Here is a 72,089-nt window from a genome sequence, read left to right as displayed (position 1 = left end):
GTTTCGTTATGGGGCATATGTGTAACCTAGCAGTGATAATGTACTGCAATATTGTGGAAGCGAGTTTCAAAACCATGTGCACATCACGCATAGCTGGTGTAATGTATTATGAAGCCTCTGGCTACTAGAACTCCTGCGTTCTTTTTGAAGGTACATCAAGAGCATATTAGTGTCACAAAATAATGCCTACGGAGTAAATATATGTTGGAAATAGCTGCTGAAGTATGTTTTTTTTATTATTTTTACAAATATTATAAACTACATTATTAAAACAAAAACACATTAACGGGCAGATGAGATGGGTTTGAAAAACTGAACTTGATAATGAAGGGCAACAAAATACAACGTGCCCAAACAAGAAAGCCACGTTTTCAGTCGTGAGAACATGGCAAATGAGACTATCGGAGGAGGGAATTTCAAGGTGGTGCAGTCCGAGGGAAGAAACTGAAATTGAAGCACCTCGACCAGCCGTGGTGTCTATGGACACCGAATATAAAATGACATATGCTTCAGAAGCATAGACGTTAACTAAAAAATACGTAGAACAAAATCTTCCAAGTGTGCAAAGCGTGGAGAGGTAGTTTAATTGAGTGTAAACTCTTAATGGTCGTGAGATGTTAACTACCTCGACTGGTATGAAGGAGATCATGGGTTCGAATGCCGACCCTGTCACCTGCTGCATATTGAGATTACATGTTCTCCGGTTTTTCCCTCCACATTTAGAAACGTGCTTTGAGATTGTTTGGCTTCTATACGTTTCCACATGATAAGCCACTTTCGTTGAGCTATCACTCGTGGCCAGGTCGCTTAGGAAAAAAAGAGATAGATAACTCAGTGGACCTTACCTTATGAAATAAAAAATAAGTAATATTTAAAAATACTGTTTTTAAAAAACACGCTTTCATGAAATGTACCGTACTCATAATGGCAAAAAACTCCAGGAAGTGGCTCCGAAGCTTGCCATAACGTAAGGGGACCGTGGTGATTTACAGCCAACGTGAGTTGAGCGTGGACAATTAGACCCAAGCGGAAACATTACATGTAAAAAAGATTGTTTAAAAATATTTGTTTTTAATTTTTAATGATAGAATATAGTATTGTCATCAATATGACATAAGCATACCAAGTTTGCAGTCGATACCACATTGGGAAGTGTAAAAATTGAGTTACAAGATTTGAGAATACGACAACAACAACAACAGACAGTGAGTTAAATAAAAGCGTGTAATAAAATAGTTTACAGTTTAGGTTATAGTTTAAATAGATGTCAGCTTTAACTTACATTGGGAGACAGATATAGAAACTCGTGGATAAGAGAGCAACACTGCACACCAGTTAGTGACATCATCATTCAAACCGTTCAGAAAATGAAGTCGGCTTGGGCAGGACACGTCGCTAGAAGGGACGATGGTTAAGAATATCGTACTGATGGAGTGGCAGCCAGGAGATGGGACGTATCTGAGAGAACGTCCACCGAGAAGATGAAGCAATGAAATTTGCTGGTGTGCAGGCGCGAGGTGGATTACCATTACATGGCAGGATCGTGAGAGATGGAGGCGACTTTGGGAAGCCTTCATCCAGCAGTGGATTGACCATGGCTGCTGGTGACGATGATGATGATGATCACAAACGCAATGGCTGGAAGTAGTGTTATTCCAGCTAAATCTGATTGTATTTGCTAATACCACGGTTAAAAGCAAAAGCAACTGTACACGCCTGTATTGGCAACTTCCTTTAAGTGTTAAAAACTTGGTAAAAAATTTGACTCCAACAGCTATTGACCCATTTCCCTCGTATGCGTCACTGAGAAAGTGATGGAGGTGGTGGTGAACCCAAGTGACACGTTTGCGGCTACAATTGCATCTCACCGGTATAGGTTTCAGAGGTGGGGCCACTGCAAGAAGCACACAGAACTCGACGAACGCTCTCAAGAATGGAACAAAACCACAGGCAATACCTTCGTAACAAACGTACCTTTAATACAACAACAGAACTTTTAAATTCCTGTTTTGGGCTCGCGGTAACACGTATTGCTCTGTACATTTTAAAATATATATAAAACTTTGTTGCCAGTGGGGCACAAGCACAAAAGGACAAACACTCAACAGTTTCATAAATAGGACTGCCCAAAAGAGCAAAACATATATAATAGGTGATGTTTGGCACAGGGATATCATCTCAAATGATGCCATCCACCCACCTGAGATCAGGGGTTAGCAACCAAAATAAAAAGGAGCCATTTTTTTCAAATTTCGGTTAAAAAAAACTCTATATTTCAAGAGCCACAATGCATGTGAATACGAGCCCGGGGGTCCTTGATAAATAAAGTCACGAAGCAGTCACTTAAAGGGCCGCATGCGGCTCCAGAGCCGCAGTTTGTTAGCCCCTGCCTTAGATGGATGGGATTCTGGAATTTTAAGAAAGCTGCTTGTAGTCTCAATCAATTAATCGGCATTGCAAAGCTAATATACACTTTGTCAGATGACACGTGAAATATGTGTGAAAATAATCTCTTCTGCACATAATTAAGACAGGGAAATAATGAGCAGCGCATCGCACGCTTTCAGATGTGCTTCTGCGGCCGTCTAGAATGCTCTTCCGATATTAGGAAGCCAATGGAACAATGCACTTTTAAATCTAGATTGTAAACGAATTTCTTTAGAACTGATGTGTGTGTGTTCAGTTTGTTGTCCTTCCCCCACACCTCCGATTAGCACGGTTGACTACATACTGTGCGAAAGAAGTTCAACATGCTCTTTGGTTCTATTCTTTGGTTCTATTCGGTAAAGTCACGTGATTTTTGTTGTTTTATTTTTTTACCTACGTGACTTTACCGAATAGAACCAAAGAATATGGATCCTTGCAGTCACGAAAGCTTTAAATCTAGAAGTTCAACATGCATACATCATCATCATCACGATCCATGGGCAGGTAGCCGTGGGTATCCTTTCACATTTCGTCACTTGTTTCCACTTTCCTCTCGGTCTTGTGCCAATATGCTCAAGTAGTGCCACATCTTTCTGGCACCAATCTCTACTGTCGCCAAACCATTCTCTGTGAGGTCTTCCTCTCTTTCTGGTTCCTTACATTTTTCCCGAACAACGCACTTGACATTTTCCTGTTGGTGTCCATCCGACACGTGTGTCCAAATAGTACCAGTTTCCTTCTCATTACTGCCTGCATCATCAGGCCTTCTATGTGCAACCATTTGTATTACTTCTACGTTAGTCCCTCTTAGAGTTCAGCTTAGACGCAGTATCCTTCTGTAGCAATGCATACCTACATACGTAAATCTAATCAGGAAAAAAACCAATGGAGCAATAATAGACAAAATATAGCGAACAAAAATTATGCACAGTACATACAAACAAAACGATTTAATGCTTATAGATTGGCATTTTAGCTGCATAGTCTTGATTGAGAACATGTGGCAGGTATTAGTTTCAGGATGTAGATACTATACTAAAAAAGTGCATCTGATCTATAATTACCGAGGTATGGCTGTTTGCTGTTAAGTTTACCCCATGGGCTAAACACCTGTTGCCAAAGAACCAAGATTTAGTAGTCCTTTGCAGTAACTGGTTTTTGCAATTCATGTAATCCATCATGACATCGTTTAAGTGAGTTATGAGGTTAACTTAAAACAAAGCACAAACCACTCACATTGGAATAGATTATGAATACTTTAAACCCCATAACTGTACATTGCTCAGGCAGCCGAGCTGAATGGGCAGCATCATCTTCAATTGGCTGAACTTGTGGCTGGCTGAAGGAACAGTGGCAAATTGGTTTATCCATCTCCCCTGTGTTTTTAACGTAAATAATGTAAGAGATCAAAACTATGAGCATTTCAACAAATACCGATGCACAATTAATTCATGGAAAACTATATTGCACACACAACTCTGCTCATATCTTTAAGAAGAAACCAACGGCTTGCTAGATTGTAATTTAGCCTAATACATAGAGTATTATGTTCCCAAATGTCCTTAATTGCTCCAAAACTTAACAACCTAACATTAAAAGAAATTGTTTTCTCTACATATTTCTAAACATTAAGGAACAAGTCATAATTTTATTTAAATATAGCGCAGGCAGTGGTGTAATTCAACTTTCATTAATACTGTGTTGCCGCATTTTATTTTACTAAGAAAGCTTTGAACTTGTTTAAAATATGACACAATTACTATAGCTTGCCTATTAAATGGGTAGATACACATTTACTAGGAATAATGTTGCGTGGACGATCGCACAAGAGGTTAGCACGCTGGACTACGAACATGGCCATCTGAGTTCGATTCCAGGCCACTGCTAACATCTGTGGTTACAGATATCTGAATTGGTCCCAGGACCTCAGTTGCCAACCTGCACCGATCAGCGTAATGAAATATGTTCAAACATATCTCATGACCAACAATGCGTGGGGAAGCCTTTATCCAGCAGCGCATTGACAAATCGCTGTAAATTTCCATTTCAATTCATGAACAATAGGAATTTAGTGCCCTTTGTCGATCCAGTGCTGGATGAAGGCCTTCCCATTTTTTTTTTACCATGCTGTGTCAGCGTGGGCTGGAGGTTGAAGAACGAGGCATATCTAGTTCAAAGATCACAGTGATACCCATGGGCATAACTGAATTTAGGTTACAGGACTCATTGTGTAGTGCGCTAACCAATGCCCCACTATTCCGCTCCTGGAATACACTGCTTTTTTAAAACATCAGATACCACATACCGTGTTAGAGTAGTCCTTAAATCGTTATCATTGTAACGATTTTAGGTTTTTGCATTACAAGTGGGGTATTCATTTTCATACATGAACACTGTCTAAGTCACGCAATTTGCACATACCAATAGAGCACAATTAGCTCTTTCAGATGTGGTTTTCATTGGAAGGTCGACCTTTTTAATGAGCTTGAGTGTCAATGTTTCTGGGCTGCGGCAAATACCCCACGAGTGTGTATAATGAGAAGGAAATGTTTAATTACAACGCCATCACAGTAGAGGCATAAAAGTTATTACAGATGTCTAACAGCGCCACGGTTAAGCACCGAGGTATTTCTTCGAATTATATTTAAATAAACAAATATATGTTCAAATATGCATTTTGAGAGTTTTGGTTCAAAACGAAATTCTTTGGATTCTTTACATTTCTTTAATAATGTCCAGATTGCATTTTACATTAAATTGTTTTGTTCATCCTATATATGTTTTAAAGCTTTCCAGCAGAAACACGAGCTGGTACATTGGACGGAAAACACGCTTACATTTTGCATATTGCTGCACATTAAACATCTGTCTGCATTCCCAGATTTCAGCTCTTAGGAGACATTTCAGAGGGTTTATAAATGGTGTTTAAATTTACCTCCACCCCCACGCTCCTACCTCCCATTTAGCGAACAGACAAAGCTACGCGACCAGTGCACTTTTTTTCATGTGGTCTGTGCTGGGCCGCGTTTGCGTGCGCCTGTGGCCTGTCTGGTATCAAGTAGATCAATGTGTTGCAGCCTCTTGGCTGTTAATGACCCCTGGCAGAATCACAAGTTAATCACCACGCCGGTCTACCAAGAACACCAGGGTCCGCTTTCCAGATGGTCCTTTCTTGCACTTGCAATTAATTGCCCCTTTTTCTAGTCAGTGGGGAGTTATGATTGAACCGTATGCCTACTTAACAAGGTGGGCCGATCATCATCCGCAGCTCATCACAGTTGCAGGCACGTGCAGCAACCCGGTTCACTTGTGCTTTAAAAAGATGTAATCGTTTCTATAAAGTGCTCAGGTCATTTGACTTATTGTAGTAAGTACATTAAAGGGGGCCTGTTCATACGGTGCCAAAAATGCTGATTAATTTGAGGTCACAGTGGAATGCACAAAATTATTTGCATATGCAGAAAGTAACATGTTCCCGATGATGCCAGTACCGACCAAACTGTTGGCCGAATGTGAAGCACCCTATAAAACCTCAAATATTCATTTTGTTGTTTCACAAAAAAGATAAATGGCCAGTTGTCAAACATGTGCACGAGCCTACAATACGCTATAGCTCACATACATACGTGCGTGTTATTTATTCTGCGTAGAGAATGTGTTTTTCTATATTATACACACACAAAAAAAACCTTCAACTGTTCTCAAAAAGAAGCCATACTACCCCCGGCATTACTGCGAACAGATAAGAATTACTTGTGACTAGAAGAGAAAGCCAACATTTAACAATCGCTGGTTCAGACGGGCTTCCACTAGAAGAGGCTCTAGGGAACCCTTATAGGGGATATTTGGACCAACTCTTCCACGCTAGCCAAATGTCTCAGAAGAGGTGGACGTACCCACACTTTACTCCGCCACTAACTGTGGCACGCTCGTTACTGCTGAGTAGAAAGGGTTTGGGGGATGGGTGGTTGGGGATTTGTATGATGTTGAACTTCTTTCACACCGTAGCCAACAGTGCTAATCGGAGGTGCGGAAGAAACTACGTCCATTGCGCCCAACAGTATTGAGCTTAAAAACACAACGCTTAGAGTTGTATTTTTACTGCACCTATATTTCACATACTTCACTTTGTTTCCGGTATTTTTTCCCACTTCCATAATTGCACTTATTACCAAGTGTTTATAATGTTGACTTAAAGCTTTCGTGACCGCAGGCAGTGGCGTCACTAGGGGGGTGCGGACCTCACCGGGTGACACCATCAGAGGGGGTGACACCAAAATTACTGTCTATAACATTTTTGCAGCAGTGTTTCAGCAGAAATGTATCATTATTTTTTTTTATAAAAAAATATCCTAGGAGTTATAACAACAACAAAACATTTTCCTAAGCCCAGCTTACATGTACTGTATCAATATACCTACAAGGCTAAAACTCTATGCTAATTAACTTTTTTAACCTTCTAATGCGCTCCGGTCAGAGCTGTCATTGTCCCCCACAACAGTGACGCTTCGAGTCACGTGGTTTCGTCTGCACGTGCTACAAGCACGCGCTGTGTCTATGAAGCCATCCATAGATATAGACGCAGACACAATTTCAACCGAGAAGATAGGTACAAACTGAGCGATCATTGGAAGGACGTTATAAACCAGTTTAAGTCATAATTGGCTATGATGTTCCAATCCTTCCACTTTCCGATGTTGCGCTTTACGCCCATTTCAAACTTGCGCTTTCACAGTCACTTCGCGCGCCAATCCCTTGGTTGCGGCTCTGCGATCTCCCATTAACATGCTAATCTCTCTTTAACATGCTAATTTTCACCTGGCAGCCCTTTTATTGGTGGAAAACCAACCACCTTCGGGTTCTCTGCCCGCCACTACGCCCATTTCAAACCCCTGATCAACAGTTTGCCTTGGAAGCTAACCCCCCATTACCTGAAGACGACCGCTTGTGTTGCGATCGAAACGTCGTATATTTTTGTTATTTTTTTGTTATTATCTTTGAATCTGACTATGTGACTTTACCGAAAAACCGAAGAATATGTTTGTAATGTTCTATGATTTTCCTGTGCCTTGATGGTAAACGTGCATTAATCATCGTGGCACTTTCTACTTTTGATGACTATAGTAGGGTACACACCTCTTATAATAGCCATCACAAAGTAGTATCATATATGACATTACAGCACTTAAACACAAATAGAAGCATACAGATGATCAAATACAACAGTTGTCACTAAAGTAAGCAAATGCACAGTATAACAGCTTAGTTAACATTAGAAGATGTGGAAAATCTAAATTATGCTACTAATCAAAATATGTTTTATGATTCATTCAACAAAGCAATTCAGTGGGGTGGAGAGCGCTTGCATATGGATAAGCACGCTTGGATGCAGTATAGTGAACCATTTATTTTTGGCACCTTTTTATATATAAGATAAAGTACATGCTTTAATAGAGGTTTACATTCAGAAATACTCTAAAGTATATATATGCATTTTCATAAATATTACATTATTATGTCTTTACAATTATATAAATTTGTTCAATAATGGCACTCCTAGTATAGTGGAAAATACAGTATACCAAGGAAATAAAGTATTTATTATCTGTAATCTTAGAAGGCACTTAATTGTAATTTATTTCATGAATAACAGTGCTATGTTTAATTAATTTGTTCACGCAAGAATGATGACAGATTCGTTAGTTTGAAATACTATAGCAGTAAATTGGCAATGTGGTTATTTTTCTTTGAAAGATGCTCGTGTTTTTATTTCAAATTGGCTTCAAATCTTCCTCATTACTGTCCTAAGTAAAGGATATGTCCATTGTATCTTCATACTGTACGTGTAATGTAGATTTATTTTTTCAATAGCTATTTAGTCTGGGATATGCAGGTAAGAAACATACAGGCAAGATAAACAATGATCGTCTCCATCAGATTGCAGCCCTAAACCCATTACCGGTAATTATGGTGCTGGAAATGAATCTTTCATCTCCGTAACAATGACTGTTTCCATTACAAGCTTTGTAATTGCTTAGGCCATTGCCGTCTCTGTTGTCCTTCAATGAAGCAGATTGCAATTGGCCCGTGGTGTGGTAAGTGAGAAATGTGTTGAATATGCAATAGGGGTTTTGATGATGGTCACACGTTTTTGATGCAGTTAGACGCTGGTAGTTAAGCCAGCACAATATTGGTAGACAGTCGTCCATGTGTACGAAGCTATATCTACAAAAAACGCATGTTTAACACGACAGTCAGAAGCTACTTAAGTTGGTTGTTAGAATCCAGTCTGAATTTTTTTTTATGCTTAACGTGGCTTGTGTTTTAAGGCGGCGAGACATGTACGCACCTTTGACTTTACATCTACGTACCTTTGACTTTATATGTACGCACCTTTGACTTTACATCTTAGTTCCATGGGATGCTGACATTATGCAACGATCAGCACACTGGACGTGCCATCCAGAGGTCACCCTTTCGATCAAATCTCCTGGCGTGACAGTTGAAGAAACTTTATTTAATCCCCCGAGTGGGGTTTGGGGGGGAGAGAATAAGGCGACAATGTGGAACCTCGGTCCACGGCTTTTGCTGTGCACTTATCTTCGATGTACTCCTTCAAACCGAAATATTTGGTGCCCTTCCTGCCCGCCTGCCCCTCCACCATCCCACCCCCACTCCCCCCTCTATGTTCGTGTAAGTTCACATAGGTGACAAAAGGACCTTTTTAGTTCTTTAAAGATTGAAACCAGTAGGAGGAAGAGTGTGTGTGGGGGGGTTCGGGGGGTTGTGCGTCCTTAATTGTGTTGCTTTGCCACGATTGTAAAACACAGGAGGTCTGTTCACTTTGGTTTTCCCCCCTGGCAGTGCCCGCCCGGCATGCGGGGGGTCTCCCGCCCCCTTGCGCGTGAGCTTGAGCACATGGCCGGGGGAAACGCGCACCCCTCTCTAACCTGTACTGCTTAGTCCTTAGCCCCAATTAGGCAAGGTCTCGGAGGGACACTTGGTCAGCAAGCATCGCGGCGCGCACGGCTGGAGTAATTTCTTCCACTCAACTCGCCCCCCCCCCCCCCACCCAAAAAATCAAATCGTTCTGCAGCTCCTTCGCAAACTCCATCACGCCGCCATCAATGCCTGCCGCGAGCCTCGCTAACCTTTGGTTATGCTCCGCTTATTGGAAAAACGGGTGGATTTGTGTTTGTTGTTGTTGTTGTTATTGTTGTTATCAGCCACGTAATACGCATCTAGTAATATAATGATACAGTCGTCACTTGGAAGAAATTAGATTGCAGCAATGGTAGTAGGCTGCGTGATATTCTTAAATATAGATAATGTAATTCAGGCAAATACTTTAGAGTGAGGTGTGTGACCTGCAGCTGTACAGCTCGTGGTTATCACTACAAACCAAAACGGGCTCTCCGATCATTTCAGTGATTTATGATTTACTTAAAATTGTATTTTCCAGGTATGGCCCACTGAGCTATTTACCTCTTTTCAGACGCGACCTGGCCATAAATGATAGCTAAACGTAGTGGCTTATCATGTGGAAATGTATAGCAGCCAAATACTCTAAAGGCGTGTTTCTTTTTTATTTTGGAGGGAAAAAAAACGGAGGACCCGGAGAAAAAATCCACACAACCATGGGGAGAGGGAAATGCAAACTCCAAATATGCAGACATCGGGGTCGGGATCGAACCCACGAACCTCCTGCACACCGGGCGAGGTCGTTAACATCTCGCCACTTACTGATTGGTCGGATAACGATTGAGATTCACAAAAACAAAATATCACCTTTCGTTCTTCCTCCCTGTGATTGACGGGGCTTAGTGACGTCACTATCATTCGCCACGTCGTTCTTGGCGTGGTAAGTGCGGGGCGCGGGGGGGGGGGGGGGTTTCCCATGTTCGGGATGCAGGGGCAGCTGCTATTTTTTTTTTTAAGGAACCCGAGTAATTGTTTAGAATGCTTACGATTTAGAACAATCTGCTCAGATCTCCACGCAATTACAAGCACTACCTGATTCAAACCACGTGTTAATAACAAAGCAGACACCTCTATACATGCTACATCCATGTCGTATGTATCATATAAGCTTAATCTATATGGTGTTTATGAGAGTAAAGTTTTGCTGTTGGGCTTAAGAGAAGGAAAATAATAATAAAGTGAATAGAAATTAAAAAAAACGAAAGAACCAAAAAATATAAATTCCTGCAGTCATGAAAGTTTTAAGTCAAAAGAGAAGGGTTAATGCTCGGGGGTCAGGGATTGGAAACGGTGAGAGTTGATCGAACGCGCCAACTGGAAGTATATTGAAAAAGCAATATCCTTCACGTGTCTCTCCACAATAAAATAATTTCTTACACAAGCCATCTTGCCCAACCCAACGGCCGTAAAGGAGCGAATAATTCCAGCAGCCTTGATTAAGCACAAGCAAACTCAGACACCGGGTTCGACATTCAGCATCTCATCAGCAGACAGGCAGAATCAACGCTGGTGAACTACTGAATGTTATTGGCAAGGACCCTCTTCTTTAATGTATGGGGGTCCGAGGTTCCGACGAAAAATTCTATTGTGAAGATTTTGCGAAAAATGTTTTCTCCCCGCACCTCCGACGACCACGGTTGGCTACGTGTAGTGCAAAATAAGTTCAACATGCATACGTCTAAAGTCGAGCTGTGATCATACCTAAAAAAATACCCATTGTTGCCAAAAGTGGATCGATTCAGAAACGTCAGTCAATTAACGCAATAGCGATGCCTTGCATCCATCCACATGTTCAGCCGCAGCTGTAGCACTGGGGCAAGCGAATACTCATGCGTCCTGGGCTTCATCATTCATGCAATATTTTTCGAGGTCCTCCCCCCCCCCCATTTCCCCAGCGGCACCCCCCCCAACCCCTCCCCCCCATCCTCCCTTCTCTAACACCCCCCCCCCCCCCCCCCACACACACACACGGCGGTGGGACAAATATATTCCAGAGCTAAGCCCCGGACAGCTCCGGCTAAGAATAAGCCTTGCAATTTTCCCGTGCGTGTATCAACATTAATCCGTGTATACGATGCATCATCGTGGGTCACGTATCCTAATCCACGTGGAACGCAGCGTTCAGTGACTTGCACCGTTCTGCAATATTTACATCCACATTATTGTTGTACGAATTCTACTCTCACCGGAGGTCAGCCGCCTCCTTATCACTCTGCTCTGGCTACCACAAAGGCGTTTACTGTTCCTGTGGTCTTCCAATCGTTGATTCATCCAAACCCGTGTGGTGGACTCGGTCTACCCGACTGGTTCGCCTCGTCCACACTGCGTTCAACCACGAAGGTGCATCATAACTCCACCCTCGCTCACCCATCCACTCACAACACCACCCTGCAGGTCACAGCACTACCTCGATGTTTGAGTCTTCCTCTCGCGCTACTCGACTTTGGCATTTCCTCCCATCGCCTGTTCCCAAGTTATTCTAACCTTTAACCTTGCTCAAGGCAAGAAACGTGTTGACTCATTTTATATATAACAACCTTAATTGTGATGAAAAAAGAATAAGCATTATCCCGCACGGCAATAAAACACGTATGAAAGATGTTCAAACGCCAAATAGACACTTACTGAAAACCATCAAGTCTGCATTAACCACACGATGAGGCAATGCCATGGAGGATATATCTGGTGTAAGCCAAACAAATAAAAAGACAAAGCATAAATTACATGTTTTAACATAATCACGTGCGATTAATGCAGCCTTGATGCCTTGCAATAGGTGTATATTTAGTGTTAGAATACCTTAACACTTACTGTTTTATTGACAGAAAGGATAAAGCCTATTTTTTTCAGCATTTTGATACCGACAATAAAAGTGTCCCAGAGATGTGTGCTGTTTGTTGATGGCCGCTTTGGAGAAGTGCCTGTACTCAGCAACTATTATTTTTAAATATATATACCACTTCACATGCTGGCCATATAGCTTATAAGGCTTACTTTACTATACAGTGGCAGCAGTGGTATACGTTGGCTTTCGTTTCCATCCATTTCATTTATTCCTCATTTCTTCAACAAGACGGATCCAATTATTGGGCCGAGAATTGGCATCGCCGTGAGGTGCGCTGTAAAGTTCGGCATGAAAATAAAAAAAAACACTGACAAAAGTGCGACGATCTGCCAGTTGGCGAGAAGAGTGGCACCCTGCGGGAGAGGGAAACACACGCAAACGCGAGCCAGCCAAACACGGTGGCACTTGACTGGCAGGGACAATCAAAGCACACGCGGGGTAGGGGGGGGGGTGGTGGGATTCGGTGATTCAGGAGGCACCACCGGGGCGCCCCTGCAGTGCGTGACCCCTCGTTTTAAGAGCCCCCGTGCGTTGCGTAAACGCCTCTCCACCCGCGGTTGCCACCGCCAGCGGCCCGCATTCATTTTTCGCGAGACAGCTTTGCTGCTGCGAACTTTGTTGCGCGCGTGCTCGCGTGCGTGCGTGTGTGTATATATATTGTGTGTGTTAGTATGTATTACGGTGTTATTACACGTGACGGCAGTCGTTTGTAAACTCGGGATCAATTAATTTACACCGGGGATGAGGATTGGTGGGGGGGGGGGGGCTGTAGGGGGCTGAGTTCCCCCCCCCCCTTTTTTTAATTGTTACGTTCAAAATAAATGTTGGGACAGCCTTTCCTCACGTATGTACCAAGAGACCATATTAACCCGGATTGTAAGACGCACCCCCGCACAGACGTGCGCCCCCGTGTCAGAGTTATACAGATGTGGTCACGCGCACGCACGCACATCTACCGGGTTACAAGACGCACCTTCGGATTTGCTTTAAAGTACAGGAGGACGCGATGCGTCTTGCGATCCGGAGAATGCACTCGCTACATAGGGGGAGGGTAAGTGGGAGCTCGGGCAGAAGGCATGATAGACGAAAGCAAATCATCCCGTTACTCATTCTGTTTAGTGTTTAACATTTGTTTAAAGTTTGTTTAACATTCACTATGTGCCCCCCCTCCCCTCCCCACCTTTAAACAGTCACGCCAGAGGTATGGTATGATGATTCAGATGATAATTCCAAAAATCTGAATCAAAACAGAACATATCTAAAGTTGCGGTCTGGTTCGAGCCACGTGGTGCGCTAAGCCTGCGTTTATTTTATTTTCTTCGCTGGTGTCTGATGGTGCTAGGCGGGGATGTGATCGAGGCTTTAATGGTAATCGCATGGAGCTTTGGATTTGGTCGGAGTTTCTTGGTCGTCGTCTTATAAGGAATCTTAGCAAATCGACGTTGATGCATTTTCCTCGACGAGTACAAAAAAAAAACAGACTCATTTCATCATCGCCATCAACAATCAGCCACGATCAATCCACTGCTGTATGAAAGCCTTCCCAAAGCCATCGCCATCATATATTACTAATTATAATTGCTAAATAATACAAAGAATAGTCCACCCAGCAGCTGCTGCACACAAGCCAATTTGACGGGCTCCATCCCTTTGGTGGAACGCACTCTCTGGGACGCGTTCCATGGCCCTCGACCGTTGACAATCATCTCTTCTCTCGACGCGTTTTGCCCCCCCCCCCACCCCCCAAAACCCACTTTATTTTACTTAATTGTTGTCGTTTGTTGTAGTCGAATTCACCCATCCCCCCCACACACACACACACACAATTCCCCTTAAAGATGTCACTTACACAAAACGAGAAAACAACGCAACACATGCTTGGCAAATCTCTGGCTGATTATAATCGCTACACGCCACTTGTGACACAAGTTGTGTGTAGCGGTTACGTACGTGCGTAGCTTTATACATTTCCGTCGAATAACCTTCGGTGAAAGGGAGCATTAAAAACCAATGACGACGCATATTATCAGCCCCCCGTCAACTTCCGACCTCCTTGAGCCGTTTGTTAAATTTGTGAATTTGTGTTCTTGTAGATTCACTACGTTTCCATCTGAGACACACTCTTAAAGTAGTTACCTCTCCTTCTGTCACTGTTCTTTTGTTTTATGACCCACCCTTACTGGACATCTGTGAGAAAGAGCTTCACAGCTCATCGGATTTCTCCACGAAAAATAAAGATTCTGATTCCGAAAGCATTCAACAGGATTTTAGCGACACATGGATTCGGGAATGTATGCAGGTGAATAACAATAAAATAGAAAGTGAGTGGACTTGGGCAGGACACATCGCTAGAAGGGACGATGGCCGACAGTCAAGAACAGCAACAGAGTGGCAGAACAAGGAATGGGAATGCGTCGGAGGGGTCGTCCGCCGAGGAAAATGGGAGCGACGGAATAAGCTCGCGTGCAGGTGCTGGTTTTTGTTGATCGTTACGTTCCGCGATCACCGCGTAAAATCTCGCCATCAATTGCGCAATAATTCAAAACAAAGGAGGCCACTGGAATTGTGTCACATCCTCCAGCATTCACATGTAATCGGGGTTCCTGTGTCAAATAAAGCACCGCGGGAAGAAAAAAAATGATAAACGTTTCCCATTCATTTTACACATATACGTATCATTCACTCGTGGAGTTACAACACCCCCTTGAACACGTCCATTTCCTTGAGTACTTAGACCGTCGCTTCATTGCCGGATGCCAGCGAGTTAGATCACTGCTTGCACCAAAGCACGGTGGAGGAGATATATTGAAAAAAAAATCGAGGAGAGAGGGTGGGGGGGCTGAAAGGGTGCATGTAATGAGGCACAGCCGGCCTGTGGAGGTACGGGAGGAGGAGGAGGAGAGACGGGGGGGGGGGTGCAAAGAGAGTGGTTTGTGGGGGGTGTAGTGGAGAGAGGAGGAGAACGGGGAGGTATGTTGCATTGCCATTGACGTCCGCATGCGTCACTCACCACCCGCAGCTTCAAGTGGCAAAAAGCTCTCGGCAGGTCCCTCCCCACGCGGACTGAGACCTACGAAACGTGCGCGGCGCACATGGTTACTGGGAAAGATTAGACGAACAAATGATGCTACTGATCGGGATTAAGCGCAGAGATTAGATAGTAAATCCACATCTGAAGCGGGAGGTTGTTTTTTTTTCCCTCTTGCGTGCTCTGTTCCCTCCGTCAACGGTAAGAATTTAAAAGTGTATTTTTCTCATGTCTTGTTTTTTGGTCATCGGAGATGTATTGCTGAGTCTTGTTGGAACAATACGCGCGATTTGTATTGTGCGTATGTGTGTGTGCGAGCGTTTTTTTAAATGCGCAATGTGTTATTTACTCAGGACTGGAATATATATAAATAGTAGATCGTGTTGCAGGGTAATTGGTTTGCATGCCAGATAAAATACCAGCGAAATGAGCAGCTGGAACATCACGCGCGAGTTGGGTCTTTCCATCAAAACCGTTACTTTAAATAAACCACGTGAGATCACTTTCAAGTGGCAGCGTGGTTTTTATTCTTCAAATCCACTCGTCGTCTCCCACGTCCTGTGTAGCAATTCCTATTGAACTTTATAATTTTGCTTCTTATTAAGGAGCATGAAAAGTGATGCTGTAATATGAATTAATTATGTGATGTATATATATTTAATGAGTCGTAAATACTTATGTGCACTTACTGCAACTGTGTTTCCAATTTTGTATTAACTTTTATTGACCGGTCTTGGGAAGAAAAACCGTGACATTTTTTTCACGAACACATTTAATTTTATTTTGTAAAATGCAGCTCTTGAATCGCCTGCGGCTCAAATTGCACCACAATAAATGGCGTTGTCTTAAATTGGCGCAACGCTCCTTGTCCGCTGTTTTTATCAGATACAAAAAAAAAGCCGACCGCCAACAAGTATACAAGAGGCAAGCGGAGGCGCCTGCTTTTTTTTTTCTGAAAGTCCAGACATCGTCTGCATGGTGCAGCCGGCCCCACGCCCAGCTACGCCTGCATCCCTCCAGATCTTGGCGCATCACTGAGCTGCTCTGGACGTCGAGACATCCCCTTGGAGAGATGCCATGAGGGGGGGATGGGGGGAAGCCAATTGAGTCAGCTGCGGCGTCGATTCTCCACCTCGCTTCCTCCTACATGGAAGAGCGATTGAAGCGCCTTTGCAACCAGCAGACATCTGCGACCTGATCACATCCCAAGCGACGGTCCTTTGGGCGAGCAAGACCTTACAACCACTATAATATGCATCTGTGGTTGTTGCCTCTAATACTCATCACTGCCCACCTTATGGAGTACAATTATGGCCAGAGCATTATAAGACCAAGGAGGAACGCCCGCAGTAAGTTCACCGTGCTGTGTGTGCATATAACATATGTGACTCGAGCTGTGTGTCCGCACACCTTACACACGTGTTTACACGTGCATTGCATGTCGCCATGAAACACGGCCGTCGCGCTGGATCGCAATAAGCGGCGCTTGAGTGTTTTTTTATTTCAATAACGATTCAATATATAGGCGTCTGAGCATGTCCCAGCTTATGCCGGGAAATACGCTAAATCGGTGCACAATGATTAAGCGTCAATCGATACTGCACATATCTACGCACATGCTAGCATATGCGATGCTAAAATACCACCTTATTTCAATGCAACGTCGATCTGTATTTCATAGCGCGTGTAAAAATAATAAACCCCAGCAAAGGTCAACGTGTCTATAACGAGTGCCGCGTATGATGCACGGTTAACTGCTTGAATACCGCGTGGTTCCATGCTCTCGGCTGTTAATCGGTCTCGGCGTTATGGAGTATTATTTAAGTGATACGCCATCCAAAACGACGGTGTCACGTCCCTAAAACGTGTTTACCAACAGTGCAAACAGTGACATTTAAATTATCGTTCACCGCGGTACGATATAATACATCGTATATCATGTTATTATTATTATTGCTAAACATCATCGTCACCATTACAATACGATATTAAATTGTACAATAGTTTATCACTGGGCAGAAGTACACCCACCAGAAATGTGACTTTCCTTTCATGATGATTTCCGAAACCAGAATTGACTTACGTTGAAAATCAGTCATACCAAAGCCTGATTAGTACTCCTCACGTTACACATCAATTAGTATAAGCGCATTATTTTTATTTCCATTATAATAACCACGATGTAAAGGACGTGATTTGTACGTTACAATTGTATATTCCCCCCCCCCCCCCCCCCCACTTTCTCGAGCGTCATAAGCGCTGCATGCAATTGGCCAAAAAATATAATGTTGCTTCAAAAATAACAATCATTCGTGTTGCACTTGTCGGGGTTCAATAGCGATTCGCATTTTCCTCAACGATATTTCGTATTGGACTTATTGGTGTGCCACGCGAGATGGGAGGGCGTGGCCCCCCCACTCATTAGCTGCCTAAGGGGGTCGGGCTCCATGGTTTGTTTATGCGCGGGGCTAGCCACACACATGCGGCCAGATGCCCTCTCTCACTCGGCGGCTCTTGAACATGTATTTCTCAAAGCCTCCCGTTTCAAGTTGCCGCAATATAAACGGCTTTGTCGAGCATTACGAGTCCACCCCAACCCCTACACATGCTCCGTTTTCGTGAGACGCCCCCTCTCCTCCTGCTCCCTAGACCCCTACCCACACCGTCCCTTCTCGCCCTCACTCTTCTCGCTCTCATCCATGGCTTTTAGAGAGCCGGTTAATGACATTAATGGTTTTAACCTCGTCCGCTCCTAGACTTCATGAGCGCAGCGATTTACGTCATTGGGATCGTCGAATCCTATGAACCTGTGCTCCAGAATTCAAGTGGCGAGCGATTCTTGTCTGCCCAGTCGCGCGAGACACTTCAAGTGCATCTCCCGTAATGAAATAAACCGTTTTTTCGTGATCGTCATGTGAGATTTCATGACCTATTGATACCCGTGGGTGTATGGATAGTGGATACCCAGGGCTTAACATGATTTACAACTTCACTGCAAACACTGTCTGCCTTCTTTGATTAGTAAATTAATGAGATAATTGTCTCGGCAATGCCTGCGATTTTTGTAATGAGAGAAACAGCTGCACTCAAACGTTTCTACTGAATGTTGGTGTCGGCAGTTTTTACGCAGATTTATGATTTAAATCGTGTGGTGCGTGCCTGCTTCAAAAAGTCAATTTAGGGCAATTGCAAATGTTACTTGATTTAGCCCATGGCTTTTTTACAACATAAAATAATTGCTTATTGTTATAGAGTAACCCAACACTTCAGTGGCTGGGGTTTGTGTTAGAATAAGGTATTGTTCTACTTCATGACATTGAAAAATGCAATTCATCCGTTTAGTGACATTTCAGAATACACTTGAACGGGAGTAGTTCTTACAAAAATAATTGCAGGCCACGGGGAGGCTAATGCTCTATTAATAGTGATGGGTAAAAGAGCAATGGGGAAAGGGATATGACTGTTTCAGATTTTCCGAATCATTCTTTTAAAATGCCAAATGCAGGACCGGGGGTGGGAAGTGGGTGGGCTTGGCTAAAATTAAACTTTAGAGGGCATTTCCACATACCCTACCAAATAGACGCTTTCTGCACAAGCTGCAGGTGGTGGTCACTTGGCAACCAAGAGCCCAAACAGTTTTGCATGTCTAGCCTTTTAAGGTGCATGGACTTTCTGTCAGAAACTATTTTATTGGACAAGTTATAAGGTCTATTTATGTACCAAGGTATTTCTAAACTTAAGTAGGGAGATTGTATTTCCGAATTCTCATAAATGTAATGCATTGTTTCCCAGAATTGCATTTTTATTGTAGTTCATGACTATTTCGTTGTTTGTAATGTTATATTACAAAGCAGCAGTGTTTCTTTATAAGTAATGTAAAGGGGCCTGAAAGCATATGGATTCGTTTTGCAGAAATACAAAAAGAGAGCTCAACATATTGCAGCAACTGGTAAAATTAATCAGTGGTTGACATAACAGGCCCAAAATCAAAGAATGAAGGGGTGTGGGGGGGGGGTTAATAAATAAAGCACACGACAGCCTGTGATGCAATTGTGTGATTCAGTGACCCTAAATACGTGACTATTAAATATAATGAAATAATTTCATCACGTAAAGATAACATACTAAAGGGTGCTAGAAAGCACATTTACAATTATGTTTGTGTAGTTGTGTTCCGTGCTTTTATGATCTCCCCCCCCCCCCCTCCTCCTTAAATGTTTTATAATTTGTAATTATAATGCTGGTGGAGCACACAAGGACAAATATCTCCCGTGTAGCCTGTAACAGACTGTTGTGGCAAGTGCTGCTAGCGAGCACCTATGAAGGCCGGCACGGCAGACAAGGGTGTGGTGTGGCCAACACAACGTCCGGCCGCCTTTGTCTCCTGAGTGGCGATGTTTACACATCGCACCAGGTACTCATGTGGCTGAGTCGACCTAGGGGAGGCCCAGGACTGGTTCAGATAATCATCACTGGTGTTGGCCGTGAGCGGGAATCAAACCCGGGTCGCCAGGTTCGTAGCGCAGCGCGCTACCCGCTACACTACCGCTCCCTACACACAATGCACTCACACAGAGACATTCTTACGACATTCTTATGCAAAAGGTCACACGCAGAGACTTGATAATGGGCACATCCGTTTTGTTTACAAAGAACCACTTTGCAAAATGAAGATGTTGCCTACTGGCTTGATTTTGTTTTTTACATCCTCGGATGAAAGGTTCTGGTTAGAAAAGTATAGCAAGTGTAGGAATCGATTGTGCTTTTATTGGGGTCATTTCAGCCCACGAGGGGATGGCTTTCACTGCAAAAGGCCCTTCCCCTGTCCCCTGCCCCGTCTCCCCCCCCTCCCAACTCCTGCCGCACACACAGGTACTAATTTCAGGCCGAGTCTACCAGAAGGAAGCTGTGGCCAGGTGTAAAAACTCATTAAATGTGCCCATGTTTTGAGTAAGGGAGAATGAGATTTAAACCGGGATTCATGAGAAATGTGGTCTGGCTCAATAACTACGGTGAAATCCATCATTCTGCCACGTAATTTGCCATGTAGAGCTAGTTTGAAAGTACAAGCCAGGAAATTAATGAATTTTACAAAAACCAAAGAAAAAAATACACGAAAAAACAGACTCACAACATGCCACACCGACTACGCTGAGCTATTGAAAGGGCGTGATAAATTAGTTTTGATGTAAAAATTTGAAAACAAATTTGAGGTTACGTTTCAGGTTACACTGATGTTGTGTGTGTGCGTGAAAATGTTACAAACCCACCTGCAAGATAATGAATTTGACCCTGCTGGGTACCCTGTAAGTTACAAATGTGGCCCCATATGGCACATGCCTATGTATGTACTATAGTCCCCTTGCACTCCCTCTGGTCAAAATGTCGTTTGCAACCAGTGCTTCCGTTTGCTTTGAGATGTAAAAAAAAAGTCCCATGACACTTTTTTACAACAGTAGACCATTGTGACCAATGTTCCATTACAAAACCACCCATTAAATCACAATTCCCCATAGCCATCTCCTTTGCCTTAGCATTGTAAGTCATCTTGTGGCACAAAAACAGTGGTGAATTTCTGGCATGGTACTGCAACCGGTACAAAACAGGGAGAACACGAATGGCTCAAATTCCTCTTCGTACTAATATAGTGCAGACATTCGTAATGGTAATGTGAATGTGTGTGACGCGTGAAGGAAATCGTGATTTAATTTCCAGAGAAGTTATTCAAGGGCCTGCAATCACGTAATGTAAAAGATAGTTATTAGTTATTCGCAATGTTCGAAATTCTAAAAAGATACAAAGCACCGTTTTTGTTTGTCAGCACCAATAACACTCCACAATACTTGCCGCTATTCCAATAGTACTTCTTTGTATACCGTATGCGTTTTTTATTTTTCTTGTAGGGTGCTCTTTGTGACATCTGCAACTAGTTTTAGACAATATTCACTCGTGCGCCACAGTTATATTGCATGGTTTTCATCATTGCCCTTTATTTTCACATGCTTTCAGGAGTCTGCATCCTATATTTCATTGAATGTTTTTTTTTCCCTGTCAAAAACACCCACAGACACTTTGTTTAGATTTTAGCATTGCAAAGAAAATGCGCACATTACGTGTATCCACATGCATACTTAAACCAATTCAACGTATCAGGTCAATGAAACTTGGAGCTGGAGCCAACCTTATAAATCTAATATCACAAAAACAGGACTTGCACTGCGATGACCTCTCCCCTGAGTGTTATGCCTATCATACTCGATGAGAAACACGTTTTCTATGTGGCTATCTGCCTGGATTCCTGTCTGTCTGCCTGCCTGACGCACACCCGAGTGCGCATCCACGCTGGTGATATCACCGCGCACATCTGCGTGATGACATCACCTGCATCCCTGCGCGATGAGCCGGGTTCATGCGCCAGTCACGCCTCCACCCCACCCACCCTCCACCCCCCGCCGTGTATCCCACGGAAATGTGTGGGATACGCTATAATACTATAACAGTACCGCATTCGCAAGCAGTTTTGCTGGCTGGCTGGCTCGCTAGCAAGGGGGAGGGAGTAAGGCAGGGGGAGGGGTACATCTCCTATTACACTAAATTGATTTATTGAAAAAAATAATATTGATTAAAAGCAATCTTTCGTATAATTTTGCAATTATATTAAATTACATTTTTGGGAAAGCACATGTATCGCTGTGTTTCCAAGTAGACCTAAACATTTGCCTTCAGAGGTGCCTGCAAAATTTAATTTCCTTTCAACCCATCACCAATGACATTAAGAAGGTTAATGCTTACCTCATGGGGTATAATGCATCGGGATTTCAACTCCAGGCCAAATGCACAGACCAAAGACCACAGCACATAGAAACTCAATGGATAATCCCATAAATATTTAAATCATAGATGCATTAGTGAGCCACAAAACAAGTCAATAATTGAGAAATAATTATAATTTGTACATCAGCCAGAAAATGATGTCATCCTTGCTATTGTGGCAAATGAAAGAGCTTCTACACAATAACACACCAATCAATATATTTGTGTTTGATACGTATGCTTGAAATGTATCACTAAGTTTTCATGTGTCGCATTAAAAAGTGTGGTGTGAAAATTAGATCCTTGGTTGTGACTTGGCTAGACAAATTTGTGTACCCATTAATTATTTATTTTAAATACACCATATTTTTAAGACATTGGTGGGCTATTGAAATATATATCCATGGGCTTTTACTTTGTTGCACTATATACCACATTTCTGAATTTAACGTCTTTTAAAATAAAATAAAAATGCAGTTCATTCTACGTCGTACAGTCATTAAAAGTAAATGAAGAGCCACCAAGCATGGGGCTCAATATAATTAAAACCTTTGCTGCACATTACAAATGTGTGTATTGTATTGAAAATAGAACTCCATGTACACTACCTTAATTATACATATTTTTACCTTTCCGTTTTCTAGAATATACTGCCAGCAGGTGTTTCCCTCTGAGCATTGTCGTAAAAAAGAGGCCAGAATAGATGGTAAGAACAATTAAGGTTTACGAACAAGCACACAAATTGTGAACTCTGTCATTGACGTTGCCAGTGTGGGTATTCCCAACCGTTTCTAAAGACGTGGGCCAGCATGGAAGATTTAGGACAAAAATGCCCTCCGGAGGTGATTCAGTGGAGGCCCCTCTCCAGCGGTGGCGAGAACAAAGCAATTGCCAGGCTCGTCTTCACCTTTAACCTACATATTGCCAGGAGGTCACCAGGCTGGCTTTCACGTAAAGTTAACAACCTCTCACGTTTATCAATAACACCATCTTAAAAAAGGAAACGTGCATAATGGGCAAAATGTCGAGCAATGGCCCTTCTTCGTAAACCATTTAATCTCTTTCGTCAGGCATGGGGCTCTCTGGAGTCCAATGTAAATGTCAAGTGGGGTGGGTGTGATCTAGATACCTCGCACGACCTGACTTTGTGCTTGCTCCCGTCTCTACAGCCTCGCTGGCGAATGCGTCAACCAATCCCCTGTGCCCGCTGGGCTGCGACAGCTGTTCCGGTGCCAACGGCTGCATTCGGTGCAAGTCTCGCTTCTTCTTTCACCTGCGGCGCACCGGCATGCGGCAGGTGGGCACCTGCCTCTCCGCCTGCCCCTCCGGCTTCTACGGACTGCGTGGGACCAACATGAGCAAATGTGCAAGTACGTGTCGCCTGTGCTCTCCAGGGCGCCTGGCTCTGTAGCCCAAACCGGGTTTTTTTGTTAGTTCTTTTTCTTCCTGTAGGAGGCAGAAAGGGAGGGTACGTGGCATCAACCTTCTAAGTCAGGCGTCGGCAACCAAAAGAACAAGAAGAGCCGTGGTTTTTTTTTCGAATTCGGTAAAAAAAATCTCAATCTTTTCAAGAGCTGCAATGCATGTGGCCCTTAACAAATGACGTCACGACGCAGTCCTTAATGAGCCGCGTGCAGATCCAGAGCTGCAGGTTACCAACCCCTGCTCGAAGTGAACCCCGTTCTCATGAGAGAAGAAACCAGAGGGGCCATAATCTTAATACATTATCATGAATTCAGTGCAATTCGCACAAGGTCTCACAAGCACGTTACATGCAGCCTATAGGAGAAAGCCTGTCTTAAAAACAGGTGAGTGTTAAGACACGGCTTAATGTTTTTTTTAACACTAAGATTCCCAAATATACTGAGGAAGGGAATTCCACAATCGTAGAGCCTGACTGCTAAAAGCTCTGTCTCCCATAGAACAAAGTCTGGTCTTTGGAATAATGAGTATGCCAGGATCAGTAGATCTAAAAAAAAACAAGCCTGTTTCACAGTATTCAGAACAATAATTATAGATAGTACGAAAAATTATGTAAAGCATTTTTTCAATCCACTGCTGCTTGAAGGCTTCCTCGAGCCTCGCTGATCATTGTGGGTTGCTTGACGATACTTGACCACACTGTTTCGTGTGGGTTGGTAAAGGGAGGAAGGGTGGCTCGTGACGGGTTCTGATATCACTCGCCACGGATCTTGGCCACGGCCGAAGATCGAATTAAGGCCACGGAGTTCAGATCACTGTGCCAGCGCTCCCCTGTTTAATTCCTAATTGAATGGAGATGCTCACTGCTGATAAACAGGCGGGCTTTACAATGGAGAGCAGCTCAGTATTGAAAGTTGAAATAAAGAGACAAGTCAATATTAATCATTATGAGACCTCCTTTGCCACTAGCAAGATATAGGAATAGGTTTTACCCTTTTAACTGGCACAAAAACTGACACCTTTTGCCGTCTTTTGGTCCAACACCAATGGAGACTAGGTTCTAAGAAAAGCCGTCTCGGGTGTGGACCAATCAAATTCAAGGACAGTGCATATTATTATCAGAGTTGTCTTTTTTGTTTGCATTTTGACTGCTTGTGTTGTGGTTATTGCAAACATAATGCCTTGAATAAAGGTGTCAGTTTTTGTGCCATTTAAAAGGGTAAAACCTATTCCTATATCAATATTAATCATTGGATTTTTTTTTCAAAAGCAGGTGTCTTGTCTGAGAGTATTGTTTTGAAACCACTGCTAGGAACCCCGGTATGGATGCACATTTATTTTCTCAATGGGCCGCCAGGAGATGGACTGATATTAAATTGAATGTGGCATTTGAAATAAAATATTGTACACATACAGCATGGGTGTGCAGAATGTTAAGCAAAGTTCCTAATAGTTAACTTCCTCTTTGTAACCCATTTCAAATAATGTAAATTTCCTTTGAACTAAACACCACATTGTCAACATGTATAGAACACTTTATTCATGTACTGTAAACCTCATAATTTCACACCAGACCTCAAACCCTGTGCCATTTAATTGTAGCTTATAATTTACTTATTGCTGGGCATAGTTGGGAGCTGCACAGGTGTAACTTTAATAACACGTTCCTTTGGTGTTTTTGGAAACTATAATGTATGAGCAGATGTCTGCTTAGTTTATATCCATGAGTTAGTTTGAAATAAATAAGTTGCGCAGTTCACAGCAGCAGAGGCATTTAAAATACAAAATTTAGCAGATTTGTCTAAAAAATACAGCTTTGCTCAGTATAAGCCATGAAAGGCGAACAATGTCCTTTATAAGAATGTTTAATCCGCACAGCTTCTGGCTCGGCTTCATTTCAAGGTTCTTCCATTTTTGTTAAAATCTGCCTTTGTGGAAAAAGTATAAATCCACTTATATTTTGAGCCCGTGAAATAGTGAACCTCAGATATTCAAGGTTGTGTTTTGTATTAACCAGTACTGTAGGTATTGACTTACATAAACACACACATGTCGGAAAAGCACTCTATTTGACACAACCCTGTACTGTAGTTTGGTTTGTGTTCATAGAGGAAAGTTTACAACACCATCGCCCGAAAGAGTTACAATGGAGTAGTTTTAAAAGTAAAAAAAAACAAGAGAGAATAGTTTTTGATACCATACCAACATCTTTCTCTCTGCCCTGTTCTTAACGTATCAGTGAATGTAATTGAAATGCATGGATACAAACAGTATTAAAAACACATCATCCAGGAGGTTTAAAATAAACTCAAATAAATATCTAGAAAAAAATGTTAATCTGTATAATAGAGATTACCTGTGTTGTTTTAATTTTGTGTAATATATTGACACTATTATTCTAATTTGTTGCTTCTTGCCCCCCCCACCCCCTTTCATATTTTACAGAGTGCAAAGTAGACAACTGTGAAATGTGCTTCAGCAACACGTTTTGTACCAAATGCACAGAAGGTTATTACCTGCACAAAGGAAAATGTTATAACACTTGTCCAGAAGGTTTCTCCACTGCAAACCAGACCATGGAATGCACAAGTGTTGGTGAGTATTTACACCTTTGTCCACTCATTCACCACAACAATTCACAGCCACTTACTTTGGTTTCATCTGATACTTTTGCATATGAAGCCAAGTAATATGCTGTAAACGAAGCATGTTTTGTCACGTTTTTAAGATGGTAATTATGAAGGAGCTACCATACATTCTAATATAATAGGTTTAATGCCCAAAGCCAACATTTATCCACCAAAACAAAGTCAGGTTTTTTTTACTTTTCAGTGAAATGCCGAATGTTTTTGGAGGGTTAGAAGCCACAAATTACCACTCAATTTTGTGAGAAATTTAATATTCGCAAGGATGGAAAGGTTCATGCGAAGTTATGTAAGTATAGTATATAAAGTTAATATTGATGCAGACAGTTTTGGCCAAAATTCACAAATTATTTCTGACAATGGGTTTTTTTTCATGCAGATAATAAATGTTACAAGTACATAAATGGCCATGACACATGAGTGAAACGTCTTATGTCCATTCCCTCCCACTTTAAATTGTGAGTTCTTTGAGAAATCTGATATTGCACCTGTTGTGCAAGCACGGTGATAATCCCAGGATAATTTATACCCATGAACGTATTACTTACAGCAGAATGTACGTGCATATGAAAATAGTGTGTACATTTTTGACATATATAGCAAAATATTAACTTTACACGTGTGTTAATGTGCATTATGTATTGTACCACCAATAAATAGTTTGTTGCAATCTTAATTTTAAAAGTGGGATATTTGAGTAATTTACAAATTCAGTTCTGTTATTTATAGAATTAAAATACACATTAACTTTGTAGTTAGTATTACTGTAAACAATCCACTGATTGTAATTTTTGTTGAATATATTACATCAGAAATTACTTTCACACAGCATCGATAGAGAGAGATTCAGTCATCAACTTTCACAAAAAATACATAATACACATCTCAGTTTCTTTATTTCTTGGATAACGGCTTTGTGAATTGTAAGAGTCAATATACATTTTTACCTTAAATGGTATATTAAACACAGATTTTTTTTCCCCCAGATATATTTCATTAATACACAATTCGTTAATTCGGAACTAATGTTGCTAAATAAAAACACTGATCTCAGATATATAACTTGCTTCACCCCTCGTGTAAAAAAAAACACGAAACAGAAAAGATGTAATCATTAACATGCGATGACGTTCTCCCCTGGTCATTACCATCTTTCATGGCTTTGCGATGTAACAATCCGTCTGGCTCCTGCACCGAGTTGATTTCATCGCTCCATCTCCACGGTGAAAATTTTCTCTTTTGCCTGCCAATCCGGCATAAGCCCAAGCCCGCCGACTTTTCCTTACATTCAACAGAATATTGCGTATGTTCTCTCATACATGTGTGCCTCTTTTCTGTGTCTAAACGTAATCCAAGTGGGCGTCTCTCCATATGTTCTTGTGCACATTTTTTCAATGTTGCTTTGTCACTATCAATGTTTATGGCCACATGTCATAACAGGTGATGTGCAATAATTGAAAACTCATTTTTTTTTAGGCGAATTGATACGTTGCTTTTAAGTTCAGCTGTACAAAAACAATGCAACCTGCTCTTGTCTACCTCTGTATTTCATAAATTTAAATTCTGACCGGCCATCAATAACTCTCCAAGGTATACATAATATGCTGGGTTCCAGTTTGTGTCCATCAATGATATATGTTTCATCATTTTATTTTCAATACTTTTTGCACGTGACATTTGTTTTGCTCACATTTATGTAGCCCAACTTTTTAGTCTTCTTATTAAGTGCGTCCATCATTTCCGTTAGTTCATTTAAAGATTGTTTTTTTTTATATATATATATAACGACCGTCATCAGAAAATATGAGAAGGTTAATGTAGACTCACCTCTCTCTCTCTCTCTGCCCAACCCCCCTTTTCTCTCTATTTAAGGCCTCGACACAGAGGCATTGGGTCTCTGTGTGTCTATGTTGTGTGTCTATCTGTGTGTCTGTGTTGTCTCTCTCTGCTTGTGTGTCTGTCTGTGCGTCTCCGTGTCTCCGTGTCTATGTTTCGTCTCTCTCTCAAATTTAGTTCTACCTGATGACGGTTGCTTGTGTTGCAATCTAAACGTTGTACTCTATTATTTAATGTATTTTCTTTCTACGTGACTTTACCGAAAGAACCAAAGAGTAAGGTTAATGTAATCTACATTTATACATGTGTGTTTATATGTGTGGCTGTGTTGTTTCTATCCAGTTTTTTGGAAAATATCTTACGTCTCTTCGAATAATCTTGGCCAAAGTGCGTTCCTCCTTTTTTGACTCCCCTTTTCTTGGGTGTTTGGTACCATCTCGATGTAATCTCACTGTAGCAGTCGCAATTCAATAAATGTTTTTTTCATGGGTTTTTTTTTAAGTCCTCTGTTTGTGAGAGATTGGATGACTGCATCATTTTCCACCGAGTTGATTATTCTTATCATTTGGAATAAAATAGTGGAACATGTAGAGGTCAACCAAGCATGTGAGAAAGCCAGCTTTTAGGAAAAGGTTGCTTTACCAACTACCGCATCCATAATAATAATACCCATCATTTTTTTCAGAAAGACGGGTGAATATTGAATACCATTTTGGCTCGCCTTTGTATACCTTGAATAATCATGTTTAGTGGTACGTACTCTGTGAATACTGTATAACCAATACAGTTATTAACAGGCAATCATCTGTGTGTATGGAAATAGCTATTCCTGATTATTATTTTTTTACAGAAAAAACATGAATTCAGAAAGTAAATAATGTTTACTTATTGGTCTTTCTTTGGCATGTCTCGAGAAAGGCATAGTAAACATAAGCCTCACATTTTCTTATTATGCATGTTTATACCTGGAAGAGAACAATTCTAAAAAGAACCACAGGTAGTGGGGACTTCAAGGTCTCAAACATTTATGCCTGCTGTTTCCTTAACAAGCTGTTCGGCTCGATCTCAGTTGGAGATCAGCTCATACCCAACTATAAACTTTAAAAAAAAATCATAATTAATGATTGATGATTGTGCATTGGTAAAACAAAGTTACTTTTCATCTCTCCAATCTATTTAAGGTTTGTCCCACATGTTGTTTAGTTATGATGTCCGGCATTTTGCTCTAATGTACCGACAGGGGGGGTTCATTTCCTGAAGAAGTTTCCAGCACTTGGAGCAAATGTTGGACGTCAAATCGAACGCGATGCAGTACAACCTAAAAACACAACGGAGAGCCAAACGGCACGACCTAAAAAAAAACTTAGCTTGTCTTTTTTTCTTGACTATTGCAATGTCTTGCCCTCGGGGCCCAGAGTAACCTCCTAAGCAGACTGCAGTCCATCCAAAATGCAGCCACAATGGTGCTCCCTTGGACTCCTCTTTAGGACCATATCTCACCTGTGTTCATGTCTCTGCATTGACTTACAGTTTAAACCCTGCATCAAGTTTAACATTCTCCTTCGTGTGTTCAAGTAAGGCTTTAAAATGGCCTGTTCCACCATACATCCAGGAGTTTATTCAGCCACACACTCCGCTAAACAGCCACACACTCCACTGCAATCTCCACCATCCACCGATCGAGCCCTACCGAGTGTAACCATACTCCAGGCTTCGAACCTGGGGTCCCACCACCAGACTTTTGATTGTATGGTGCCCAGGCTCTGGAATTCCCTGCCCTTCATTGTCAGGAACTTTCAGTCAATGGAGACTTTTAAGGCCGAGCTGAAGACCCCACCACTTGTTTAAATAAAGGCCTATCCCTCTCTCTAGTTCTCTATCTTGACTCTTTAATATTTCTCCCCCCGGCTACTTCTCACTTATATTCTTCCTTTATATGCATGGTGATCTGATATCCATTGTTTAAGGATGCCGTTTATTAAACTAAATTATTATTATTATTAAATCCACATTGTGTCACCAACAGAAGCATTCGAGTCCTGTTGCCCACCAATTTGTCATCCTCCCCCGCACCTCCAATAAACACGATTGGCTACGTACGGTGTGAAAAGAAGTCCAATATACGGAGATAATTCTCTTTCCTTTCTCTCCCCGCCCCCCACAGTGCACTGCAAGGTAGGGCCCTGGGCAGAGTGGGGCACGTGCACCAAGCAGGGACGCACGTGCGGCTTCAAGTGGGGGCAAGCGCTCCGCAGCCGCCACATCAACCAGCTCCCATCCCCCGACGGGCGCGCCTGCCCCCAGACGCTGGAGACGCGGCGCTGCCGCGCGCCCCTCCGCTTCTGTCCGGGCGACGGTGAGACGAGCCCCGCGCCCTCGCGCTCAGCACGCGAGCGATTCACTTGCGCACAACCACTGCCTGGGAGCCGACGAGCCGAGCAATGCACCGATGACGAGGGGTGGCGGACATGGGCCGAGCTACAGTGGGTTTTGCCACGGAGAGGTTTCCTTTGTTCGAGAACAGCGGCCGCCCCGGTTAACACTGCCAGAGTATTAACCGTAAAAATACAGGCCGTTTGCTGCACAGTGGACATTATGGATTCCGTAATGTTATTCGTAAAAGGGTCATGCCACGTGTGCCAGCGTCACAGCCCAAATTTTCCAAATTTAAGAAATGACCCCTAAATCACGTAATTGGGTATCCATCAGGTAACATCTACTAAAAGCATTTTTTTTACTAAACGAGTGATTTTATTTTACCAGGTTATGTCCCAATAAGTTATATAGCTCTTTTTCAGAAGCAACCTGGCCACAATGGATAGCCCAATGAAGTGGCTTCTCATAGGGCATTGATAGCAGCCAAATACTCTGAATGCTTGTTTATAGATTTGGAGGGAAAAACCGGAGAACCCGGGAGAAAAGTCTAAGCGAACACGGAGAGAACATGCAAACTCAAAATATAGAGGGGTCGTCAGGCTTGGGATCGAACCCACGACCTCCTGAATACCAAGCGAGGTAGTTAACATCTCACCACTGCAGACTAAATCTGATTGGAAAGTGCCTATGTGATGTATGATCCATAAAAGTGTTTTTTTTTTGTTAGATCGCGTAAATATATAAATGTGTCGTTAAAACCCATGCCACCCGACACAGCCAACTAGTAAGGGTTGTCACGTAAACAGAACGTGCCAATTCGTCACTATGTACAGCAACACCGGTGTGTTGGAGAGCCAAGCCACAACATTGCAGCAAATTTGTACATGGAAGATTTTGCAACACAAGCAATAGCTTCACGCACACTAAAACCATCTGCTTGGTTTGATATGTGGATGACAAATTAGTGGTGCCCACACAGAAAATATACAATGAATGCATTTCTAAATCATCTCAACTCGCAAAACCCATCCATCCAGTTCACCACGGAAGTGGAAGCTGACAGAACTCTACCATTTATGGATATTCTGCTCGTACGGGGTCGAAATGGCAAAATAACACACAGTGTTTACCGAAAGAAAACGCATACTGACGACTATCTGAATGCAGAGTCACACCATCACCCTGCACAGAAATCTGCTCTTATAAAGACGCTCATTCATCGAGCTATGAAAGTGTCAGATGGTGACAGTCTGAGAAGTTAAATTAAATGTTAAAGAAGCGCTGAAAATGAACGGTTACAATAATGCACAAATCAACAGGGCATTAAATGCCAAAACCAAATCAAATAACACGAGCATTGAAACTGCCCAAGTAATTAAAACGATCAAAATACCGTACATTGCGGAAGTAACTGATAAACTAGACAGATGTTTGGAAAAACAAAACATTCGAGTCAGATTTGGCACGGTGCATAAAATACAGAAATTAATATCTGGTACAAAAGATGTATTACCGAAGCTATCAACAGAAGGTGTGTACAGGATTAACTGCACATGTGGGAAATGTTATGTTGGGCAAACAGGACAAATGATCAGCACGAGACTAAAAGAACATCAGAGAAATATTAAATTCTCCCAAATGCAACTGTCAGCAGTAGCAGAACACGCATGCCAACAAGGACACTCAATTGATTTTGATAATGTTGAAGTTCTGTGCAAAACTAGCTACTACTGGCCAAGACTAATTAAATAATCTATCGAAATTGAAAGAAAAAAATTACTTTAACTGTTCGGATAGCTACCGCCTTAGTGCTGTGTGGAAGCGAATCATCAAATAATACATTTTAAAAATAATACATATTTAAATGCATGCCTACAAAGGGCAGCATAGTTCAATAGGGATTACCGTTGGTACGGCTATTTTAATACACACATCAGACAGGAAGGACAAGTTCAAAGGGCTCGCATAATGCATCATGTACGTTGCCTCAGTAACCCCCCCCGCCCCCCCCCCCGCCACCCCCCCCCCCACTTTGCACAAGAGCACAGAAGCGTGGTCACCACATCTACGCCTCTATATAAGGAACGAAACAGTAAGACTTCTCCACAAATCTGGCTGTCGCCTGATGAAGCTAGTTGTAATCACTGGCAAAACGTCGTACTCAGATTGTAAATGTTGTGGCTTGGCTCTCCAACACACTGGCGTGCTGTACTAGTGACGAATTTGCACGTTCTAGGAGGAGTGTTCCAGACAGTTGCATTGGCAAAACTAAAAATCGCGCAATGTTATGACCGTCTTCGTTTGGCGGGTGGATAAAAGCTGCTATGAGGATGGTCTATATTCCTTCACAAGCTCGGCAAGGTATCGCGGTTCGTTTGCAGAGAGCTCCGTGTGCAATAAACGCAACCTTGCGATGTATCCCGTTGAGCAGCTGGGAGCCAATGCAGCTCAGCAAGCACTGGGCGGATTCGCTCGGATCTTGCGGCAACCATCACGACACATACCGAGGGATTTTGTACACGCCGCCGCTGTGGCTTGCCCGTGTCTGTTGCTCGACATCCCGAAGAGTGGCGAGTTGCCATCGCTGATATAATACTGCGCACACGCCATCGTGTTGGTGTTATCGTGAGTCAACAGCGGCTGAAAGTGTCGTAGAGCCCTAATAATGGGAAATGTCAGGACCTGACCCGTATTTTTCACGTGGCGATCAAACGGCATCATGGTCAAGCGTGAATCTTGAAATGGCGTGATTGCCAAAGCTACTAATTTATGGGATGCTTATTCAATAAGATTGTATTATTCGTGACATCTGCAGGAGTATGTAAATAAGAAAGCAATCCCACTGCGTTCAAGAGATAATTGTGAGCATTGTGTTAAAATACCAGCAGTGCAAACGCTGCGCCAAAAGCAATCTGCATACTGCACTGACATTTAAAAATAGACCATGGTTCATTTGTACTTGCTTGCCAGACTTCTGGTGGGAGGCTTATGTAATTGTGCCCTTCTGTGCATGTCTTTCCACATGTTCGTCCGCATGTGCGCATTACAGTGTCAGCCTAGCCATTGCAACTACACTGGAGTATTTAACGTATCGCTCAATCTTACCACTTTAATTTAAACAAAACGTTTATAAGGCTTTCATTTAAAAAAAATATTTTATACCCTCATGTAATTCTAACCCGTAGTGATGTCACAGTAGGAATCCACACTTTGGCTTGGCACATCGGCACACACAGTGGCCTTTATTCACTTTGAGCTGGAGAAAATCAACTTTGGTGAAGAAAAAAAAACGTTCGTAAATAATTAAACAACTCTTCCTAAAGCAGCACCCATAGTGATCTTCAGGCAGATGTGCCTATCATGCCACATGGTTTATCGTTGCCTAATGCAGTGTCGTTTTCTACGACTTCAGTGTTTGCCAAAATCAGTGAGTTTCATCTCCATTAATGAGTGCACAATGGTCGGTTGTATAAGAGGGCAGTCGTAGCTTCCACTGGTCATGTTCATACGTTCCACAACTGTGGACACAAGCGTTGTGTCACGTTTGAAAATAATTCAGGTGATGTCACGGAGGAAGACTCATTCGAAATATTTCCTGTGAAATTTTTCACTTTTATAGCTTTGATAAATATTACACTTTTTCCATAGGTACAGTATTCTACTACCGCTATTTAATTTATTTTTGCCACAATATTTGGGTCGGCATTGCCAACTGAAATAAATGTGGGACATAGCACGCCCAAATGGTGCGGTTGTTACATGTCACTGCGAAAGAGTTACTGTTACAAGAACGCTTTAATTACATGTCAAACACACAACTATTGCACAGTAAATGCTAACAGTGCGATATTTTATAATTGACCATTATTACATTGCAACGCAAGTAAATATTGCGATGTAAAATCTTGGTACCACGATGAGAATTTCATTAAAGCAGTCCACATCTTATCCATGATTTCAATATTCTAAAACATCATTGTGTATATCTTCCACTTTCCACACAAGCAATAACTTAGGCGCTGACATGGACATGTGCTAGCACACTTATGTCACCACTGGCACATGCACAGACGCAGACAAAGACCCCCCATATTGCTTGTAATAGACTGTTGGTGGGGCAAGTGCTGTTTGCGAGCCGGCATGACACATCTATGAAGGCCGGCACGACACACGAGGGGGTGGGTGGCCAACACCACACCCGGCCGCCTTTGTCTCTCCAATAGTGATGTTTGCACACCACACCAGGTACTCATTTGAGGCTGAATCGACCTGGGGGGGGGGGGGGGGGGGCTCCATGACCGGTCAGATAATCGTCGCCGGTGTTGGCCGTGAGCGGAAATCGAACTCGGGTCACCGGGTTCGTAGCGCAGCGTAGCGCTAACCGGGACACTGCTGCGCGCAGACACACACGCACGCGCACGCACGCACGCGTGCGCGGAAGCACAAACAGCCCAGAGCATGCGTGTGGTTTAGTGACACAGATGATCGAGGTCAGGACTCAGCTCACCATGCAACAGGCCAGAGGCAGCATACGCACGCATCATGCCGGCTACGACTGAAACACGGAGTGGCCCCACGTTGATAGTGTCCGTGCGCGTCTGGCAAAGGGGCCTTCCGAGGGAAGGCTTAACAATAACAGTGAAGAAGCAAGACGTGCACTTCTCGGAATAGACAGATAGTTGCACCAAGGCAAAAAGAGAAGGTTAATCCGCAGCTTGTCCTCGCAATCTTTGGCTCTGTGTTAATGGAAGAGCGGTTGTTTTACTGGCCACCATTGGCTCTTTCCGCCTGGATCCTGTTACTGTATTTTAAGCAACCTTCCTGGTGAAGTGGGTTAGTTTAACTCGCAGCCTGGTATTGTTGCTGCTCCCACTCTCTTGTTGTGTTCACGTGAATATTATAAGTTATTACACGGAAGGAAAAAAGCAAGAACTTCCAGTGAAATAAATGTTTATTTTTATTTTTTATAAACTGAAAAAAAACCACTTTTGAGGGAAATAAAAAGAGAAATTTCATCAAGAGCATTGCGCTCACTATAGCCTACCGTGTGACCCTAGGTATACCAGGCCTCAGGAGCAAAAATCCCTTCACGGCCTCTGTAATTGGTAACTTAAACTTTGGAATTCACGAGAGGCTACGGAAAACACTTTTACACATCTTAACAGCTCGATAACACGTAGGAGCATTCACAGGTCAGACACCATCATTTCTCCCGTCAGTTTTATTTTCCCGGCGAATTCAAATGCACGTTTCGGTCGCCTTGTAGCAGAAAATCTTAAACTAATGCTAAATTAACTAATAATCAAAAGGTCAATACCTAAATATGTAAATGGAAGAGAATAGGACTCTTAATTATTACAGACCTGTATATTCATTTTGTTGGTGCAGCCCTAGTTTCACCCGAGTCTCACCAAAAGATACAACACAAGTGGCTCCAACTATTGAAAATAAGCATTTCATTTTTAAGAGACCCATTTTAATTTAAAAAAAGTGTTCCCCATTTCTATAATAAAAGCCCCACACTCAATCAACTTCAAAAGTACCAGCCAACACTATTGCGGTCTATAAGTGAATAAATAAATAAATGAAAAAAGAAGATAGCAATAACCCAGAACTGATAAAGCATTTGCTTTTGGGCTTGTTTAAAATACATTTCTCCATCTGCTCTGTATCAGACGCTTTGGGGATAAGAACATTAGATGCAGGAAGCAGTGGTTGCATAATCTCAGACCGACTCACTGGCCAAGAGCTTTCATCGTCCGCCTGAGACAGTGAATTTGATTTCTGGTGAGGTTCCAACTCGCAGCTGGTGCCCACCCAAGGAGTGTTCACTGATGTGGTACCAGCTAACAGCCCTCTGCTTGGCTCTCGGTACTGGAGACATGAAATTGGATTAATATGTTCAATCAGTGGTTTGGCCACCTGTTTTAAGAGATGATTGGATTATTTGTCACCAAGGTTGGCAACAGGACTTCACTTCTCACGGCATATTTTCTGGGTTGCTGGCAGACTGGAGTAGACACATGACCAGTAGCTACAACCATAGCGAGAGGTATACTGGATGTGGTGTGCCGGGTCACCTATCTCGACAGACCGGGCTGAATTAAGCCCTGGCTGGCAACTGTGAAGTGAGCAAGTGGAGCTGGAGTTGATGGTGACAGGATATTGACTCGGTAGTAAGAAAAGTCAATACAATGTTTCTGTCTCAAGCTACACCTCTTCAATTAAAGTGCTGCTCCAAGTGTTCAACAGTGAACTTAAAAAAAATGTCACGATTGTCTAAAATAACAAGTGAATTTCCCGACTGCATCTTTTTTTGATGTAACAATGTATTCGACTGGAAAAAAAAGGTGGAGACGTAGTGGTAAATGATCTAGACGGAGAGTCTTGAGATTGATCGATGCAGTAAAACTGGTTAAGGATATACATGTATCTGTGTGTCTGTGTGTCGCAAATTAGCTGACTAATCTACTGATACATTTTGCTAGTAAGACCCTTTGAAACCAATTATCGTGCATTGCTTTGTAAGCGGATGACCACAACAACAGCGATGCTTACTAATGACCGGTTTACCAAATTCACAGGCGTTTGTAAAATACTCGTTAATCCTACGCTCATCCATTTTCACACCCACCCTGTTTGATTCACCAGATGCTACAAGTCCGAGGAAGAAACCAAAGAGGAAACGGAACAAACAGCAGAAAAGCCATCAGAAGAGACCAAAACAGCAGGCGGAAAGAGAGGCGGATGCCACACCAGCGAGCGTGTAATGATCCAGAGAGTAAGGGGGAGGCCCTGGACAGTCTTCACTATGCTGCTAAACAGTTGGACTGGCACCTGCCCAGACTATGCACTGCATCTGCAACTCAACAGCGCGACTTCCTTTTTTTTCGCGCCAAATAGAATCTTTTAGCCTAAGTTGTGGACTCTGAAGGACGGGCAAATAATTTTTTGAACAAATCTATTTATAATCTACCTGTATATATTCGGGTTGTTTTTTTTTTCTTCAAATGGAATGAGGTGAAGAACTTGACGTGAGATAATGGAGGAGGGAAACGTACTTTAAAGTGTCTTGGTTATTTTTGTCGTCTTCTTTCTTGCCCTGGACATTGTGTGAAAAGACGGGCTTTTGTTTCATAAATATAACTGAAACAGGGGCATTTCATTCGCCTGCCCAGCCCCCCTCCCCCGCTATTATGTTTAATGTCGTAATATTATTTTTAAGTTCGATTAATATGAAGTGGGCCCTATCACTTGATTCCTCATTGTGAAATGTTCTACGCTGCATTGCAGTTTACTAATTGCTGGCAACTTTACTGCCGTTGCCAAATGGATAATGGCAGCAGAACATTCTGCCGAATATATATTGACAATTTTATTTGGAAAGCTTGGCGACAGCACATCATTTTGGATGGACTCTTCACTAACGGAACTAGCACAGCATTATTGGCTGTGTCAAACATGGTCATCTACACGTACGGTACTTCAGTCAATTCACGATTAAAACGTGGCAAAACACACTCTGTGCGCATCCGTTTTCTTAAGCAATTGTTTGACATTCGCATATGATCACCATAATGTTTTGGCTGTGCCTCTTTTGAAAGGTTAAAAACAAACGTGTTAAAGCACCAGTCCGTAGACGGAGCTGCTGCTGTGGTGTAATGGTTACCACACTGGACTTGCAATCAACAAGTCGCCGGATCCATTCGATCTCCTGGCAAAGGGCAACTTTCTTAAGGCCCCCTGCCCCCTACCTCTGCCCAGCCAGCAGTATAAACGCACGCACCACAGTTGATTGGCAGGCCGCGTGCGGCGGGGTAAAGTGTGTGTACGTCCACCTCGCCCAAGACATGTGGCCAGCATGGAAGATGGAGGCCAAGTACCTTCCAAAGGGGATCTCTAGAGCTTCCTCGAGTGGGGGGGGGGGGGGCTCTTCCACCAGTAGTGGCGTGAGCGAGCAAACAGCAGGGGCGGCACCTTCACTTTGACTTTCCACGCCAACAATCTGACAATGCCTCGCTTCACTTTGCACACACGCACCTCTGATTAGCACGGTTGCCTACGTATGGGGTGAAGGACGTTCCACGTACATGCAATCGTTGAGCTCGTAGAGTAGAGGCGTGTGCATATTGACTTCCCAACATGATTGACGCTCGGAGATCGTTGCACAAATCTCAGCTGCAAGTACAGAATGTAGTTCGTCGATGATATGGCCAGAATTGCGTGATGATGGTGCAGCTGCATTGCATCATATCGCGCGGCTGCATTCCTGAATGTGGATGCAGTGGTACGCGCACACGCCGAGATAACGTGCATTCGATCATTAAAGCACCTTAATAACCAAACGCTTTACTTTGTTATTAGCTGGGTTGAGAAGCATGTTTCGGTTTTGTTTTTTTTTCTGTGCGCGCGTGATAAAACACCCGTTTTTAAAGGGACAGCGACGTTCGGCGGCATACGCGTGAAGAAACGTGCGCGTGTGTGCGCGTGCTTACAGAGAGAGAGAGAGCGAGGGAGAGCCACGAGACAGAACAAAAAACACCTAGGGATCAAGTGCTTGCCTTCTGGTATAGAATGCGAATATATAATTTTTAAGTGAACAGCAGTAAAATATTTAAAATAAGGCGAACGTAATAGAGCAATTGTATGGCGATATAATTTAAGCAAGTGGGTGAAAACATGATAATTTTTACGATATACCATCTCATGACAATGCATCCGTGTACATCTTAAAACGAAACTATCTTAACCACAGCAGTAAATATGTGCATTCATAGACAAACTGTTTATGCTTTCCATTCTAAATTGGAGTTGAAGGAGCTGGTATTTTTTACTGGTGTAAAAAAAAAATCAGCAATCGGTAAAATGTATTTGAATCAATATGTTAATATATATTAAAAGTAACATGTAAAAACTAGTATTTTTGTAGTTACCATCTACAATGTGGCGTTTAATGTATTATGTTCAATCCGAAGCCACTCCGAAAGTATTGCTTTGAAGGTGCTTGTGTATCCCCTTCTAGAGCCTGTTCACATGATGTAATGTGTTTTTTTTGGTGTCAAACATATTTTTAATAAAGCTGGTGTATATGGCTGGTATTGTTATTATTGCTCTAGTTCTACACAGTCATTATTTTATTCATGTATGCTATTTACTTGAGACAGAGTGCCCCGTTAAGTGAAGGGCTTTTCCTGCCGGCAGTTGCACAGGCAAGACATTTCAGGGTTGCACCTCTTTACTTTTGACATTTTTTTTATTTACTTGAGAGAGACTTCATTTGAAAAAAAACATCTCTATTGAACGCGAGTACAAAATCATGACAAGACACTGCCTGTGTAGTTCCCGGTGGGTGAATTCTACAACATGTCGTGCCTAAATGTTGTATAAATAAACAATACACTATAGAATCAAATGCAAACGTAAGCATGCCAAAAACACCATTTAAAGACTACATTTTTTTCTTACATTTCCGATATTTTGTAGAACAAAAACATTTTGAGATCCGAAGTCCACGGAATTTATAAACATTGCACGAATGGCACTGTGTGCAATGTGGTTCAACTTTTGGCTGGTCGTATTGCGTGCACCAATTCCTGTGGCCGCTCCAAGAATGACAGAGCAAAGGGAAGAGGTGCAGTTCGTAGCATCGGACTAATGAATCGCAGTGCCTCACGATGATGGACAGGTGTTCTAGTCATGCACACAACAGAAGAAAGATAAACGCTTCCATATTCCCATTAACTTCGGCCTTAAGGTTTCAAAGGTCAAAAATTCCCAGGAGCAGCGCACGTCTTTTTTTTTAAACCACAAAGACATTGGATGAAAATCACTGACAAATCCCAGAATGGAACAGAAAAAAAATTAAAGGTTACTTCACAATAACACGAGTAAAAATTAACCCTTTCATTTCAAAGGTCAGGTTGACCTTACATAATAAACTTTAAAAAGAAATACTTTGTAGATAACACATTTCATGTGTATTTATGCAATCACACCCGCTATTTATTGAATGTACATTTTAACGAAATGTGCACGGTGCGAAGGAAGTTCGAAGTTCAACATATGTGAAGCCAATTCTTTTTCAAAAACAAATGCAGATATTGCCTCTCTTTTTCGGTACAGTATTGCCACTCCAACGAGCTATGGTATGATAATGAAGGGTCGGTGAGGAAACCGCAGTGCAAGTTGTTTTGCAACAAAAAATCACTACAATCTCAATAAGATTTGAGTATTGTCTTTAATTGCATATTAACAGAGGTACCGAAAATACACAGGTGTGATTCCATGTTAATAAGTCTAACTTTCTTTTAAATGCGGCATTAAACAATAAAGTGTACCTTATGCAAGACGAATGACAATTGCATTCAATTGTGCAAGTATGTATGAAAGAAAAAGAGAAAAGTTAAATTACTTTGAGGAAATAAAAAATAATATTCAAAAGATGAATACAATGTATTTGCAGTTGAAACTTACAAATATCTGGAGATTTTAAAATTTTGTTTGTAGATATAGCAACAAATTACAAAATTGTAATTGGAAAAAGTTAAAAACACACATGCATTGTGACTTTATTAACATAATCCCAGAGGTCTATAGTAATGAATATTGTATAACTCTATACCATAGTTCACTGCTCTTAAATTTTGTGATTGAATCGTAATTGTTTGAATGCATAAAAGTTGACCTTTTTGCTGAAGATTGTATTTAATGTTTCACAATTTAATGGGTATTAGCTTTGGTTGACTAAACGGGAATTGTATCAACATGCTTCCGTGGAATTACACGAGGGCTTTCTCAGCAAAACATTTACAAAATGTTTTGGCAATTCAGCACGCAGCAATTTCAGCGATATTGCATTTACAACGCATTTTATTTTGATAAACTTTGCGCCATCCAAAGAATAATGGAAAACTATTCAACTGACATTTTTCCAAACACCTGTCAAATAAGATTAAACGGTGTTTGTTTAATTTGCAGAATTGTATTGTTTTCCCCCTTGTGAAGGAAGCATTAACAAAAATGACAACCATAAAAAACATGTAATAAGAATAATCACTATAATCTTATTCAAACATTAATTTTTTTATAAAACTCACAAAATGTGCTATTATAATTGCTGTAAAGATCTCCAAAATTTCTCCACTAATTTTAAGATGTATCTCTATACCGTTTGTTATCGTTCTCCCCAAGGCCTACTCTTTGTGATCATCCACATCCTTTTACGTTGTCCATTACTTGATACAGCATCTTCAATGATGCCTATGTTGCAACCTCCAATTTTCTTTCCCATTCTGTACCTCATCGTTCAACAGATATCTATGAATACAATATTTTGCGCAGTGTCCAATCTCGTTTAATGTCTCTTCTTGCTCAACGTGGTGTTTATGGTTTGGGCCAATTTGTTCTCGGATTGCTTTGTAACTTATTCCTCCACTTTCACTGCACTACCCATGACTATTCCAGTCCATGCAAGAGAATCACAAACACCTCCTCACGAAAGACTCGATGCAGAACATCACTGGATTCAATCTTCCGCAAAGCTTCTCGGCCACAACCCTAAACCGCATCCACTGCACAAACCATGGCAGCAGATGCGGTTTATTTGGTGCACAACTTGAACATGTAAAAACTCTCCACCGTATGACTGTGGTCACCCAGAACAAAACCATGGACCATATAAAAGGACTCAATGCCCGATTCACAAATACGAAGGAAGCGGCATCATCACCGCAATACTCGCCCCCACTTCTCATGCAATTAGCTGGCTCAACACACACAATGTACAATTAAAGTTGTTACTCTTTTAATTTCACTATTTTGAGCTTTCCACGTCCATTTCCTAGATTCCTCATTTTAAAAAGGAATTCATTTATTTGCTGTGTTTTTGCTGACAGCAAACTTGCATTAGGACACTCGTCTCTCAATCCTCACTCCAATCAAAATGTACCAATCAAAATGTACCAATCAAAATGTACCAATCAAAATGTACCAATCATCTGGCTTCCAGAATCTGAGCCATATATAGCATTAAACTGACCCATTTGGATGTTGTAACGCATTTATTATAATTGAGAAAGAGGGTCATATCTTTATACTCCTCTATTTATCATCGGCAGCATGACTTGTTATTGCAATATTTGAGCAATCTGTAACTTGTATTTAGGCCACATGTCCATGCCACTAATTAAAGCGGCGGTAGTTATATTCTTGGTTCTTTCGGTAAAGTCACGTAGAAGGGAAACAAAAAAATAATAAAAATATAAAATTGTTATAAAAATATAAAATGTTATTGTTAAAAATATAAAATGTTATTGTTTTATATTTTTATTATTTTATTGTTTCCCTTCTACGTGACTTTACCGAAAGAACCAAGAATATGAATCCCTGCAGTTACGAAAGCTTTAAATCAAAATAGGCGGTAGTTAGTTACGTGTTTCATGTGTGATTAGTGCGTGTTGCAACTACACATGTACATAAATACGCACAAGGTGTATATACACCCACAACCAAAACCAAAAAAGCCCTCCATAGCCAAAACAGACCGTTGGGGCAAGTGCTTTTCGCAAGCACCAATGAAGCCCTGGACGGCACACAAGAGCGTCGTGAAGACTTGCACACACACACACACAATGTTCTTGCAGGGCATCAATTCTGCAGCATGTACACCCCCTGAATGGACTTTCCCACAGATTGATCAATACTGACGCACGATCATTTGTTTACAGCCGGAAGAGGTAATGGCTGGTGCTCGAGACTAGCAATGGACTGGCAGCTGGAGGGCGGGAATGCACCGTCGAGTATTAGAATAGATCGTGCATCGCAAGACCACGAGAGATGGCGACGGCACATAGCGGCCTTCATCCAGCAGTGGATTGATCGTGGCAGATGGATAGGCGACGATTATAATAGCTATTTATCATATGTACACACAGATATACTATACTTGATTTTAAAATGGAACTTTCAAAGCAACGTTCAGTGGGCTCCTTCAGTAATTGAACAAGCAGCCATATCAATTTCAACCCGTGTTCCCATCCTTTTGCTCTGCCATGTTTACACATTTTTCCGAACTTCATCTGGACACACGTCTCACAGCAACACACCCAAAGTCTGTTAAAACGCGTCTTGTGCAGAGTTATTACTGGATACACACTGTATCATGCCACCCTTCAGAACATGTTTGGTATGTTTGCCTGAACTTTGATCACCGCCAATTCAAATAGACATTTGACTCTATAATGGGGAATGCATGGGCTAAATTGCAACAACAAAAAAACTGCAGGAAAGTGGCATTTCCATTCACCCTGAGGCCCACAGTAGCTGCAACAGCCGCAGCGATATTGAGAAAGGTGCACGAGGTATTTTTGGCTATATATTTTGTTACCGTATTACGTTACGGGAGTGTGTCCAGTGTAGAGAGTCAATAGCGAATGCAGTCTGTTCTCCTATAATGCGGCAGTTGCGTTCCTGAAGAACACCACGTTATGGAAAAATCGCGTTATAGTTAATTAGGGTGAAACACGTGAGATGGGTATGCAGGGCTACACAAAGACTGAGGCCGCGTGGGTAGCATCTAGAAGCATCCAGCAGCATCCCAACCTTACGTGATGCTTCACTGAGGCAGCCGTACAACCGCTTGTTCCTACTCGCGTGACGTAGTTCTGTTCACTCAATCGCGTTATATCCAATTCGCGTTTTGAAAACACGCGTTCTAGGAGAACAGACCAAACATCAATTCTTTGACCGAGCCCCTCCTCAACTCCGTTTCCAGGCATTTCAAGTCGTGATCGTACATTGCGAATTCAAGTCATGGTTTGGGGTTGACTCAGGCCCATCTTCTCACTACGGTGAATATAATGGGTGCCACTTTGTGAGAAAGTCGCGCCTACCATAGACTTCCCACCACTGGCTCGGGGCTGTAAAGGGAGTGATGAGGCACTCTGGTGCCTCAGTGCTCATTTGGAGCAGGAAACCACTGCCAATTGACTTGTGTGAATACTACAGGCAGTCCCCCGATTAAATAAGCTCGATGCGTTCTTGGAAATCTTCGTGCAAGGTGAAATTGTGTTAATCAAACGCTAATTTCTCGTAGGAAATAATCTAAATCCAATCATCTAATCCAAGCAACCAATTAAAGCGACACTTCTATCGCTGTTACTCATTTATTATGACTATGTTTTTGGTTAATGATTTTCATTGTTGCCTTTTTGTGTATATTTTATGCATGAATATCATTTTTTAAAACGCTAATAAACAATGATAGAGGTAAGCCAAATTAAATAATGCTCTAGTCTGCGTCATTTCAACTGTGATGGTGGAGTGGAGAGAAAGAGAAAACTAATAGGTGCAGAAGGGGTGGATTTCACCGATACAAATGTGTACACTTTTATTAACAAATTCACACAACTTTTGCACTCTATATTATTTTGGCTGAAAACATGGCGAAACAAAATTCCTTTCACAGAACAAAGGCAGTGCTCTAACATTATTCGAGGTTGCGCACGGACGTAAAACGTACGCTGGTTTAGTCACCCGACGCACAAAGGATGTCTATGCAGATATGATTTTGAATTACGCGAGTTCAGGCAACTGATGTTGCCAGGGTAAAGCGACAGTACAGCGCCACCCAGTGCACATGGCCGAGTACTGCAGATTGCCTTACACGAGATTCCTGTAGTCCACTGTCTAAACTACTGCATTAAACTATTTTTATTTTACCAGGTGAGACCCACTGAACTATACAGCATAGCTCTGTTTCAGAAGAGATCTGGCAACATATGATAGCTGAAGGTAGTGGCTTGTCACGTGGAATTCTATAGCAGCCACATACTCGAAACGCATGTTTCTAAATGTGGACGGGAAAACCGGACAACCCGGGAGAAAAGTCCACACACAACGAAAGGGGGAAAAGCATGCAAACTCCAAACATACAGGCGTCAGGGTCGAGATCGAACCCACGTGGCTCCTGCATGCCAGGTAAGGGAAATAAGTTCTTACCACTGCGGCGCCAAATGTTGTGGTAACAACCACACACTATCCTCCGACCAGTGTGTGGTTACGTGTGGTGACCGGTGGAAATGAGGCAGTGGGCTATAAATATTGTATGAGAAACACCGCCCTGCATATTTTTTAATTCCTTTATTAGACTGGTTCGTTTTCTCGATTGAATAGGATTGTTGCTTGCGATTTGTTCTCGTAAATTAATTGATCAAATACATGCGTAACACTTGTGCTTAAACTTATATTCGGTAGAAAAAGGTGATAGTGCGGCCCCCACAAACACGTGCCCACGCCACTGCTTGGCGGAACGAACTGCGGTGGAGAGAGAGCGCTCTGAAGAGCCCCTCTCCAAGGTGTTCTGACCGGCAATGGGGCCGTCCATAAATGACGTCACGCACCTATGTGGGGGGGGGGAGGGGTCAGACATTTGTGACGATGTGTGACGAGGGTGGGGAGGGGGGTTGAGAAATGTGACGTCACATCAAAATGCGCAACTTTAAATAAATATAGACAACACGTTCTATTTCATTAAATAGACGTTTTAATAAATATTTTCTCCTACAACATCAGAGTGCAGCGCCACATTAAATGCGCACTACAATGACAATAGTTTAAAACGATTTGAAGCATGTTTTATTGGGGGGGGGGGGGGGGGGGGCAGAGCTTTGTGACGTCATACTTGAGGGGGGCGGGGTCTGACTTTTTGTGACGCCGTGTGACGAATGGGGGGGGGGGGTCAAAATCGTCCAAAATCGCGTGACGTCATTTATGGACGCCCCCAATTCCACGTTCGCCATAAGTGAGAAGCCACACTTTACCCCACCATAGGCAACCTGCGCATTGCCTGCGTTGCACCCGTGTGTAATATACTGATGGACGGACAACGCGGGGCGGATTTAATCAGTTTGCTCATTGATTCAACGTCCGTGCTACGAGAATGAAGCGGTGACCTCTGGATTGAAAGTTTAGTGTGCTAACCATTCCGCCATGGTAGCACCCTATCGGCTAATATATATAAACAAAAATCCAGTTTCTTGGTGTAGTCTTGTAAATATCTGCAAGGAATCCTTGTTTATACAAGTGGACTGTTTTATAACCAGCAGTGTCTCCAAAGAATTTAAGGCAATGTTATAGAGTATCACTTTTATGAAAAGAAAAGTAAGCATCCCACACCGATATTTTTTTCAACATTTACCGACAAATTAATTTTTCTTTAGAGGATCTCTTTAGACCAGTAACACGAGTACGCAATTGCAAAGATTCGCGTTTACCTACGCCTATCATTTATGGCCAAAAAGAGCTCACATCTGCTGCACTTTAAGTTCATGTTACTGTTTGTTTTAACAGCAGCTGCACACTCTCCTAAAATGGATTCGTACAAACTATAAGCAGCATATTATCTTTATATTTCACCGTCGAAAATTATGTTTGAAATAAATCGGGGGGGGGGGGGGGAGGGTGTGAGAATTGTCAATAAACGAGCAGGATTCAGAAGTGACAGGGCACGTGTACAGTACGTACAAGGAATATGGCAAGTTGTTAACTTCCTCGCCTGGTATGCAGGAGGTCGTGGGTTCGATCGCGTCCCTGACACCTGTACATTTGGAGTTTGCGTCTCTCTATCTCCCCGTGGTCGCGTGGATTTTTCTGCAGGTCCTCCGGTCCCCCCCCCCCCCCCCCACACACATTCATAATCATGCTTTAAGCGTATTTGGCTGCTTCAAATGGCCACATGATAAGCTATTTCGTTGAGTTATCATTCTTGATAGCCAGGTCGCTTCTGAAAAAGAGCTATGCAAGCTCAATGGGTGTTAGCTGCTAAAATAAAGTTTTAGTTTTTAAATGTTGCAAGGAACCTGAGGCTACGGCTGTGTCGATGCAGCAGAGGGCAGAGAGGAGCGGTTTTGCTCATCCATCGACTTTGTCGCTCCACCGAGTGACGTTGCGAGTTCCCCCATTGACAAAACTCTGCCAAATATTTGTCAATATTTTGGACTCACGTGTAGGATGGGCAACAAATTAGGAAAAAAATAAAAGGAACTGGAAAGAGTGGAAGACCTAACAGAGAATGCCTTGACGGCATAAAGAGATTGGTGCCAGAAATGTGTGCACTCCACTTCAGCACACTGGCACAAGACAGAGGAAAGTGGAAACAAATCACGAAATGTGCAGTGGACACCTCCGGGCTATATCCTCATGGACCGTGATGCTGATGATGATTAATGTTCGGTCACGTGATCCTGATGGCGGTACCCCGGGGTACCAAATTATACAGAACGGCCGAGGCAAATTAAATATTTTATTTTTGGGACACTATTTTTTTCCCAGGGGTGTTACTTAACTCCGTGACTGGGGTTACCGATCGATCCGAAATCGGTGGTGCTACTCCGCGATGTCGAAACGCAGCGAGGACGATTGTGCTGAAACCCTGATCGCTCGCATCGTGTACGGCTCGTCGAGATGAGTCGATTGCCGCATCGCCGACCATCAACAGACTAAAATTGACTGCATCACGGACATTATGCGAGAGCCGGGGTACTATGGTACCCCGGGGTACCGCCATAAGGTTCAAGTGTCTGATGACATGATTCCACTTATGCATTCAGGGTGTTTCCGAATTTCCGTTGTAAGTAGTTACCATGGCTGCACAAGTGAGTATTCAAACTGCCTGCAGACGTTTCACGCAGCTGAATGTCCATAACGTAGGTGATGGAACAATTCCGCTCACCGTCAACTTCATGAATTGTCGCTATTCACGGTCCCAATAATATTCATGAAATCATCACAGTATTAAATGTTGTGGTGAAAGGTAACGCCTCCTGTGTTTGGGTTACACGACCTGGCTATAAGAACACCAGTATAAATTGAAAGATCATCATAAACTCGTTCGCATTTGATTCATGTATCAGGAGTTAAATAATCAATACCAAATCAAATCATGACTTAAAGCTTTCGTGACTGCAGGAATTCATATTATTTGGGTCTTTCGGTAAAGCCACGTAATTATTTTGATTATATTTTTCTATCTACGTGGCTTTACCGAAATACCCAAAGAATATATTTAATCAACTAAGCGATGGCATCGTGCAAGTGATAATACAGGGTACTTGAACTGTACATAAAATGTGCCCAGATATAACTACACCCTACAATGTCATACCCATACGTACACCCCTGACAACAACATCATCATCATCATCCACAGCCAATGTCAATCCACTGCTGGATTAAGGCCCTCCCCAAACTGCCACCAACCTCTCGCGTTCCTGCGCTGTAACAATCCACCTGGAGGCCGAGAACATCGGAGGTCATTTGCACGATTCAAATGCATTGCGGGTGCCTCATCTCATCCCTCCACCGAACACGCCACACCTGGCACTCTGCTTTTTCATCGTTTGGCACTCCGAAGGGTGGCTGCATGTGGAGATTACACTGCCGAGGTGGCCGGGGTGGCTCAGCTGTGAGCCGCTCAACTTATAATAAAGTGATTTTTTTTTATATTCTTAGCTCTTTCGGTAAAGTCACGTTGAAGGGAAACAATAAAATAATATATATAAAACAATACAAAATTCTCACGACGTTTCGACCATAACACAAACGGTCGTCATCAGGTGTGTCGGTTTGTATGACGACCGTTTGTGTTATGGTCGAAACGTCGTGATAATTTTTTATTGTTTAATATATATTTTATTATTTTATTGTTTCCCTTCAACGTGACTTTACCGAAAGAGCTAAGAATATGAATTACTGCCGTCACGAAAGCTTTAAATCAAAATTAAAAGTGAATTTTGTTTTTCAATTCCCGAAGAAGCTCCCAGTACTGGGAGCGAAACGTCAGAACTCGTGCCCAACCAGCACGCGTTAACAAGCCGAAGACGGCAACAACTGCGAAAGTGCCACGCAGCAGCGTCAGTTCCACGCACAGTCGGTCACAACCACGAGGACACGAGAGGGCAGCACAGGCACACAAATTTATACCCCCCCCCCAAGCACCCCCCGGTTTACGCCGAGGATGCGTTCGTGCACGGTGCGACGAGGGATATCAAAACGCCGTAGATCAAAGCGACTCACACAGGGGAGGTGGAGGCGACCGGATACGACACAGGACGGACGATGCCGCCTGAGACCTAAGTGTGGGTTCAGGCGACGCAAATCGGGTGGCTGTGTTGATAAAGCGTCGACGTATTTGCGAAGCGAAGTCAAAAGGGGGAATATACGTAAACTCGGGGTGGTGCAGTACAAGACCGTCGCAGCAGCTCGAGGTGGAACTTTGATCAAAATAAAATGTAAAATCCAAAATTACGCTTTTCACAAATCTAATTAATCTATGAACAATGTGAACCTCGTTTAAATTGCAAATTATGTCTCTGTAATATATCTTGAGCTCGGCACGAAGGTTACTCAGCGGTTATCTGGTTACATTAAGTGAATTAAGGGGGGAGGGGGGCGTGCATATCACAGGCTCTGGTCACGTACTGATTCTCTGTATATAAAATAAAATGTGCGCGCACATTTTGCATCACCCACACTGGATTATTTAGACCCTGCCTTCCAACACACAGCACATTGTTTTACGTATGGACACCGTCAGTGGGGCAATGCATACAGATACAAAAAATGTTTAATGAAGTGTTGCACAGACTTAACTCGTGATCACAAATAGTTTCCTGTAATTAGTTCAACAGAGTACTGCTCATATTATTACGTTAACAAACCCATCACATTTTGAATGGAATACGCTACCCTACAAAATGCAGTCCTTTGCCGCACGTACTATGTTCAGATGAAGCAAGCTATTATTATTATTGGGTCGGACTTGTGGCACAGTGGTGAGCGCATTGCACTACGCAATTACTTGAGTTAAAGCTCTGAACACGGCTAACATCAGTGGTGAGCGCATTACACTACGCAATTACTTGAGTTAAAGCTCTGAACACGGCTAACATCAGTGGTGAGCGCATTACACTACGCAATTGCTTGAGTTAAAGCTCTGAACACGGCTAACATCAGTGGTGAGCGCATTGCACTACGCAATTACTTGAGTTAAAGCTCTGAACACGGCTAACATCAGTGGTGAGCGCATTGCACTACGCAATTACTTGAGTTAAATCTCTGAACACGGCTAACATCAGTGGTGAGCGCATTACACTACGCAATTACTTGAGTTAAAGCTCTGAAAACGGCTAACATCAGTGGTGAGCGCATTGCACTACGCAATTACTTGAGTTAAAGCTCTGAACACGGCTAACATCAGTGGTGAGCGCATTGCACTACGCAATTACTTGAGTTAAAGCTCTGAACACGGCTAACATAAGTGGTGAGCACATTGCACTACGCAATTACTTGAGTTAAAGCTCTGAACACGGCTAACATCAGTGGTGAGCGCATTACACTACGCAATTACTTGAGTTAAAGCTCTGAACACGGCTAACATCAGTGGTGAGCGCATTACACTACGCAATTACTTGAGTTAAAGCTCTGAACACGGCTAACATCAGTGGTGAGCACATTGCACTACGCAATTACTTGAGTTAAAGCTCTGAACACGGCTAACATCAGTGGTGAGCGCATTACACTACGCAATTACTTGAGTTAAAGCTCTGAACACGGCTAACATCAGTGGTGAGCACATTGCACTACGCAATTACTTGAGTTAAAGCTCTGAACACGGCTAACATCAGTGGTGAGCGCATTACACTACGCAATTACTTGAGTTAAAGCTCTGAACACGGCTAACATCAGTGGTGAGCGCATTACACTACGCAATTACTTGAGTTAAAGCTCTGAACACGGCTAACATCAGTGGTGAGCGCATTACACTACGCAATTACTTGAGCTAAAGCTCTGAACACGGCTAACATCAGTGGTGAGCGCATTGCACTACGCAATTACTTGAGTTAAAGCTCTGAACACGACTAACATCAGTGGTGAGCGCATTACACTACGCAATTACTTGAGTTAAAGCTCTGAACACGGCTAACATCAGTGCTGAGCGCATTACACTACGCAATTACTTGAGTTAAAGCTCTGAACACGGCTAACATCAGTGGTGAGCGCATTACACTACGCAATTACTTGAGTTAAATCTCTGAACACGGCTAACATCAGTGGTGAGCGCATTGCACTACGCAATTACTTGAGTTAAAGCTCTGAACACGGCTAACATCAGTGGTGAGCGCATTACACTACGCAATTACTTGAGTTAAAGCTCTGAACACGGCTAACATCAGTGGTGAGCGCATTACACTACGCAATTACTTGAGTTAAAGCTCTGAACACGGCTAACATCAGTGGTGAGCGATATTTGGACGGATCCTGGGAACCCCTCTTCAGGAAACTGCAGTTATCCTTGATTACCAATGTGACATGGGAGGTATTCATCCAGCAGTGGATTTACAAAGGTCTGCACATTACATTACTGTATCATTGTTCTTGTGAATGCGGGGCCAGGCGAATTGCCCACTACTTTTCATCCACTTGTAGGAATGATAATTGAAATGAGAAAGGTTGTGTATAACATCATTCATGCGAATTGCATCTCGCAAAAATTGCCCAAAACTCTCCAGTCCTCTATATATTAAGTTATTTTCTGGAAATTAACGAGTGTTCATACACTTTGAAAGAATGTGGAGCACCGACAAAAACAATGTGTGCGAGGGGGCAACACTCTATCCCATACAGATGGAAAAGGTGGGGGTCCATATTTGCTGCAGCGCATTCTCCTGGAAAGCCAGGCGATGGTACCAAGACGCTCACGGGAAGGGATTTTCACATTTGTGTTATCCACCAACCCTCGTCTCCACGTGTTGAATCACACGTGTGTGCCACTACAGCCCGGCTAAATAGTTCTAAACAAGTTGAGTCGTCTGCACAACACAGGAAAGACTCGAGTCACTGGCTCTCCGTGGAGGTAGGCTATGGGATGCTGTTGAAATTTGTGTATTGACAGAAGTGTATTTATCCTAACAACATCACCGAGATGTTTAACAAGTGAAATGCCTTTGAGAATGTGCAGGGCGAAGGCTCATCCATAGCGTATTATATTTAATGGGAAACATTTCAGAATATTGGGCAATTGATTGAACTTCCACAACAAAGTTTTAACAAGGACATTATTTTATATAAATCCCCTCGTTAAATTGTATTCCAGTATTTGATGGATGTCCAAATTATTTCTACCAATATTAACGTACAAATTGGCCCATAAAACAAAGCTACAATCTAGCACCTCAAATGAAGTTGTATTAGATTTTTTATCAAAATGAAAATTGCAAGTATCAATTACTTGCGATATACATACATAGTATTTTAAAGTACCCGCTGAAAAATAATAAATACAGAAAGTGAATCTGAACTATCGTCTTCGTGGCAATTCAGCACGCAGATGCGAAGAGGCATGTTCTGCGCGGGATGCTAACAATTTTAGCAGTCAAGCGTTAAATTATGACACCAATTACCATCGCTACCAGCAAAGATAAACGAACAATTACAGAAAGGGTTTATTCTGGGAGACTGCACATGCTACCACGTGTGTGCCCTTGGAGCCAGAGATTGTAACACAAAAAATCAATGGCACCTTTGTTGCATGTGCAGAAAGCTGCACACGTTCCGCTATTTGTCAGTAAAAGGACACCCAGGATTTACATAACGCCAAAGACAGAAAATGCCAGCTAGTATCCCTGGAATAGATCAGTGTGTAGACCACACAGGTCTGCATTTATTATAAGTGACCGATCGAATTAAGAGAAAATGAGAGTGGCATATTACAGATGTCCTCAGTAGGAATCGGATAGACATTGCATCATGGAATTGGGCAGCTGTTTTGAATACATGATATTGTCTCCACGAGTATTACTCGCTTTGAGTTTTGTCCTAGATGAATATATCATTTTGGTTTAGCTTGGAACATTTACACGTTTTAGATTAAATGTTTTGGCGCAACAATAACTGTACAGATTTCTGGATTTGATTGCAAAAGCATGAAACTACTTGCTTTTATAGAAAAGGTATTTTTCTAATATTATATCTTATATCATTGATGGTATTTAACTATAAAATGCACGACATTTAACGAAATTTATCACTCTGTGGAAGTTCATAAAATTGTCTTTGATCAAAGAAAATCTGTTAAACAACGAACGAAAGTGGTTGTATATGAAAGCATGGTGGTGTTGAATATTTATGCCATGTGATACACGGCTCTTTGATATGCTCACCACTTACTTTGCTCAGGAAATAGATACCTTTAAAAAAATGTGCGCTTCAGTGGGAACTCTAGCAACCTTTTTCTAAAATACTTCACGTAGGTCAAACACGGATCTGGAAAAAGGTGAAAAATATGTTTTTAGCCAGAGTCCACATACTTGTATTTCTTAAAAAGTGGCAATTTGGAGAATGTTTTTTCATAAAATTCTAAAAATGACACAAAACAAAATAGTGGTAACCATCCCGTTCTCTCCAACACACCAACATATCGTTTGTACACTTGTAAAAAAAATTAAATCAGTTCAGTTAAAGAATGTGAAGCCAATATCAAGGTTAGCAGTCAACAGAAGCACTCAAGACTGTGATAAAATCTTCACCTCTGCCATATCCTTAATGGCTAATCATATCAGGAAATGTCTTCTTTGGCAGTGATATTTATTCTACGTCTCCCCACGTCTTCCTTCAGGAGGGTTGAATGTGAACAAGCCCTGGATTTGAAGAACAGAGAGACCTCCTGGGCAAAATTAGAAAACTCAGCACAGCATTCTAGATTTGAAGCTTTCGTGACTGCAGGAATCCATACTCTTTGGTTCTTTCGGTAAAGTCACGTAGGTATAAAATAAAATAAACCACGGCGTTTCGATTGCAACACAAGCAATCATCATCAGGTGGGAAAACCACAGCAATAATTATTCACTTTCTCCACCGCTGAGGGAGACACGACAACAGGTTCCTGGCAACTATCAGCCAATCCTCCATATCTGGGGAGGTGGCCTTCTTGCTATGCGCAAGGTTTATCAAGCTACTTAGACTTACTTAGTCAGTTCAATCCAGCAAGCCTCACTTGAACCAATGTGAAGGGTGTGTGGCGAGGCGATGGCACAGTGGTTGTCCCTTCTGACATTCCACGTGTTTACGAGGGAAGACACATCTACACTTTGCTCTGATTGTCTGATAGATAAGAAAAAAACATCGCAAAAGCAAAAAAGGGCAACAGATATGTTAAAAAAACTCTGTTCCATGTAAAATAAATAAAAACGTTTTAACTGTATATTGAACAATAGGAATTTCAATGTTATAGTCAGGTTTTCCAATAATATTAAGGAATGCTTTGATAATAGATGGTTGCCTATAACAAATATTTTCAAAATTCAATGTGTTTCTTGTTGCAGTAATATTTGTTAAAGGTCGATAGTTCTTTAAGTTTTGTTTAAGTTTATTTCTTTCACCTCCTCTATGCCTGTATATGTTCAGAAGCTCTCATGACACAGGTACTGCCTTCTTCAGTCTTCACTTATATCCTTTAACAGTTCAGTGGCTTGTTTTAAGAAACATGTTAAAACACACAAATATATCCCAAAGTAAAATGTCCAAACATTTGCTGTCTGCTCGCACAATTTAGGGAGGAAGACATTGCATGGCCAGCCAATAACTTAAAGGAATTCTGTTCCACATCCCTGTTCTTGTAAACTGTTTACACTGCGCAACCCTTATCACTGGAGCCAGCAGACATTCTCAAAAGAACACACACACACACACATTCCTTCACAAAATAGTCTTCACTTTTGGTTACAAATTTTCAAAATCATTCAGGTGCAATCCTTTTATTGTTTCCTCACCTTGACGGAAGGGCCTTTTGCTAGAGCCCACCTAGCGGGTATTATTGGCCTACTCTTCTTAATCCTCCACACTGGACAGACGTCTTGGAAGAGGTGGGAGTACCCACACTTTACCCCACCATAAGCAACCTGCCAATCGACTTGCTGTCGTGAACCTATTTATACATGGATGCCACGGTACACGACCTCACGTGGTATGCCGGAGGTCGTGGGTCGATCCCGACCCTGAAGCCTGTATATTTTAAGTTTGCATGTTCTCTCCGTGGTTGTGTGGATCTTTTTCTCCAGGTCCTCCGGTTTTTGCCTCCACATTTAGAAACGTGCGCTTTTCTGCGAAACATTTCCACATGGTAAGTCACTTTGTTGAGCAATCACTGTGGTCAGGTCCCTTATGAAAAAAAGCTATCTAGCTCAGTGGGCTTTACCTGGTAAATTTTTTAAAATATATATATGGTTTCGTTTAAATAGTTTATACTGCTGGGTGGAAAGAAGCGAGGGGATTTAAGAAACTGGCACCATTGTTTCAACTGTAGCTGAGAGAGTGAATCGGACCAGTTACATCTGGGTTTCAAGACCAGTGGACTCACCGTTGCACCACAGCAGCAAGCTTAGAAATCACAGCATGCGAAATTTCTCTTCTGGTTGCATGCATATGCTTTTTAAAAAAATATGCATTGGGTTTTTTTTGACAATGGTAAAGTTTACATTTTGTAGAATATTCAATGCTATGTTGTTCTAACGCATTGGCTGTATTTTATACAGTACTTTAACTAGCTATGATATATGGCCTCCTGATGTTGTGGCTTATATAAGCAATACATTTATTGGTGGTCAGCTTTTATTTACAGAAACACTATTGTACTTGCATAAGCTATATAGCAATATGACATACAGTACGGAATGTTCTGTAGATATAAAATTGCAACATTAAATTCAAGCATTTTGTCGACTTGAAGAGGCAATTTAACAGGCATAAATATGTTCATGCAGACTGCAAACAAACTATAAACATAAATGAAAAAATATCAAATCACACCAAATGTTACACCTCACGATGGCATCAATATCTTTGTTGACATCAACGTTTTTGATGTCATCAACATCTCTGTTGCCATTAACAATCTGTTTAGAGCCCACTGATGCCCACCAGTTCAATACAGCAGATTTTAAAAACGGGTTTTATTTTAATTGTTTTTTTTTACCCTTTTATCTGGCAACAAAACTGACACCTTTTTTACAAGGAGTCATGTTTGCATTCCGACCACAATACCTGCGGTCGGAATGCAAACAAAAAACATAACTCTGATAATCTATGCACTGTCCTTGAAATTGATTGGTCCACACCCGAGACAGCTTTCCATAGAGCCTAGTCTCAGGTGGTGCCTAGTCTCACGTGGTGCCTAGTCTCACGCGGTGCCTAGTCTCACGTGGTGCCTAGTCTCACGTGGTGCCTAGTCTCACGTGGTGCCTAGTCTCACGCGGTGCCTAGTCTCACGTGGTGTCTAGTCTCACGTGGTGCCTAGTCTCACGTGGTGCCTAGTCTCACGTGGTGCCTAGTCTCACGTGGTGTCTAGTCTCACGTGGTGCCTAGTCTCACGCGGTGCCTAGTCTCACATGGTGCCTAGTCTCACATGGTGCCTAGTCTCACGTGGTGCCTAGTCTCACGTGGTGCCTAGTCTCACGTGGTGCCTAGTCTCACGTGGTGCCTAGTTTCACATGGTGCCTAGTCTCACGCGGTGCCTAGTCTCACGCGGTGCCTAGTGTCACGCGGTGTCTAGTCTCACATGGTGCCTAGTCTCACGTGGTGCCTAGTCTCACGTGGTGCCTAGTCTCACGCGGTGCCTAGTCTCACATGGTGCCTAGTCTCATGTGGTGCCTAGTCTCACGTGGTGCCTAGTCTCACGCGGTGCCTAGTCTCACGTGGTGCCTAGTCTCACGTGGTGCCTAGTCTCACGCGGTGTCTAGTCTCACGCGGTGTCTAGTCTCACGTGGTGCCTAGTCTCACGCGGTGCCTAGTCTCACGTGGTGCCTAGTCTCACGTGGTGCCTAGTCTCACGTGGTGCCTAGTCTCACATGGTGCCTAGTCTCACATGGTGCCTAGTCTCACGTGGTGCCTAGTCTCACGTGGTGCCTAGTCTCACGTGGTGCCTAGTCTCACGTGGTGCCTAGTCTCACGTGGTGTCTAGTCTCACGTGGTGTCTAGTCTCACGTGGTGTTGGACCAGATGGCGCCAAAAGGCGCACAACTCAAAGACAATGCACCATCAGAGTATGAGAGCTTGGCGTAAGCAAAAAGGTGTCAGTTTTGTTGCCAGATAAAAGGGTAAAAAAAAACAATTATCATATTTTGCTACTGGAAAAGGAGGTTCCAATGGTGGGGTTTTATTTTTTAAATATGATTTTTTTTCTCAACAATAATACAGAGAACTAGAGGACACACGTCCTCCAATTGACGGACGTGTCCCCACTTAACCGTCGTGATCGCCACCCGTGATCCCAGAGGGGGGAGAAAAGAGAAAGTCAGCAAAAGGATCAGAGAAAAAGAGGCAAAAATGAACAGAAGACAGAAAGGAGAAGACGAGAAAATCGGAACAAGGATTGTGGAAGGAGATTGCGACATTCTTTATTTTATGTAAGCACCCGTTTGCACGCACGCACACACGTATATATACAGTCGAATCACTAAAAGTACCAAAAATGCTCAAAAGGTTACTGATATTTGAAACCCCTTCCTTAACCACACGCATATTTTTTCTCTCCTATACCTCGCTAATGTGATACAGAAAAAAAGCATGTTCTAGGACACACTCCACATACGAAATAATTTGCAGGACAAATAAATAATTCACATTTGAGTCATTATTTTTCGAGTCGAACAGAACAGTGTAAGAATTATCTACTGTGCAGCCTCTTATTGTATTACTACTCTCAAAAAGGCAAGCACACAATTCGTTCCTGTTAGCAGATTACAACCACTCCTGTGTATTTGGTAGTGGTAGCATTGAAATCAATGTACGACTGCAGTGGCTGTAACCAAACATCTACTAAAATGCGTTTTTTCACCTCTCCTTGAACTAAACCTCTGAATGACAAACCTGAACCAGCACCTCCTAGGCCTCCAAAGGACCTGTAAAGCCCCATGGGTAAAATGAAGAGTGTACATTTGTAAGACTTTTCTGTTTAACCTCAAAACTCCACAACTACATGATTCACAGATCAGGTCATGTCCTCGTGGTAAAAGCATACAAAGTAGTAAAGTTACAACAAAGTCCCTTTCACACAAATCACAAATCTACCTTTCATCACAGTGAATTTGAAATGATTGTTTAGCGCTCATTAACTACAACTTTATACAGTCATAACACAAGTGTGATCTCTCCAGTTTCATCTTTTAAAAGGAACACCAACACAACAAGTATGTGTGGTGCTTACATAGCACCATTATGTCCATTGATGTTAGTAATGGCCAAATTCCCTGCTGCATTGACTTAACTTTTTATATATAAAATATATCACATTCTTAAAACCCATTACTCTGTTAAAATAAGATAGGTATCGTAACTACTAAAGGGATAAGTCCAGGTGCTGTGCTTCAAACAAAAAAATATTAAAGTTTGTATTGCATCTTTCAACGTGACCATTTGCAATACCCTTTTTTTAGTAGTTCTATCTAAAGCACATAAGGAAATGCCTTGCATTTTTACCAAGCTTCGTAATCTAAATGTTGACGATGGGTGACTGCGCTTTGAAAGAAGCTGATGGGGCTTTATTTTCGCAGAGAGACAAGTTTGTGAAAGCAAACCGGCTTTGTTGCTTTGCCAAAAGGCCACGCCGTCTTGTGCTCCAGAGGCTGCACAAGTAAACAACCAAAACAACAACAACACGATTGCCCATTGCTAAAGATACAGCGGCTGCTTTGAATGAGCACATTATAAAGCGTCGTCTTCATAGTCGTGATTTTAATCGAATAACTGACAATCTGGCAAGGTGGAAAATGTCTTTACTCTGTATTGCGCATCTTCCATCTCTATATACAAGTAATTATATAATTGTAGAGTAATGCACATAACGTGCGCGGAGGAGCAATCAAATCAGCTCATAGTGCATGTAGATTGTCACATCAGAATCAGAATATTTATGTTGGAGGAATCCGATGAGCTATAAAGATGATTTTCACAGATGTCCAGTAGCAGCCAGAAGCAGCGAGCCTTCCTCACTTGATGCGATAAGCTCGAAGTGCATCAGAAACCTGATGACGGACGCTTGTGTTGTGCCCGAAACGTCGTGATTTATTTTATTTTTCTACCTACGTGACTTTACCGAAAGAACCAAAGAGTATAGAAAGGGTAAACCCTCTTCTTATTTTTCATACTTTAATCTTCGCAGAAAAGGTCCCATTCAACTGAAAGCGTAACATGCATGGAGGAAAATAAATGTGCGTATGTTATCATTCTGACTCGGCTGAACTGACATTTGTTTTTTTGGAAATAATGTGACCGTAAGGTGAAAGCATATTCACATAATTAAAGAAAGGAATTTGAAAATTATACCTTTGGGGAGTCAGCCACGTGAACTAAGTATGGTTTTGGTTTGACACAATGCAAATAATGTCTTTTGATGCATGTGTTGGTTCTTTCAAATTATTCCAAGTTCTTTTGCATATACATTTCAAATTGCTTGCCTAAATCTGTACACAATTAGCCCACGCGGTCTGATCGCAGTGAGGTACAAGTAAAGACTGTTTGTTTGTTTTTATTTTGCAGCATTACAAGCCTGATGACAGTGATCAATCGTTTTTAGAAATAATACGTGAATAGTGAATACACTTTTGATTCATGACTTCAAATGTAAATGTGTTTACACTTTGTAAAACATATAAATAAGGATCTTCCAGATTTGCTATTGAAGAAGGGTAAGTTTATGAAACGTCACCTATTATTTTAGATTTTCCCTGTTTTAGGGCAGTAACATTGGGAAGAGTCGCACTCATGACACACAAAGCGCTTGCAACAAATGAACGACAATACCTTGCTTTTAGATGCACTTCTGCGGCCATCTGGAACGCTCAATCCTTCTGATATTAGGAACCCGCTGGAGCTATGCACGTTGAAATCTAAATGTAAAAGTCATTTATTTAAAACTGCTTTTAGTGTTTAGTTTGTTATCCTTCCCCTAGGGATCTCCGATTAGCATGATTGGCTATGTACGTTGCGAAAGTTCAACATACATACAAATACATTATTTGTGATTGTGCACTCCTGCCAATGGAGTATCACACAGTTCTTTGTTGCTTTTATTAAGTCATCAATGCTCATTTTGCTATAGGAATTTATGAACCAAGTGTTGAGTGAATGAGTTCACTTTATTCGCGGACATGCAAGTGGTACACAGTTTATTCTAACACGGTCACAACAAGGAAGTAATGTTTATTTTTTTCCTGGAAATGTGAGTCTGTTGGATTACCAACCCAATGGATAGTATTTACATACTAGCCTTTTGCCCGTCCAAGGACGGGTGTATTGCAGTAAATCTGAAACTTGCAAGCGAAAATCAGACCGCGACGTGATATATTCATTGCATCAATTCGTGTGCAATTTGTAAGGCCGCGGTGACACAGACCTATTTCATATAAAGGTTATAATCCCTTGTTCATCACGACGTCATTTTTACTTCTATGTCTCAACAGCGTTACAGAGATCACGTGACGTGAGGGTTCTGCCTTTGTAGTGAGGGTTGTAAGTTGACGCCGAGGAGGGGGGAGGAGGCACCTCGCCCCCTCCATGTGGAGTGACGTCACCCGCTAATTATTATTAATGTGGGGGGGTCCATTTGGAAGACGTCAACTCTTCATTATTAATGTGGGGGGCTGTTCGATGTGGAGTGACGTCACCTGCTCATGATTATTAATGAGGGGGGGGAGGTCCTTGTGGAGGACGTCACCTGTTCATGAGTAGCAATGAGGGGGAATGGCCGGCGTGGAGTGACGTCAAGCGCGGGACACAGACATTCTTGGCTCATTACATTAGTAAAAAACAACAATGTTGAGGGAAGATTGCTAGTATGGATTGAGTCAACCTAATGTTGCCTGAAAACTTGTAGTGTACCTATTATGCCGCTTCAAATCTATCACCGATTTATTTTACAAAACCTGAACAATCCCTGCAGTGTGTATACGGTCAGCAGATGTTACAGCAAAAAAAAATGATTGCCGTTATATCATCAACAAACAGAAAATGCTTTCTAAAACACAACACACACAAACAACACATACCTGGTGCTGGTCGAGTTCTCGTGCCTACATTTGGAGTGATCAGTTCACAAAAACTCACAACACCTTGAGGGTGACCTCGATTTACATCACTTATCAAGCCAAGCTCCCTTTTGAGTAAATATAAAAAAACATCATCAGCGCCACAATCGTACTGCATCAGACGTCGGTGCTGAGCTTCGGTTCGTTGATTGGTAGAGAATGGAGGTCAATATGCGAGCAAGATAAACCGGTTAGAGCAGAGCCGGGCTGAATGAGAGCGTGGATCCAGGTGCACGTTCTATGGAATCCCCGTCAGCTGCAGTGCTAATCAGCCGCAGTGCTAATCAGCTGACCTGCACGGACTCCTGCCTTTTGGCTTGCATGTAATTGGGGGCTGGAATAGTGCCCCCTGAGATCACTCAATAGACATGTGCGCAGTGCACTCACCTTTAGTTTATGCTCTCATTTCCGTGCTCAGGCAATCACAGCATGAAAATACCCCATTTCCTAGGAGGTCCTTCAGGGATGTGTGTGTGTGTGTTCGTCTTTGCAGGGGATCCAGATGGCAAGCGATTTCACTCACAACTGGGTCAATCAGCCTTCTAAAATTGTGAGAAAACAATCTTTTTCGGTTGGAAACCACATCAATATTCATCATTCAACGCTCGTGTAACGAAGAAGTAAAGTGTTTCAGCTGACGACAGCTTGCATGATCAAATTGCAGTGTTGGTTTAAGTCGAGGTTTTTTAAGGACAGTGGTCATTTGTAAAATTGTTGGTGAAATATTGCACGTATACACACACACGCACGTGTACCATTGTCCACGTGGGATTTTTGAAATCCGTAACAAGCAGTGACGTAAAATATTTGAGTATATACGCTAATAAGTCGTATTTTTTGTATGTTGGTAAATCCAAGCGTATTGGGTATTTCATGCAATGGTCGCAAAAACATGTGCATTCCTACCCACCAAATTAAACTCGTCTTTGCAAAGATAAAGGTGTAGCGCTGCAATTGTTTGCTCAATCCACTGCTGGCAGAAGTCTATCCACGAGAGGGGGCTTTCTAGAGGGCATTTGGCCTGCGCTTCCACTCTGGCCAGATGATTTGGAGTTACCCACACTTTACCCCACCACACGTGACCAGCCGAATGACTAACTATGATGTACCCATTCATACTGCTTGTGGTTGTCATCTAACCAAAACTCTCTTGGCTGTAAATGAACCACTTTGGCCTGGCCAATAGGCTTGAATACCACATGTTGAGTGAAATTGGGCAGGACAGTAATAAGCCTTCACCAATGGTGCGGGATTACACGGGGATTCCATACCAGCTTTGAATAAAGTGTTAGAGTCTGGGATTAGAGGCAACACTCAAAACATAAGTGCCTGAGAATGTAATATGACTATCAGATAACACCCACATTGTCTTGTTTACCAGCCAAAGACATGTGGTTCGCGCCAGAGATTACTGATGTCTGAACAAGTGGTGTTCATTGAGAACACCTGTATGTATGTATTTTGAACTTCTTTCGCACCGTAAATAGGCAACCGTGCTAATCGGAGGTGCGGGAATCGATATTATTATACCTGATGTAATCAGACACTAAAAAAATCACCCAACAGGTTTCTAAAACCATTTTTAAAAAAATATAATCGCTCATCAATATCGCCTTCTCCTAAGAAATAAACCCGTAACCATTATAAGTGTCTCCGCTGGAAGCTAGCAGGAGTCTATCTTAGTTTTAGGGTCACTAATTTGTGCAAACATATTAATAGTCATCTCTGTTTCTCTGCAATTCCAAGCATGCACCTCTTTATTCATGCTTCTTTGCACACTTTTCATCTTTGTTCCATTGTCTTTCTCAATGTCCACATATCTGATTCTTGGTATGCACAGGCATTTTTATCTGAGTGGGGTTAGGGTACTTCAACCTGGATATCCAATGTTCAAATGTCCATACATATTGGCAATTGTATTTTAAAAAATGTCTGAGATATTAAAAAAAATCTAAAGCCATGTGATACACAGGTCTAAAGCAATACCCCAGAGTATAAACGACATTCGTTACTATTGTAGGGATCTGAAAGTGTTCTTTTTTAAAAAGAAGAGCAGTTAAAATAGCAATATAAATGTGATAGAATAGAATGCAGTGTTCTACACCCTTGATGTATGTGGCACAATGACTTCTCTGAATATTTGTCTTGGTGCAAAAAGTTATTTTTCCTTCTTGACAGATACAGATTTCCAACTGCTGTAAATTTTAGAGGATTTCAGTCTGTCCTTTTTTTGCAGAATGAATCAAAGAGAAAATCTTTTGTACAAATAAATGCTGGGCTCGTCCATAAAATGTCAGTGACATTGTGTGGTTTTCAATGATTGCTGGAAAAGTTGCGAACTCTAAAGTTCGTCAACAGCTCCATCACTTTTACACATACAATCGCACCGCTGTATTAGCGTGCTAGGTATTTTTTTCAGTGACCGCTATTGCCAATAAAACACTTGAAGTTATCATACACCATAAAAAGACCACACACTGTGCTCCTGTCCCACAGCACTCGCAACATATTTGGACATGTAAGCAAGAGCCTTGTCAGCTGATGACAAAAATACTGCATTTTTGCAATGCAGGCTTGCCAGCGATCCGCTTTTGCTATCATGACAGCTTTTCAGTTTGCCCCTCTGTGTGAATAAATTAAACTAAAAAAATATATTTTTACCAGGTAAGGCCTACTGAGCTATGTAGCTCTTTTTCAGAAGCGACCTGGCCACAAATGATTGCTCGACGAAGTGGCTTATCACGTGGTAATGTATAGCAGCCAAAAACTCTGAACACGTGTTTCTAAATGTGGAGGGGAAAACCGGAGGACCCGGACAAAAATCCACGGGGAAAACATGCAAACTACAAATATATGGGCGTCAGGATCAAGATGAAACCCACTGCCTCATGTATACCAGGAGAGATAGTTAACATGTTTCTACTGCTGCGCCTCACCTCCTTATAGAGGCTCCCTTTAATAATACATGTCTGCGCAATCGTTTGAGTACCACAAAACAAAAAACGTTGTTTTCAAAAACAACTGAATATAATATGCAAGACTATTATATTAAAGTACACACAAAACACACCTTTGATGGTAATTATTTGTTTTTAAATATCTAAAAAAAACTTAGATATATTAAAAAAATAAAAGTTTTATTTAAAAAATGTCAACTAAATGTACTTAATAGGTATATAGCCATTCATAAGTAGCTAATTTTGGTGTTAAAATTCTAATATTAATCACTTTTGGGCCATTGTGCATTTCATAGCGTATTAATGGAGCCAATTTTTATTTGTCTGAAAACAAACCGCAAATGTGCATTAAACCGCAAGTGTGCATGGGAGATACGTGATGGTGAGAATTTGCGATGTTGTACTGTTTAACAAAATAAATGACAATTGCAGCCACAAACACGTTGACAAAACTCCCACAGAAAAAACCCAGGCAGAATGGTCGATGTGCAGTTGTGCTGCACGCATTTCACAGCTCAGGTCTGCCCAGCTCATAGAATGTCTGAATTCCACCATAAGCCCAGCATTTTACTCAAGCGAACATGAGGGCACTGAAAAAAATATTAAGTTTCTGCGTGGCAGCATTAATGGCACTGGTAGGGTGCAGGTGGCTTTCATTGCTTTTGTGATTTTTAGTGAGTAACCATTTAATACAAAAGGCTGATGCCATCTTGAATCTGGCATATGTCATCACTAAAAAAAACTTTAATAACCACTCACTATAAACATTGGCACAATATTGCATTCCTTATTGTGAAATGCAAATGTGAGAAATGCATTATTTGTTTGTAGATAATTCGAATATCATATAGTTTAAGTGATATTCTCATAGCCAACAGATATGGCTTAACCATTTTCCAAATTGTGTTGAATGTCTTACAAATTGTGCACATTTATTGAAATTTGTCAATTGTGTGCCAGGACTCAAGTTTTTATTGGCATGGTACCATATTAATGATTTAAACTGGTGCAATAAAGCGTTATAGAATGTAATATTTTGACACTTAAAACCTTTAACATATTTGGGGGAGGAATGTGTTTAAAGCTGCATTCTTGGAATTTGCTTTACATATATACACACACTCTGGCGATGCCTTTACGGTTTGTAATAAATGTTGCAGAAATGTCATGCAGTGGGTTTTGGGTGCGAAGAGACACTTATTGTCAGGACTGATTTATAAAGTGATGAGGAGTCTCACGCATCACGTCTAACCAATCCAGTCTATTTAACCTTATCATTTGACATTGATTTTATAAATGTAATCAGCAATATGCTCAACCTGAGGTCAAACACACTAAATGAACTGCTTGTTGAATCTTAAGACCTGATTTTATTATTTATCTTTGAAACATATATCAAATTCAAAATGACATAGAACGGAGGTTAATATTTAAATGTAATATAATTCATGGACACACTCTAGCAGTTAGGGGTATTACTTCTGCTACATGCTCATTAAATCTCAAATATGAAAAAATATCACGAATACATTTGAGAAATATCAATATTGCCATACTTTACAGTGAAATATGGTCCAAATAACCCCCACATCATGCACGCTGTGAGGTGGCCTTCATCCAGAAATGGATTGAAAAAAGATTGTAGATTCACAATAATAATGGTTTGGACAATAGCTGAGCTAACAAGCCCCTGTACTAATCTAGGAAGGTTCCATCTCATTCGTTTTTTTTTTTTCCAATGCTATTAATTGCTGCACAGATGGATATGTTTATGGTGCGTGGGCGGTGATGTCAAGAATAATGTGCAGTGCTACTCTGACCTTACGACACGTGAAGAGAGCTAACAACCATGGCAGTTCGCCTCGGACACACACGCTGCCAAGTGAGGCTTTGCATCTGTCTCGTCACCTCTCAACCCCTTCCTCCCTCATCATTTCCTCTCCCCCCCCCCACGTCCACCCGCCCCCTCCACCACCCCACCCAATTGAGGCGTCAATGCAATAAGTAAAACAGGGTTACTCCGAACACCCTCTGCAAGCCACGTGGTGGGGGATGAGGTGTGGTTTCACAGGTGTGAACGTATTACCTCAGAGCAGGGCTCTTAAGCCTACTGAGATCATTGTACTAAATTCCTGCCAGGCTTCGCATTAAGAGCACAGACAACTATTTGGTCTTAGGAGCACATTACATGTCCCCTGTGAGCCTAAACCTAAATAAACATCCCAAGATGTGTGCAGTGCAAGCCACTCTAGATCCACTCTAGATCTACTCTCAATAAAATGTGAGACACACACCACATCATTTAAGTTATTAGGCTAATATATGTTTTATTCAGGCCTCAGTTGGTAAGAGCTTGGATGACTGCATCAAGTTCATCTGAATCAAATTCCATGTCATAATCTATAAAGGCTAGCTAGGCATTTTATTTGAAATGTATGTCTTTTTTCGGATTGTGACCGATGATGTCTATGGTGAATATATATCATAAAACTCAGGTAAGTTAGACCCTGGCTAACCGTATTTAGTATTTAGCCACACCAGATCAGCTGAAGAATAACATTACTCCACAGGCCTCGAGAACAAGTTTATCAACCACTGGAGCGGGTGGGGACGGTCACGGCCCACCACTCTACCCGCCAAATTATTTCCAGTATTGTTTGCTCCCTCACAACACGGTGTTAGTGCTAGGGTCCGAACTTCAAACACCTCTTTAACTTGAACGTCTCTGAATATATATTCTTAGTGTTCTCTTTAACTCAGGTTTGGTGGTTTCAACTGTCACCATTGTGATTTAAAGCTTTCGTGACTGCAGAGATTCATATTCTTGGTTCTTTTGGTAAAGTCACGTAGAAGGGAAACAATAAAAGAATAATGATTGCTTGTGTTGCAGTCGAAACGTCGTGAGAATTTTATTGTTTTGTATATTTATGATTTTATTGTTTCCCTTCTACGTGACTTTACCGAAATAGAACCAAGAATATGTCACCATTCTATTCTAGATTTGAAGCTTTCGTGACTGCAGGGATCCATACTCTTTGGTTCTATTCGGTAAAGTCACGTAAAAGTATAAAACAACAAAAAATTAAAATTAAAAAAAATCACGACGTTTCGGCCACAACACAAGTGGCCTTCACCTGATGAAGGCCACCTGATGAAGGCCACTTGTGTTGTGGCCGAAACGTCGTGAATTTTTGTTTTTTGTTTTATACTTTTACGTGACTTTACCGAATAGAACCAAAGAGTATGTCACCATTCTGTTGCTGCTTTTCTTGTTCAGCTTTAGCGTTGTTTTTATCATCATGTTTAAGGGGGGTTTTTTCACGTTGTTTTAAAGTCTATGATATATTTTAAATCCCTGAACTTTTGCATTGCCGTTTAAAACAATATCATGCACCTGTAGTGTATCCCAGATAGTAACCCCACAGCTGTCGCAGATTCCCAGAGTCGCTCTTGCAGTTTTAAAGATGAGTTCATCAGAACTACAACAAAACACGAATATGTAGAGTCTCCTTCTGGATTGAATACACCCTGTAGCAGTGTTCTTCACTAATTTTCTAGAGGGGGGAACCCTTTTCGTCGATAAGACATCATCAGTGTGAGGGCCGCCACACACATTTGACACCATTGTGGTTTGCCAACACGATGATGGGGGGTGGTAAAAACTAGATTCGAAGCTTTCGTGACTGCAGGAATTATTACTCTTTGGTTCTTTCGGTAAAGTCACGTAGAAAGACAATAAATTAAATAATAATAGAATACGACGTTTCGATTGCATTATATTTGCAAGTTTACTATGTTTGTTTTATCATTCATTCGTACCTGATGATGGTTGCTCGTGTTGCAATCGCAACGTCGTATTATATTATTATTTAATTTATTTTATTTCTACGTGACTTTACCGAAAGAACTAAAGAGTGATGGGGGGGTGGGGGGTGGTGTTTTCACTTTTTGTTTATTATCGGGGGCCGCACGCCAGGGGCCCCACTAAAGGCCAGCAGGGGCCACAGTGACCCGCGGGCCTTGCGATGAAGAACGCCGCCCTTTGGGGAGTCTCCACTCAGGCAAACTCAGTGCCCACACTCCGACCATCCAAAACCGGCTGGAGCCAATCTTAATTAAAAAAAATAAGTACAGTCTGGCATCTCAACCAATTGGCACATTGTCCAATTTAAATACCCGCGCAGCATGCCGTCTCGTGCCCGATCACAGAGCCTTCAACTGGAGTCAGGGCTGTCTTGTCTCCGAGCGGATTATATCAAATCCTGGAAGGAATTACCTGTGGGACCAGACACCTGGTGGTGCCTATGTACCGTCTGATGCCCCTACCGGCGGCCCGGTTCCACACCTCGCTGTGCCCTGCATTGTGCGGGAGGACACTCCACACCCACAGCACATCGGGAGAGGTTCGACATCACTTGAACTCACGCCGCAAAGCCCTTTTGTACTCACGCTGCAAGGCCCTTTTTTGTGCTAACGCTCTTAACCTTCAACAATGCGTGTTCAACACCCCAACCCCCCTCCGATGAAGCTTGGAGAGGTGAAGGGAGTGGAAAATAACTCACAACTGCCTCGTTGTTAAAGACCCAACGTAGAAGATCCCCAAGGGTTTGATCTTCTACGTTAGCGCATGGTCCCAACCCTAAATAGCATCCGCACAAACCAAGGCAGATGCGGATTACTGATGCGCACGTGGAAATAAAAAATCAACCTTTCCAGTGTGCGACTGTGGTCATCCAGAACAGACCGTGACAACCAAATAACGACGCAATTCCCGATCCACAAATGCGAAGGAGACATCACAGCGATGCACTCCTCTGCTCCTGACGCGGTTATCCGGCCTTGTCCACCCCAGCGTGAAATTTGTAGTCGTTAAATCTTGATTTGAAGCTTTCGTGACTGCAGGAATCCACACTCTCTGGTCCTTTCGGTAAAGTCACGTAGATAGATAGAAAGAAGAAAAAATAATAAAAGAACACGACGTTTCGGTCGCAACACAAGCGTCCGTCATCAGGTGAGAAAGAATCATCTGCTGCTGTGGCTTTTTCGGCTCTGGATCTACATCAGCAGTACGAGAATACGAAGCGGTGATTTAAGCGTCGGAGGGCAACACACGTGTATGGCTGTTGCCGCACATAACCACACAGTGCACATTAAACACAACTTACAAATAGTTTTTTTATTGTATCACACGTCACAGTATTTACAGGAGAACAATTGCATGTATACTTAATCTTATACGCGTTTGCAATGGTGGGTGTAATGTGTAGAGAGTTGTTCGCAATATATTACATCGGTTTGCATTGCTGTTAGTAGCTCGTCAAACCGTTGCGTCCCCTCAACTATCCTCGATAAAACAGAGTTTACCGACTCGACGTATAAACCAAAACGACCACAAACTTGGGCAACTGCACCGAGATTTCATGAAGAAACTAACAAACGCACGTTGACTATTATTCCGAGAGTCGGACAAAGTCATTCACAGCAACGCGTTCTCAAACTTTGGATTGGTAAAATAAAAGCATAAATATCAACAGCAGCAACCACGACCAAGCAAGCCGCTGATGGATGGAAAGCCTCCCCAAGTAATCACCGCCCCCTCAACCCCGTCCAGGAGACGCAACAATCCATCTAGCTTCTGCACACGATCCGAGTTCATTAATCCATTGTGATTGATGTATTGTTGGGCGCGTTCCCTCCTTTGCCTGCCGCTCGACCGCTGGCCATTATCCCATCCAACGTTGTCGCCTTGCCCAAGTCCACTTTCCTTAGCGAATATGTCAATACGGTGTCTTTAAGTTGCTGGTGTTAAAGCTATCGACGTAACCGCGCGTCGATTGACGTGCACGTTACCTGCTGTGACACGTGGATCAGAAATATTCCCTTTGACAAAGAATATGGAAGAAAAAAAAGCTGCAAAATGCGCCACAAAATCAATGCCTGCTGGTAATGTACCTTTAGAGACGAAGAGAGGAACACATGGGGCATAGAATACGAGCAAGTTAGATACATAATATTCCACGAGCCAGTTGGAATGTTGCATTGCAAGACTGAGTGGTGCAGATATGTATCATGGCAGTAGATATGATGATGATGATGATGATAGGCCGATACGAATTTTTTTTATATATAGTTGTGATGGATTATTGTTTTCTGGAGCGAAGAGCTGTAAAACGATCACTGGAAACAAATGTTGTCAAAATCTGATTTTGCTTTGTGTAATTATACCACTCGGGGGGGGGGGGAGGGGTGTTACAAGTCTGTATTCACCACAATGTGTTCAATATGGCAAGAGTTATTCATTTTACACGTGTTAAAAATAAAACAGAATGTTGCAATGCACATGAAGCCATATTTTACAATTTACTTTCTGGTGTTGGAAATAATCCACCAACTAATAACATTTTAAAACCTGGCAATATAACAATAAGGATGTATATTACATTTTTCTTATAAAACATAAGAAACCCAAAAAGAACTTCAAAAAACTGACTGCCAAGTTGATAATCATGCTATATAAGAAAACATTCAATAATATACTTAATCACGTGACATGGCAAATATATACTTAGCATACATGGCGACATCATACATTATCTAAAAACATTAACAATGAAAAACGTAATCCATAAATGAATATCTGTGTTTTCTATTTAACAATGGATAATTAAACACATTCCAAGAATTCACAATTATAGAGCAACTATATTGACCATACGTGGTATTCCGAGCCAGTTGTTTCTTTGAATAAAGCTACAGTATTTATGTGTATAAAGCCAAGTAAATGATACTAAACTCGAAGAAATATAAAAGCCTATAGGCTTTTTGGACGAAAACTTTGTAGGTTTAACAAACTTGAGCCTGCAGGAAGACGCGCGTACCTTTCCTTCTATACCAGGCATTTCATTACTTCAGCTCCTGAGATGGCTCAGTGGGCTGAAACCATGCTTCACAGTACAACAGAGCCACACCAGGGCCATGCTCAGCCAGCCACGTGTGGCTCAGGAGGCTCCAGGTATTTTCTTTGTCCACTGCAGAACCCAAGCCATTGCCACTGACTTCGCACGCAATAAACGATTTGAGTCGCTTGTAGATGCAAAATACGACTCAAATTATGAAAATGCTTAACCCAACCCCTAGCCCTGCTTTTGCCCCGAGCCAGTTTCAGATGTCTTGTGATGCAAGAGTTTCACGATTTGGTTCTGGCTTGGATTGGTAAGAGGCCAGTGGAAACCAGCCATGGTGTGAGGTCCCTTCGCTGGCATGGCCCAGATGTGTCAGTGGATAATGGTGTATGCCTAGCCCAAGAAGAAGCATTTGAAATTGGTTCTTAATATGCATTGATTGCAATCCACAGAATAAAACACGTAACAAAAATGACGATTCCCTATACTGTATAAATACACTTTCATTTGTAAGAGGATTTTTGAATGACGGAGGTAGTTGAAAGTAGTAGATATTCAAAAGTGATCATTAACGTGTTGCACGCAGTGCCGATTTAAATGCTGGGATGGTGCAATGATCGCCCTGTTAGCCAATGGGAGTGGCAATTTTGACTCCAGGAAAAGGGAAATAATTCCACTTATGATTTATATCAGTCAGAAAACAGCTATATATGAAACATTTGCT

The 72,089-nt window shown here is 42.1% G+C and overlaps 2 protein-coding genes across 3 annotated transcripts in view; one reads left to right on the top strand and one right to left on the bottom strand.

Moving 5' to 3' along the window:
* Positions 1 to 15,199: 15,199 nt before the first annotated feature.
* On the top strand, positions 15,200 to 39,465 carry LOC116941583 (R-spondin-2-like). The gene is made up of 6 exons (XM_032952775.2): positions 15,200 to 15,482; positions 16,167 to 16,630; positions 23,264 to 23,464; positions 25,962 to 26,111; positions 30,162 to 30,353; positions 37,025 to 39,465. Exons 2-6 carry the CDS (start codon positions 16,534 to 16,536, stop codon positions 37,141 to 37,143), a joined length of 759 nt encoding a protein of 252 aa, XP_032808666.1. The 5' UTR covers positions 15,200 to 15,482; positions 16,167 to 16,533; the 3' UTR covers positions 37,144 to 39,465.
* A 30,153-nt stretch (positions 39,466 to 69,618) lies between these two features.
* LOC116941584 (angiopoietin-2-like) overlaps positions 69,619 to 72,089 on the bottom strand; it is a 25,576-nt gene continuing 23,105 nt past the window's right edge. For both annotated transcript variants that reach the window (XM_032952776.2, XM_032952777.2), the window contains one exon: positions 69,619 to 72,089. This exon is cut by the window's right edge and continues 875 nt beyond it. The gene's annotated coding sequence lies outside the window, so the exon portion shown is untranslated.

The sequence above is a fragment of the Petromyzon marinus genome, chromosome 12 (genome assembly GCF_048934315.1).
Source record: "Petromyzon marinus isolate PM22_M1 ecotype Great Lakes invasive population chromosome 12, UKy_Petmar_22M1.pri1.0, whole genome shotgun sequence".
NCBI classification, from domain to species: Eukaryota; Metazoa; Chordata; class Hyperoartia; order Petromyzontiformes; family Petromyzontidae; genus Petromyzon; species Petromyzon marinus.
This window is presented reverse-complemented; position numbering and strand designations above follow the sequence as displayed.

Coding starts and splice junctions, on each gene's coding strand:
- LOC116941583 (XM_032952775.2), top strand. CDS start 16,534: ATGCATCTGTGGTTGTTGCCTCTAATACTCATCACTGCCCACCTTATG. Junction 16,631..23,263: donor ACCAAGGAGGAACGCCCGCA/GTAAGTTCACCG, acceptor CCGTCTCTACAG/CCTCGCTGGCGAATGCGTCA. Junction 26,112..30,161: donor CATGGAATGCACAAGTGTTG/GTGAGTATTTAC, acceptor CGCCCCCCACAG/TGCACTGCAAGGTAGGGCCC.